Source organism: Triticum urartu, chromosome 2A (assembly GCF_056163025.1).
Source record: "Triticum urartu cultivar PI428250 chromosome 2A, HENAU_Tu73, whole genome shotgun sequence".
NCBI classification, from domain to species: Eukaryota; Viridiplantae; Streptophyta; class Magnoliopsida; order Poales; family Poaceae; genus Triticum; species Triticum urartu.
The window spans coordinates 563644903-563715051 of NC_141874.1; the positions used below are offsets into that span (position 1 = coordinate 563644903).

At 47.3% G+C, this 70149-nt stretch overlaps 5 protein-coding genes across 9 annotated transcripts; 2 read left to right on the forward strand and 3 right to left on the reverse strand.

Annotated features, from left to right (window-relative positions):
* The first annotated feature begins 8392 nt into the window (after positions 1-8392).
* On the forward strand, positions 8393-14271 carry LOC125538748 (AAA-type ATPase family protein). Of its 3 annotated transcripts, none has more exons than XM_048702027.2 (8): positions 8393-8671; positions 9668-11316; positions 11393-11612; positions 11865-12053; positions 12214-12423; positions 12502-13204; positions 13365-13434; positions 13836-14271. In XM_048702027.2, the coding sequence occupies exons 2-7, from the start codon at positions 9766-9768 to the stop codon at positions 13429-13431; spliced, it is 2940 nt and encodes a 979-aa protein (XP_048557984.1). In that variant the 5' UTR covers positions 8393-8671; positions 9668-9765; the 3' UTR covers positions 13432-13434; positions 13836-14271. The 3 variants fall into 3 exon arrangements, with proteins under 3 accessions (XP_048557984.1, XP_048557982.1, XP_048557986.1); XM_048702025.2 differs by having other exon boundaries at positions 8394-8671; positions 13880-14271; XM_048702029.2 differs by having other exon boundaries at positions 8399-8671; positions 12214-12414; positions 13880-14271.
* Positions 14272-16821: 2550 nt separating this feature from the next.
* On the reverse strand, positions 16822-19042 carry LOC125533652 (Regulator of chromosome condensation (RCC1) family protein). Its single transcript, XM_048697028.2, has 5 exons — positions 18803-19042; positions 18346-18695; positions 17867-18271; positions 17351-17711; positions 16822-17259 (listed from the first exon to the last, which is right to left on the reverse strand). The coding sequence occupies exons 1-5, from the start codon at positions 19040-19042 to the stop codon at positions 16993-16995; spliced, it is 1623 nt and encodes a 540-aa protein (XP_048552985.2). The 3' UTR covers positions 16822-16992.
* Positions 19043-22129: 3087 nt separating this feature from the next.
* Positions 22130-24504, reverse strand: LOC125538751 (zealexin A1 synthase). 2 transcript variants are annotated; one of them, XM_087544370.1, is made up of 3 exons: positions 23478-24504; positions 22474-23076; positions 22130-22361 (listed from the first exon to the last, which is right to left on the reverse strand). In XM_087544370.1, exons 1-3 carry the CDS (start codon positions 24372-24374, stop codon positions 22194-22196), a joined length of 1668 nt encoding a protein of 555 aa, XP_087400496.1. In that variant the 5' UTR covers positions 24375-24504; the 3' UTR covers positions 22130-22193. The 2 variants fall into 2 exon arrangements, with proteins under 2 accessions (XP_087400496.1, XP_048557989.1); XM_048702032.2 differs by having other exon boundaries at positions 22198-23076; positions 23478-24501.
* Positions 24505-25203: 699 nt separating this feature from the next.
* On the reverse strand, positions 25204-31731 carry LOC125538750 (MA3 DOMAIN-CONTAINING TRANSLATION REGULATORY FACTOR 1). 2 transcript variants are annotated; one of them, XM_048702031.2, is made up of 4 exons: positions 31571-31731; positions 31291-31456; positions 27270-27358; positions 25204-27177 (listed from the first exon to the last, which is right to left on the reverse strand). In XM_048702031.2, the coding sequence occupies exons 2-4, from the start codon at positions 31427-31429 to the stop codon at positions 25414-25416; spliced, it is 1992 nt and encodes a 663-aa protein (XP_048557988.1). In that variant the 5' UTR covers positions 31430-31456; positions 31571-31731; the 3' UTR covers positions 25204-25413. The 2 variants fall into 2 exon arrangements, with proteins under 2 accessions (XP_048557988.1, XP_048557987.1); XM_048702030.2 differs by having other exon boundaries at positions 27270-27361.
* Positions 28323-29577, forward strand: LOC125538752 (uncharacterized). Its single transcript, XM_087545669.1, has 3 exons — positions 28323-28609; positions 28666-29341; positions 29506-29577. The coding sequence occupies exons 1-3, from the start codon at positions 28323-28325 to the stop codon at positions 29575-29577; spliced, it is 1035 nt and encodes a 344-aa protein (XP_087401795.1).
* Positions 31732-70149: the final 38418 nt, after the last annotated feature.

Genomic DNA, 70149 nt, shown 5'->3' on the forward strand with positions numbered 1-70149 from the left:
ATGGTCATGTGCTCTACATGTGTTTTGGTCTATTCCTTGCCATCTTTATAGGGGTGCATGCCATGTATTTTTGTGATCAATGTGGTGACTAGCACAAGCATGCAAAGTAGCTCTCGTGATATTGCTGTTTTCAGGGACTTAGAATTTCACCGAGTATTTGCTCTGCTGTTATTTTTATGCCATGTATTCATGTTGCTACAGTGAGATCCATGCTTCTTTTGAGTATGTTCAGTAAGGATGATTTTGACATATGGTTATGCTCTATCCATCCATGCCCCTGTTTGCATTTTTGGAGTGCCCTAGCATGACTTAATCTTGCTCTACTTTTGCTATAAAATGTTCCTGGAAGATTGTTCATGTGTTAATCAATTTTGCCAAGGTTGTTGTAGTTGATCCATGCAGGCTATGAGCTTGTTCTTGCTTTGGTTAGCTTCATGATCATGTCTTCTTGCTGGTAGTATGCTTATCCTGTCATGCAATGCCTTGTATTGAGTGAATCGAGCTCGCAAAGATGCCTTCATAATTTTGTTTATGCCATGCCCAGTTTTCTGCTAAGTTTGAATCTGTTAACGAAACTTGCTATGTTTATATGGGTGCCATCATATCTTCTGATCCTTTTTGACTTATGGTCAGTAAGGGACTTTTGTTCTATGCTTTGAGTAGATTCATGCCATTCCTTGCTTTGCTATGATATGTTCCTGTAGCATGTTGTTAGATTGCTCTAAACATGTCTTCCTGATGTTAATTCCTGGCATGTTTTTATTTTCACCAAGTCTGTGATGCTGATATCTTTTGCACTTTTTCCATTCTTGTTTGAACTTCCTATTGTGTGAATTAGCCGTAGCTCAGTGTTCATCTTTTGTCAAGCATCTTGAGTAGATCACTGCCATGTGCTTTGTTGCTATGCTGGAGTGCAGTATCTTATTTTCTTGTTGCATTCTAGATGGCATCGTGCTGTTAATCGCAGAATTGTGCCATTCTTGTTTTGCTTGCCATTTGCGAACCGTGCATCCGATTCCGGTGATCTTTATATTGATTTCGACCGAAATCAACTCATCTTTCCAGCGGCATACTTGGTTTTCCAAGTTGAGGCCTGATTCAATATTTTCCTTCCGGAGCATGCATATGCATTGCATATCACATCCCGCATGTCATGTCATGTTTTGCATCATGTTTCTTGCGCATTGCACCGTGGTTGATTGTGGTTTCTTTTGCTTGTGCTCTTGCTTTGGGTAGAGCCGGGAGACGAGTACGTGTTCGAGGAACCCGTTGAGTACGCTTACGAGGATCAAGCTTTCGTCAACTCGGAGAACTTTGCAGGCAAGATGATCATACCCTCGAAATCACTTCTATCTTTGCTTGCTAGTTGCTCGCTCTATTGCTATGCCTCTGCGAACGACGATTTCTTTACCCATTGAGGCTAGCTTGCCCTTGAAAGCCAGATTATTTCAGTTGAACCAAATGCTTAGACTGGCCCAGCGAGGCTAGGTGAGCAATAGCCCAGGATCCAAACGTGCCCAAGAAAACAAGCAAACTACACATTGAAAACTGAACCTGTCAAAAACAGAATAGTCTGTAATAATATGTACTCCAACCATACTTCTGCTACTCAAAAAATTCTGAAAAGTTAGGACAACCTGGGAAATTTGTATATCAATCTTGTGCAAAAAGAATCAGGATTTTATCACGCTTTTTTAAAAAATGAAAATTATTTTACCGGGCGCAAAAGTTTCTGTTTTTCAGTAAGATCAAATCAACTATCATCATAGACCATCCCAAAGGTCTTACTTGGCACTTTATTGAAACAAAAGCTATAAAACATGACTAATACAATAGCCTAATCATGTGAACAGACAAAAACAGTACGTAAAAGTGTTGGGTTGTCTCCCAACAAGCGCTTTTCTTTAATGCCTTTTAGCTAGGCATGATGATTTCAATGATGCCCGCATAAAAGATAAAAAATTGAAACACAAAGAGAGCGTCATGAAGCATATTACTAGCATATTTAAGCCTAACCCACTTCTTATGCATACGGATTTTGTGATCAAAAAACTTATGGGAACAAGAATCAACTAGCATAGGAAGGCAAAACAGGAAAAATTTTAAGATTTTCAACACATGGAGAGAAAACTTGATATTGTTGCAATACCTACAAGCATATGTTCCTCACTCATAATAATTTTTAGTAGCATCATGAAAAAATTCAACAATATAACCATCACATAAAGCATTCTTTTCATGATGCATAAGCATAGAAATTTTGCTACTCTCCACATAAGCAAATTTATTCTCATCAATAGTAGTGGGAGCAAATTCAACAAAATAACTATCATGAGATTGAAAATTAAAATCATGATGACAAGTTTCATGGTTATCATTATTATTTATGACATACATGTCATCACCATAATCATCATAGATAGCAACTTTGTTGTCATAGTCAATTGAAACCTCCTCCAAAATAGTGGGTTAATCACTAAATAAAGTCATGACCTCTCCAAATCCACTTTCATTATTATAATCATCATAAATAGGAGGCATGAAATTATTATAAAAAAATTGCACACCAACTCTTGGGGGACCAAAAATATCATCTTCATCAAATATAGCATCCCCAAGCTTGTGGCTTTGCATATCGTTAGCATCATGGATATTCAAAGAGTTCATACTAATAACATTGCGATCATGCTCATCTTTCAAAGATTTTTTGTAAAACATTTTATAGAATTCTTCTTCTATCAATTGAGCACAATTTTTCTTTCCATCATTTTCACGAAAGACATCATAAAGATGAATAATATGATGCAACCGCAATTCTATTTTTTAGTTTTCCTTAATAAACCAAACTAGTGATAAAACAAGAAACTAAAAGATTCAATTGCAATACCTTCAAGCACTCACCTCTCCGGCAACGGCGCCATAAAAGAGCTTGATGTCTACTATGCAACTTTATTCTTGTAGACACGTGTTAGGCCTCCAAGCGCAGAGTTTTGTAGGACAGTGGCAATTTTCCCTCAAGTGGGTGACCTAAGGTTTATCAATCCGTGGGAGGCGTAGGATGAAGATGGTCTCTCTCAAACAACCCTGCAACCAAATAATAAAAAGTCTCTTGTGTCCCCAACACATCTAATACAATGGCAAATTGTATAGGTGTACTAGTTCGGCGAAGAGATGGTGATAAAAGTGTAATATGGATGGTAGAAATATATTTTTATAATCGGAATAAATAAAAACAACAAGGTAGCAAATAGTAAATGGGCACAAAAATGGTATTGCAATGCTTGAAAATGAGGCCTAGGGTCCCTACTTTCACTAGTGCAATCTCTCAACAATGCTAATATAATTGGATCATATAACCATCCATCAACGTGCAACGAAGAATCGCTCCAAAGTTCCTATCTAGCGGAGAACATAAGAAGAAATCGTTTGTAGCTATTCTTTCTGATCGATCTATCTAAGAGTTCGTACTAAAATAACACCAAGTTATTCTTTCCGATCGATCTATCCAAGAGTTCATACTAAAATAACACCAAGTTATTCTTTTCGATCGATCTATCAAGAGTTTGTACTAAAATAACACCAAGTTATTCTTTCCGATCTAGGGTCACCCTGAGGGTTTTTGGAATATTTGACGATTTATAGGGCGAAGAGGGGGTACGAGAGGCCACCGAGGTGGGCACAACCCACCTGGGTGAGCCTGGGCCCCCAGGCGCGCCCTGGTGGGTTGTTCCCCCCTCAGGGCACGCCCAGGTGCTGCTTTGGCCCACTGGATGTCTTCTGGTCCATTAAAAACCCACAAAAAGTTTCACGGTGTTTGGACTTCGTTTGGTATTGATTTCCTGCGATGTAAAAACAAGCAAAAAACAGCAACTGGCACTGGGCAGTGGGTCAATAGGTTAGTCCCAAAAAATGATATAGAGTTGCTATAAAATGCTTGTAAAACATCCAAGAATGATAATAAAACAGCATGAATACTTCATAAATTATAGATATGTCAGAGACGTACCAGAACCCAACGAGGAGCAGAAGGAAATGACAAGTGGTTTTCAGCAAGGTAATGTCTGCAAGTGCTGAAATTGTAAGTAACTGAGTAGTTTGATAGCAAGATATTTTGTAATGAGTAAGTAATGATAATAGTAACAAAAGTGCAGCAAGGTAGCCCAATCCTTCTGAGGCAAAGGACAGGCCAAAACAGTCTCTTATAGTAAGCAAAGCATTCTTGAGGGTACACAGAAATTTCATCTAGTCACTTTCATCATGTTGATTCGATTCATGTTCGCTACTTTGATAATTTGATATGTGGGTGGACTAGTGCTTAGGTGTTGTTCTTACTTTAACAAACCTGCTACTTATGATTAACCCCCTCGCAAGCATCCGCGACTACGAGAAAAGTATTAAGGATAAATCCTAACCATAGCATTAAACTTTTGGATCCAATTGGCCCCTTATGGAATAGCGCATAAACTAGGGTTTAAGCTTTTGTCACTCTCACAACCCATCATCTAATAACTACTCCACAATGCATTCCCTTAGGCCAAAATATGGTGAAGTGTCATGTAGTCGTCGTTCACATGACACCACTAAGGGAATCACAACATACATACTATCAAAATATCTAACACATATCAAATTCACATGATTACTTGCAACATGATTTCTCCCATGACCTCAAGAACAAAAGCAACTACTCACAAGTGATAAATATGCTCAAGATCAGAGGGGTATTAAATAGCATAATGGATCTAACACATATAATCTTCCACCAAATAAACCATATAGTAATCAACTACAAGATGTAATAACACTACTAGTCACCCACAAGCACCAATCTATAGTTCTGGTAACAAGATTGAACACAAGAGATGAACCGGGGTTTGAGATGAGATGGCGATGTTGAAGGTGTTGATGGAGATTGCCCTCCCCAAGATGGGAGAGTTGTTGGTGATGATGACGATGGTTTCCCCCTCCGGGAGAGAAGTTCCCCTGGCGGAATCGCTCCGCCGGAGGGCAAAAGTGCTCATGCCCAAGTTCTGCCTCGAGATGGCGGCGCTCCGTCCCGAAAGTCCTCTCTTATTTTTTCTATGTCAAAATGACTTATATACCAAAAGGTGGGCACCAGAGGTGGGCCTGGGTGAGCACAACCCACCAGGGCGCGCCCAGGTGGGTTGTGCCCACCCGGTGGGCCCCCTCTGGTACTTATTTGCTCCAATATTCTTCATATATTCCATAAAAATTCTCCGTAAAGTTTCAGCTTGTTTGGAGTTGTGCAGAATAGGTAGCCTGACGTAGCTTTTCCAGGTCCAGATTTCCAACTGCCAGAATTCTCCCTCTTTGTGTGTACCTTACAAATTATGAGACAAAAGGCATTAGAATTACTCCAAAAAGCATTATTACACATAAATACATCATAAATAACAGTAGGAAAACATGATGCAAAATGGACGTATCAACGGACTGCCAGAACTGGGAGCCTCCTGACCTAATGCAAAAGGCAAGGGGTTGGCCACGCAAGTATTTGCTCAGGATGATTTGTAGCCACAGGCCACCCTCGCCATTCGTAATGCACCAAAGCCATCTCGTGAGGAGAGCCAGGTTCATACATTTAGAGGACATGATGCCGAGGCCGCCTTGGTCTCTAGGTTTGCAGATGTCGATCCAACGGACCATATGGTATTTCTTCTTATCACCCTCGTCGGCCCAGTAGAAACACGCCTGGACAGAGCCAATCTCATGATGCAACGTTTCGGGTAGGCTGTAGAAACTCATGATGAACAGAAGGAGGCTGGATAGGGACGAGTTGATGAGGATCGTCCGAGCCGCCTTAGACAACCAACAGCCCTGCCAAGGCTCGATACGGTGTTGGAGCTTGAGAACCGAGGGCCTTAGATCCGCCACAGATAGGCGGGAGTTGCTAATGGGGATCCACAGGTAGGCAGTTGGGAATGACCCAAGCCGACAGTTAAGCCGGTTAGCAATACTCTGGCTATCGGAGGTGGAGTAGCCAAGAACCATCACCTCGCTCTTATCGAAGTTTATTTTGAGACCCGACAACTGCTAGAAGCACAGCAACAGGAATTTCAGGTTCGGGATATCGGCCGCCAAGCCTTGCACCATGATAATGGTGTCGTCGGCGTATTGGAGGAGGGAGACACCTCCTCCCTCCACTAGGTGCGGGACTATGCCGTGAATGTGGTCGGTGGCCTTTGCCCTATCCAGGATCAATGCCAGGGAGTCAACCACCATGTTGAACAGAAATGGAGAAAAGGGGTCCCCTTGTCTAACCCCACATAAGGTGGGGAAATAGGGCCTCATCTCGCCATTAATGTTCACCGCGGTGCGCCTAGAGGTCACCATCTGCATGACCCGGGTGACCCAGCGATCGTCGAACTCTTTCCTGAGCAACACTTCCTGAAGGAAGGACCAGCTAACCGTGTAATAGGCCTTGTGGAAGTCGATTTTCAGGAAGACTGCTTTGAGGTTTTTGGACCGGACCTCGTGCAGGACTTCGTGGAAGACAATGACCCCATTTGGATATACTGGCCTTGTATGAAGACAGACTGATCCGGGTGGGTGATGCGGCCAGCCAAAGGGGCCACCCTATTGGCGTACCCTTTGCTAGAATGCGGAAGATCACATTGATCACCGTGATCGGTCGTAACTGACGGATGTCTGAAGCGCCAGGCACCTTGGGGATCAAGGTGATGATCCCGTAGTTAAGGCGACCGAGGTCAATGGAGCCCACATAGAACTCCTCAAAGAGGGCCATGACCTCCGGTTTTATGGCCGTCTAGAAGGTCTGGAAGAACTTCACTGGCAGACCGTCTGGACCAGGGGCGGACGAAGGATTCATTCCTTTAATCGCCAGCCAGACTTCCTCCTCGGTGAATGGGACCGTGAGGGCAACATTCTCCTCGGCCCAGATGCACTGAAAACCAGCCCAGAAGTCAGGAGCGAGAGCCAGGCCCCCTTAGGGGGGGGAGAGGGCTTTATAGAAGCCATCTACATAAGCACGGATGTTGTACGCTGCAGGAGGGTCTCCCCATCCCATTGCAAGGGGATGGTATTGCAACGCCTACGACCATTGGCGATGGCCTGGAAGTAGGCGGTATTGGCGTCACCCTTGAGGACCCAATTTTCGGTTCCCCAAAGTCGCCAATAAGCCTCCTTGCCAGTGTCTCGAAGCATCCACTCATCGGGGGATATGCACACCGAGTCGGCCTGGAGGTCCAACGCCTGGATGGAGGCCAGGAGGGTTGGGTAGTGTAAAACTTTAAATTGCATGAATCACATAATTTTATTGACTTACAAAACTGGGTAAATCAATATATTCACTTAGTATAAAACTTTAAATGGCATGAATCACATAATTTTTTAGTAAGTCAATAAAATTATGTTTTCTCTAGCAAGTCTATGTAAATGCTTACTACTAGCAAATAAGGATTACAATTAAAATTACATTTTTTTTACACAATCAACCTTTTTTTTCAGGAACACAATCAGACTAACATGAGCGGGTAATCATGGACAAACCTATTATTTAGAATATTTATACCTCTGCTGGCAATTATCTGGCGCGATTTAAAAATTGTACACACTGCATTTTACTAGAACAGAGGGATTATTTCGCGGTCAAGAAAGTGCAAGAGCTTTCCATCCATGATATGAGGCCGGATGTTGATTGGACCTTGGACGTCCTGTGATACTCCCCTAGTACCCTACTCCCGTGGATGCAATCGCAGCGTCTCTCTCTTCTAGTCTAGCCTTTCATCACGGTCCAAAAAGCGAGACAGCAGCTACACACGTACTACTCCACCAGCAGTGCACGCCAAACAAAGAATTTTCACTTCCTCTCGTCCTTCTCGAAGAAAATTTCCTGCTATATTTACGGCCTATTTACGGCACGCATTTTCTCCGGGCCGAGATCTCGGGGGCCGTGCACTCACGCTCGACACGACACAAAACGATAGTTTCTCCCCCTCGTCTCGCAGTCCTGTCTCGTCATGGCAGCTGTGATGCGAGCGGCACTAGAAATTCGTTGACCTGTGGAAACTTGACGTCCGGACCCTGCCAGTACGGCATATTGGAAGTAAGGGCTCGGCTAAGGGTTGTGCCCATGGTGCCATTTGCAATTTCACGTAAGAGAGAGGTGTTGCCTGCGCAGAAAAGGCTATCAGCCTTTCTCTCTCCGCCCTCCCCGCAAGTGCACTGCAAGGCTGCGACACCGCCCTCCGCCGTGGAGCCAAACCACGGAAACGCCATCGCCTCGGAACCGGCACCGAGGCAGGCAGGCAGGCAGAGCAGGACCCCTACGCCTACGGCCCAGTGCCCCACACCACACCCATGGCCATGGCCACGGACACCATCACAGCGACCGCTGCGACGCAGCATTTCTTTAACCCCTCAACCTGAGCCCTTTCTTGGCCATTCTGCCAGTGAGCACGTGACCACACGCTGCCCGTTGCTCCCGCCCTCCATGTCTCCCTCTCTCTCCTACAGCTGCGCTCTGCGGAGCTAAAGCTAATTGTACTCGCAGCGTACCAGAGGAGCTCAACCCTGCCTGTTCTTTCTTGCCGTGCGGGTGCGGTCACCGCCGCCGCCGCCGCGCTCCGTGCCGCGTCCGTGATCTGCCATCCAGCCGTGCATGCGCCGAGGCTTCGACCAGGCCCCTGCGGTGAGAAGCCATTATCCCTTTCTTTCCCTGCCACCCCTGCTCCTCACGAGCGCCTCCCTGTTCCTGGCCTTCCTTTTTGTTCTTCCATCTCGTTCTGGATCTTGTGGTTCTTGCAATGCGGTCGATGGCCAAGGGGATAATGCAGCCGAGGGTCTGTTCTTGGCTTCAGCTCGGCTTCTTCGCATCTTGTGTTTTCTTCTCTACTTTACATCTTGTGTGTTTACGACAGGAGGACTATGAGCTCTGTGACATTTGTGCGATACAAAACTAACCAGGTGTGAGTTGGATTTTATTTGTTTTTGGAAATGGAGGTGCTTCCTGGATGGGGAATGGGTCCGAATGGGACCAAGATTTGGCCCATTTTTTGTAGTCCCAGATGGATGCTTCCCATTGCTCTGGATTTGATTTTGGTGATTGCTACTTGTACATACAGATACGGTTGGGTGGCCAAGATTTGATTTGACCTTTTTTGGCTTCTGTTTTCTCCACATTCTTTCTTTTTGCTGTCATGTTTGTTAGAAAAGCAGAGGATGTGTGGATTATTCGTGTACTGCTTTTTTTACTTTATGTTATTTCAGTGAATAGAAGAAGTGACGGCCGATTCGTCGGTCCATTTTATTCCGCTTGGTAGCTGAACAGAGCATTTTCTGGTTGCCACCTTCTTTCCTTTAATCTGCATAGAAATGCTCATAATAAGATGGAGCGTTTTGGGGCCCGGGTTTAATTTTGCAATCTTCTTCTTGTGCATATAAATGCTCCAGGGTTACTATTACAATCATCCTATCTTTGGGGTCCCGGATTTAACTGTTGTAGGGCGTCGTACATGTCTCTCAATTTATCTTTGGAAACACGAAAATGTCAATATCCATTTATTACTTCTCGAAGATGCGTTTGCAATGTAGGGTTGAGCAATCATTAAGGCATCTCATTGTTTCCTTTGCACGGAGAAATCAAAATAAACTTTATAATCTGAGCGTTTTTACTGTTTTACTTCAGGTTCCTGCGACGCTGTTATAATGGAAGCAGCCACATTCAAGGAAACAGCCAGAACTGAACTATAATCAGATATTGTTGCTGTGTAATACAGATTCAAAATGACTGACATGAGGCGCCACTCCGTCTCCGTGGATGTCCCACTGTCAAGAACCCTGGTGCAGCTCAAGCGAGTGAGGTCGCTGCGGGATCCAGCAACAAACTCTATGAGCAAGTATGCATCTCCTTCTGACAGTATGATCTGGGAGACTGCTTCTAGCAATGGAGCGATGATGGAAGGAAGCAGGTCAGCACACCATCATTTGATTGAAGAGGATGTGGATTTGGAAGCCGAAGCTACCATGGGGTCAGAGCGAAGCTTCCGGGCACCAAATGCAAGAACTGCATCTTACAGGAAATCTTCAGTTGTCAGGATCAGAGGCTTCAACCCACCAAGAAACAAGCAAGTTCATCGTGTCCGCGGGGATGGTCACAGGAAATCGGTGGATTCTAACCACTCTAATCATAGCTCCCTTCGGCAGTTGGCAAACAATATAGTAACCAACGTGGTGGAGGAGAAGGAAGAGGAGGAGGTGAATTCCTATGAACGGGCACATCTCGCTTTGCCAGAGAAGAGCGAGGAAGAAGTGAAAAGGCGTTCCAAATTCAAGGGCAAGTCTTCTGCTGCAATGAGCCGCGTTGGCAGCCCCTGTATGTCTGCCAGTGAAGCGCGTTCAGTTGGATCCAGAAGAAGCACAGTAGGGCATGGAACTGAGGACACACGAGTTAGGTCGAATGATGTTGTAGGATCAAACTTCAGTGGATGCGGTATAAGCTACTGCTGGTCAGGAGCATCAAAGTACCGCGATCTTTATTCCGATAGTGATGGTCCAGAGCAACCTCTCCTATCCCCAGAGGGGACTGAGGTACCGTTCCAAGAGAATGTACCATACACCGAGACACCAAGGTGTTTAAGCCAAAAATTTCGCCCTCGATCATTCAGTGAACTGATTGGCCTCAATGTGGTTGCTCAGTCCCTCTTGTATTCCTCTTGCAAAGGAAAGATTGCTCCAATGTACTTGTTCCATGGACCCCGGGGTACAGGCAAGACTTCTACGGCACGCATTTTTGCTGCTGCCCTAAATTGCCTCTCTCTCGAAGAGCAAAGGCCATGTGGGTTCTGTAAAGAGTGTGTCATTCTCTTCTCTGGGAGGAGCAGGGACGTAAAAGAAATTGATGCAGCAAAAATGGATCGTTTGGGCCGCGTAAAGGCACTTCTCAAGAGTGCATCTCTTGTCCCATACTCGTCACGCTTCAAGGTTTTCATAGTTGATGAATGCCATCTGTTGCTAGAAGATGCCTGGTCGGCAATAGTAAAGAGTCTTGATGAGCCATACCGGCATGCTGTCTACATTATGATTACCTCTGATCTAGATAGCTTACCTCGCACTTCCGTCACACATTGCCAGAAGTTCCATTTTCCGAAGATAAAGGTTGCAGATATTGTCAACAGGTTGGAGAGAATCTGCGTAGATGAAGGGTTAGAATTTGACCATGATGCGTTGCACTTCATTGCTGCAAAGTCTAATGGTTCTCTTAGAGATGCTGAAATAATGCTGGATCAACTTAGTTTGCTTGGGAAGAGGGTCACGATTTCTCTTGTGCATGAACTTGTGAGTAGTACTACCTATAGTAATGACTATTGCCAGTTACACAGTATAATCATGTTTCTACATTTGTTATTTGCAGGTAGGATTGGTTTCTGATGATGAGTTGATTGAGTTGCTTGATCTAGCACTGTCATCGGACACAACCAATACAGTTAGACGAGCTCGGGAACTTATGGCGTCGTCAGTTGATCCCCTGCAGCTGGTCTCTCAGCTGGCAAACCTTATTATGGACATTCTCTCAGGACGATGCCAATCTGCGGTAACTGAAGTCAGCAAAAGTTTCTTGGGAAGATATGCGTGTATGTATTCTTTCCTTGAATGGATTTTTCTACTTTCACATATTATCATTAACGACTGCAGGCTCAATGCATTAATTGATAATATGGAGTGTTTTGTGTTCTCATTTTTTTTACCCTCTATATTGTCAAATCAGTAATGGTATGGCATGTTCTGATAACCAGTGCATTTGGAACTATGAAAAGTTTGCTATCCACATACCCTTCGGTTCCCCTAAGTTTCTTTACCCTTGCTATTTTCCAATGATCTTGCAGTGGCAGATGTTGGTATAGAGAAACTAAGACATGCACTCAAAATACTGTCAGAAACTGAAAAACAGTTGAGGACATCAAGAAATAAGGCAACTTGGGTTACTGTTGCACTTTTGCAGTTTGGCAGTTCTGAATCTGACATAGTAGCAGAAACAAATGACATGCATGCACGCTCAGCAACAGGATATACAGGTAAGCACACTCAAATATATTACTCCCTCCGATCCATATTAATTGTCACTGATTTAGTACAACTTTGTACTAAATCAGTGACAATTATGTGGATCCGAGGGAGTATGTGTACTTGTGCCTGTACAGAATGATAGTTTAATATTTCTGATGTTATGTGCAGATGACTGGGTATCCAAGGTAAACTCAAGCTCCAATTTCTGCGATGCGTGTAACAGCAATAAGTCCAACTGTTCCGAGAGACACTGTAGACGGCTTAAGCTTGAAAACATCTGGAGGAGAGCCACTGGGAAGTGTCAATCAAGATCAGCCAGAAGTTTCCTCAAGAAAGAAGGAATCCTATCATCAGTCCATGTTACCGAAGGTAATTCAGGTGTGCCATGTTTTTCTTGGTTTTGGCCTTCTCATAGGTTTGTGCTGATTATGACACACTAAATGTGAACATTTGCAGAGGTGGCTATAGCTGAAGTTGGATTTAGTCACCCGGATCACCTATCAAGGGCAGAGAAAATGCAAAGCCTGATACAAGGAGTACTACAGCACGTTCTTGGGTTCAATGTGGAGGTCAGATTCAAACTTGTCCCATGTGCAGCGAGGAAAGATGCAAGGTCGAAGAGACACTCATTCAGTCTGCTTGGCTGCTCGGGGCGAAAGCAAGAGCTGTCAGATTCCACAGTGACAGATGAAGATGAACCTGTGAGGCATGGAGCAAGAGAAACACCTCTCAAAGGCTACTCCTCTAGTCAGCAGCCGTCGCCATTCATCATGCAACGTGTTGATTCTAAGCCAACAGTTCATGGCTCCGAGGACGATGCCCGGAGCACCTTGACATCAAACAGATCCATGACTGATGACCTGACAAGGACATGTAGGTCGGAGACTAACTACTCCAAGGGCGCAAGTGAGCAGGGTCGTTTCGATAGCATCCAGGAGCCAGACCTTCAGCCGAATTGCTTCTCACGAACATTGAAGCTTCAAAAGAGGTTCTTCTCGTCGGATGCAGCACACACAATCTGTTTCAGGATCCAGCCACACAACAAAATGGGTTTCCTACCTAAGAAAGAATTCGATACATATTTTTGCACCTATGGGCCCTATGAGCAGTGTCCAAGATCGAATTCAAGAGCTACTTACGGTTCAAGAGATGAGGACTTGTAAGTTATCTGAAAGTCCTTGACATTTTCTAACAATTTTTTTTACTTCTTCATTAGTACATGTTCGGCAGGAAACGTTTAGTCAGAGAACTGTATACGCAATCACATTGCTGTCTCCAGGTTTTACAGTGCAGCACCATACTCATTGTTTCTCCTGCAGGTCCATCAAGACTTCTTCTGGGTTCGGTAACCTGCTCTGCTGGAAGGGCCCTAAACAGTCAATCTAACAGGTACATTGCCCTGTATTTTGGGCATCACTGCATCAGTAGGCCATGCAATTAGAGGTCTTGCTGCTCTGTTACTAGTGGCATGTGGTTTCTTGACCACATATCAGCATATACATGTTTGAGCAGTGCCCCCACCCCCTCTGACTTACGCATATCGTGTTTTGAATCTTCAACATGGTTGTACATTTTAATCAAAAAGAGCCTTTTGTGTCCTGGTAAAAAAATATTGAATTCCCATGCTAAAAAAAAAAAAAAGTTATGCACCAAACTTGTTTTCTTTCATGGGGCACACAACTGATCAGTTTTGCATGAAAATTTACAGGAACATAAAGGCCTCGAACAATTGGCATGTCTAGTTTTTTTTAAATGCGTTGGAAAAATAGATTGATATGTTCTTTTTTTAGGTTCCACTACATTCAGCTTTTTTTATGGGGCCTTTTGAATGCAGAAATGGATGATCAAAGATGACGAACCACAATCACATAAATTCTGGAAACTCAAAATTTTGCCCGAAGCTAGAGAGTTGGACACCCTTCGGCAGTAATTTTTAGGGGAGTCTGCGGACACGATTCAGTCTAAATGCATCTGCACCGAGTTATTGCTATTTTAAAAACAAATGATGAAACTTGTTGTCTGTAGGCTGCATTTAGTCAGATTTTTTAGCTAAGCAGATTTGATAAGAGACCTGGAGAGGCTGTTTCCACTTATTGTATGAAAGAACTATAATGCTAGTGATGATTTGTACAGCATGCCGATGATACATCCAAGTTTTCTAAATTTGAATACCTTTTGTAGCAGAAGCGGAAAATGAAGTGAGCGCATCAAACAAGCCCCTCTATACCTGAAATGTCTTGCTAATTGTTTTTTCAAATTCAGTGGTTTTCTGGGATATTGTACTACACTTTATCTATTTATTATTATTTCTTTCTAAAAAACAAACATTTCAAGCACCACTTGTCAAACATTTTTTTAATAGAGAATAGGTACTTGTCAAACATATCCTTAGGAACATAACATGAAGAACGGACAGTTATCATTTGAAGAGGAAGCAATTCAGATTTAGGTTCACCCATCCGCAGAGGGGGCCTAGATCTTCCAGTTCAACTTACCGGAAGCCGAAGCCACCACACCCTGGAAGAGGGTGCCGTAGCATGACTGGAGGTGTAGTCCAACCTGGATGGGTGAGAGAGTTGCATCAGGCGGACGGCTCTCAACCTGGATGTGCCGCCACAACGCCGGGGGTAAGAGAATCCCCAACAACAACAAGAACAGATGATGTAAAAATAGGGCAGCTGACCAAAAACCATTTTTAGGGCATTTATGATGCGTTTGGTAGGCTGCATAGAGCCCAACCAGGCCCGGGCGGGATGAAAATGGGCCGTTTGGTTGCTGCAAGCAGGTCTGCCTCGCATCCGCGCGCCACCCATAGCCTGGCTTGCTGGGAACGCTCGAATCGACCGTTTCTAGCGAGCCAGAGTCGGGCGCAAAAGCAAGACGCGGTGTAGGGCACGGTGCAAAGGGGATTCGGTTGGAGATGGCGGGAGGGGGAAATCGACGGAGGTGGAGGCTATGGAGGACGAGGGCCCTTCCTCCCTCCCGGCCGCTCCCGTGAGCGGCCCGGGGGAAACCCTAGCTGCCACTCAACCTCCCTCCCCTCCCCGTCCCTCGGCGTTGGCGGCAGCAGGGCTCTCCTCTCCCTTGCACTCTTCCAAGTAGGCCGGCGCGGGACGGCTGGATCGGGCGCAGGCGTCGGCCTTGCACGGGGGCGGCGGGCGGTGGCGGCGTGCGCGTCGGATGGTGGTGCGCCGGCGGCCTGGGCAGTGGCTGGCGGTGTGGCGGCTGCGGGCTCTCGGGATCTCGTGGGATTTGGTGGTGCGTGCTCCTGCGTCCGGTCGGGTCCGTCCTCCCCGGCGTCTGGATGTTTGCGTGCGGCGCGGGAGGGTCTCCCTTGGGCCCACCCTAGGCTGCCGTGGCGGCTGATCTCCTCCTCTTCTCCGACAGATGGGCGGCTGCCGGTGGCCTCACGTCGGTCCGGGCCGGCAACCATGGTAGGGCGAAACAGGGGTGTTTCTGGTGGGGAGACCGGTAGGAGGGACGGGTGCTCTGATGAGGTCGAGTTGCCCGTCGCCGGCGCAGGGGTGTCGGTCGTGGTCATGTGCCGCTCCTCCCCCTCCCCCTTTCCCTGGCCTAGCGCTCTCTGGTCGCAAATCTGGCAATGTTTGAGGTAGGGTGGTTGCTGGCGGTGCCGACGGTGTTTGGGTTGGCTGATTTGGTCAAAGTCGCATCCTTTGATGTTCTCATGGGTGGTCTGGATGCAGGCGGCGACCCTGGCGGTGGGAGGCATGATGATCATGGCGGATCACGCGGCTGGGGTGCGGGCGGACAACCACGGCCACTCGGGCAGCATGGTTGCGGGTGGTTGGCGGAGCGTGGATGTGACAGAGGGGTTTGAGCACCGGGGTACACCACTTGCCCGTCCCTGGACCGGTCGACGACGACGGCGTCCGCGGATGTCGGTTCGTCTTTACAGGCTTTGTTGTGGTGTTCCCACCCCTTTCGTGATGCTCCAGGTGAAAACTTGATCCCCGGATCGGACGGTGGCGGCTTCCGAAGTCGCACCCTTCTTGGAGGCACCGTCTTTGAGCCCTCGCTCCGGCAATGTCCATCTCATCTTCCTCGGTGGAGCGCTCATGGGTGCTCTATGTCGGCATTAAGCAGTTCTTCTTCGTGTATCTCTAGTTTGCTTGGTTGCCGTGGGGGTAGTGTGGCGGTGCCTGGCACCTTTATATCTTGCCTTAGGTGTATGTTGTGTGTGATGGTGGCGTGAGTTTGTATCGGTTCACTTGTTGGTCAGTGCTTTAGCTATTAAGCGGAGTGAATAGCCTTTTTCGTCTATGGAGGACGAGGGCTTGGCCGTCCAAAATTAAACTCCCTTCGCATTGGTCCTTCTATCACATTCATGAGATCATTCCACTTTGGGATATCTTTTGTTGACGCTCAAATTGAGGACGGCATCACTTGGAAGTTCAGCGGCCTCCGCGTACAAGGTGCAATTCCTCGGTGCCACTAGATCCGTCATGAGCGCTGCGGTGTGGAAGGCTTAAGCGCCTCAAGTGAATTTTTTGCTATCGCATTTGGACCAGCGACACACTGGCCAAATTGTGGTTTGTGTCCGCTTCGCAAGCATGAGATCAAAAGCGTTGATCACCAACTGCATATTGACAGGCATTTGAAGAGTAACTACCTTTACTGTGATGGGAGACTATGTAACAAACTCTTTCCTTCTTTTAAGTAATGGACGAGGCAAATCTTCTGCCTATGTTTAAAAAAAAGAGTATGAAGAATGAAGAGCTAACATTTGAACAGGAAGCAATTGAGATTTCGGTTCAGTTTAAAACCCAGAATTCATGGCATCATCATATATCTGTCCACTACTCAAAAAGTAACCAACCAAGGGTCTAAACACCAGAACGAACTAAATTTACGATCTAAAAAAGAGGGGGTTTCTTTCTTTCTCCCTGTACAGTATGAAGGTGTTCCAGGCAGATGCTGCTGGAGGAACTAAGCGAGATCGACGTCAACCTGGAGAGGGGGCATGGCTTCTTTGCCCTCGGCAAGCTTGAGGCCAAGCTGACCCGAGCCACCTCCTCCAAACGCGTACACCTTTCCGGATTGGGTGAGGGCAATCGTATGAGACACCCCCGTTCTTCCGTTGTGCCAATCATAGGCATTCGTCGGGCTAATCTGCACAAATCTTTCGTTTAGCCCGGTGAGCGAGCCGACCAACTTGGGAGCCAGAACACCCTGGTTCTCGTCCTCGTCCTCATCCTGAAACCAAGAGCGATCACATATGCATTTCAGTACTTTGACAAAGATGAATGGTTGGGTGCCACAAGTTTGCATGATTCATTCATCGCACCTGCAAGCCTAGGTTGTAGGACCCCGTCCACCCAAAGGAGTAGACATCACCGTTATCCGTCATGACAAAGGTGGTGTACTGGCCAGCTGAAACGTGGACAGCATTGGAGATTTCCGCCGCCATCGGGAGGGTCGCGCATTCTTCAGCGTATCCATGTCCTAGGCAGCCTTGGAAACCCCATCCCCAGGTGAGCACGCGCCCGTCGCTGCTCAGGACAGCGGCGTGCCAAGCACCGGCTGAGATTGACACTGGCCTTGCGTCGATTCCCGCAAAGTGTGCGATCAGCTGAGGGACGCCCTCACTGTTCTTGTTCCCATGCCCAAGCTTGCCTCCTTGACCACAGCCCAGAGAGTACACCGACCTGCATATATAGCAAATATAAGAGACATCAAGTCATACAGTTAACAGGAACGCCATGATCCTGAAGGAACCCTCACAAAGAAGGGTTGTTCAATTATTTGAATGGACATGCAATTGGATAAGAAAAACATAGAGACCATAGGAGCAAATGCTTACATTCCGGTGGGCTGGTAGGCTAACACAAGGAGGTAACAATTGCCGGCAGCAATCTGCGCAACAAGTACATTCTCAAGGGGCCCAGAGAGAAGACGAGGCTCGACATCCGCGCAATCTGTATTATGGCCTAGCCTCTCCTCGTGGCCCCAGGAGAAAGTATAAACCCGACCCTCTCTGGACAGAACCGCCGAGAAGAAGCCTCCTATAGTTGCTTGCACTACAAAGATGCCCTTCAGTGACTCCACTACCTTGGGACTGTTAACGTAGTCAGTAGCAAGTGCTCCATTCAAACTATACCCCCCAAAGGTGTCGATTCCAAATACGTAGACACTTCCCGTGTCGCTCACGAGCATTGTTCGACTCGATCCAACCGCGGCATGCGTGATCCTGATGCCTTGCAGAGACCTACAAATGCAGCAACAGTTTGTTACATCGGCAGACAAGATTCCCAAAATTCAACCAAATCAACGTACTCTTACCTGATAAGGCATGGCTTGAACTTGTCTTCTGTGTCCCCAAGGCCTAGCTGGCCCGAGGAATTCATGCCAAATGAGTATACGGCCCCACTTGCGGTGACCACAATGCTGTGGCCTGGTCCAGCAGTGACCTGAGATTTCCCGCGGCGGCAATTCTTCTCGCCGACCAAAATGTATCCAAGAACAAGCTTCCAAGAGCCCCCGCACCTTTGCTTCAGCCACTCCTTCTCTTCTGGTTTCATCGGCTTAAACATGGCCCTTTGCTGGCACATGTCGAATGCTGCAAGTTCCGGAAGTGGTAATTGCAAGTCTGGTGGGAATTTTGCGGGATTTCTGAAGAATTTACATGTAGCCTGAAACAGCAAAACATCTCCACATCATTGTGTCATCACAATAATTCATAACCAGCATTTTAAGACTCAAAAGTCGTGAGAACTAAGAATGTAATTGTAGAACTTGCCTCCAAAGCAGCAAGATCTTTAGGATCCAGCCCAGAGGATGAGAGCACGTGGAGGAGAATGGATGGGCTCGCGGTCAGGGGGAATTGCCCTTCGGCTTCTTCTCCAGAGAAATGGCGCTTCATAAGTTCAGCTTCTGGATCCGGCGAAGGAGAACGCGGGGCAGCAGCATCATTCACTATGTTGTGGAATTCTATAACCAGCGCGGCGTTGCTTGCTGTAGTATCCATTGGGCACTCCATGTTATGCAACTATTGAGAGAAAAAGTATATATATTTTTAGTAAATCGTACATACTGAGTTGTCAAATGACTATAAATGTATGAACCCAGGGTCCTTGCAAACAAGGCAACCCCATTCTTGTAGAGAAAGTAACTAAGCCATGCATTGCTTTTTTTTTTAAATTCAAAACATGAACATTCTTGTAGAGAAGGCAATCAGTCAGATCATACATTGTATATTTTGTTAAGAGTACAAAACAGTAACCAATTATATACATGGTAATGTAACTCATGCTGCAACTTCAGTATTGAAGACATTATAATAATTAGAGTGAATTCCACTTTTTACTCTGTAGTTCTGCATTTGGGACACATATTACCCTATTTAGTGCAACTTCTACCAAATATTTCATTTAGAAGATTTTGAACACAGTTTTACCCCAGTTTAGCACTTTGCTTGTTTCTGTTAGATAGTACCGGCATGTTACGCCGACGTGGCACGGTAAAATGCGTAAAGATCTGAGGGCATAATCAATATTCATGTTCAGATTTCTCTTACCCATATGTTCAAATCCTCCTCCTCGTCTTGATATTTTTAAACTCTGGTCAACACCTTACACCTTGCCCAATAGACACGCATAAAAAAACAAGGTTTCAAAGCTTTTAAAAGGGGTAATCTTGACGATTTTTCATTCGACAGGGTAATTAGTGTCAAAAATGCATAACTAAGGAGTAAAAAGTGGAATTCACTCTAATAATTACATGATGATCATATAGCATGATGGATGGAGAGATGTGACCCTAAGTCGAGCAATTCTGGAGATGAAATTGGTTACGACGGACCCACACACACCTCTGATCTTACAGGTCTGTGGTCAAGCAATCAATTATATAGATGCATCCCTGATCAAGGATCAGTCAGCAGCATCATAGTGGACAACGCACTCAACCAACCAAGGAACAAGCCAAAAAAAAGATGATCCATGTTCGTGAAACACAATCCAATCAAGGTCGAAGATCACAAAGTGGAGGCCTCCACCATCTGTGCTGCAGTACCGACATCCATCGCGTAAAACCCCGATTCTCCACACTGCGGCCGCAGTCGCCCCAACCAAGAACTGACGAACAAAAACTAATGCGGATTTTTCATGGACAAAAACGGAAGATCCTTCCTTTTCTGCCCTTTCCTACACGAAGACACTGGACCGAAACTGATCTGATAACCACCCCATCTACCAGACCTTCCGAATCCCACGAACTCCACCCCAAAAAGACACCGGACGGAGATACCTGAACAGATTACAAGGTCAGGGGTGCTGGGATCACATGGAATTTCGGGAAGGCGCAGGGCTGTGTGATCGAACTGCCGCGGCCCCCGGGTTTATGTGGTCTTGGCAATGTGGCAGAAGTTGGGTTTTGGGGGATGGAGGAGGAGAAAGTTTCCAGGGAATTGAGAGAGAGAGAGAAAGTTGGGAAACCACCACCCCGTATATATACGCATGCAGGTTGGGGGCGCCACATCGGCAAATGCGGCCTCCTCGCCCTGGATTCTCTGCCTCGATCCTAACAAACCCTCTCTCGTGTTTTTGCTTTTTTCTGGAAGTACAAACCTCCTATCTTGTTGGGATGGCTGTCACAGGGTAAAAAATCCTTTAAGATCCGCAGTGATGAGATAAAACCCCACCTTCGCACGGCAGTGTATGGCTCCATTCTTTTCGTTTGTTTGGAATGTTATATCAACCGTGGATCTGTCTGGAGTGCGGGAGCCTAAAAGAGCACGAACCCTAATAAGTGTCACATGTGTGGCACGAATACATGGTAACTTTGAACTTTTTCTATGGCAAGTTTAGTGACGCGAGAATGGCAAGTTTAGTTGTCAAGCATGTCAACTTTGGTTTTGAATGACAAGTTTGGGATGACAACTCTAGTTGTAGAAAAAGTCAAGCCGGATTGCTCCATGCCACACGTGCGGTACTTATCATTTGGGAAGAGCAATTGATTGGCAGAGATATCATCATCGCAAAAGATACAAATATGAGCACACAAACACGTTAGACGTGGCCAGGGGATGATGTCGATGTCGAGATCGCCGATACGAGCGGCACGGACGTTATCGAGGAGCCCGTAGTAGGGTGCCTCGTGGAAGAGCGCACCCTTCCTAGACATGAAATTTGCTGGGCGAAGCATGTGGAGGAACGAAGCACAAGAGGTAGCGCCGGGATTGACGAAGTGCTTGGCGCGCCCCCGACGTTTCAACAGGGATCCAATATGGCGCCAAGCATGGTTCCCTACACCATTTCTATGAGTGTGTTGGTCATCATCTCCAACATATGTCCACTGACATTCAGCTTGATGTAGCCGGTTGTCTGTGGCGTGCACATAGCTGGTTGTGTACAAGACTTTCGCCTGGTTACCGCCTTCGATGGAAACTCAACGTTTGAGTTGAATAAAGCAAACCTCTCGCCCAGTGGAAATTAGGAGGCTAACTCTGAAATGAAGATATAGGGGCTTTTCTAAACAACCTTCGCTTGCAGTCTCATCTTGAAGCATTACCAAGACCTTGTAATTAGTTAGGTGCAATAAGGGCTGACGAACCTCCACTTGCACATTGATGTCTATGTGCAAGTGCGGCCACCCCCTAGCTGCACCACTTGGTTGTGTGGGGCTCATATGACTCCCTCAAGTCGGGTCAGATGCCTAATAGCTTTTGACCTAAAAAAATGTATTTTTCTTAATTTTTTAGCTCCGTAAAATTATTATTTTCTGAAAAGTAAAAGAATGCAGAAAACAACACCCGAGTCCCTTTCTTTCTGCATATACTTGGTGGCCATCTAGAATGTATCAGTGCCAAATATCTGGTGGCCATCTAGAACGTATGAGTGCCAAATATCTGGTGGCTAATGCCAATTTTTCTTGGTGCCCCTTGAGTCCCTTTCTTCTGCATATATCTGGTGGTCATAGTTAGCTAGCCCGGTTGAGTCCCTTTCTTTTGCATATATTCCAAAACTTGATAGATGTCAAAGTAGTATATTTAGCCCAATAGAAACCAACACACATATTCGACACAGTTGCAACACAGAAAATGACCAGTGTGCCAGAGACAATGAGATCGGATAAAGGACAACAATTTAAAATTGTTAATAAAAAAATTAATAGTTTCAAAGGTAAGTCGACTACTTAACAAATACAAGCCAATAATATTTACTTAGAATCACACTGATGATAACATCTTCAAAATTGGCCACAAAGGGAGATACATAGTAGATGTTGGCATGCTTTCCCAGTTGAAAGTTGAAATTTAATTTCTGCCGATAGTTACTTCCACTTTTTTGGCATGTAATCTGACACAAGAAGTTATTCCATGAGCTCTTATTCTAATTTATGCAAAGGTACAATGCAACACATATGAACATCTACTTCTTGGATCTATATATGTGTAGCCTTGGAGCATACATGTGGAATAGCCTTGAGTAGTAGGTCAGTACTTCTACGGACAGTGAACCCGAATTTCTCAGACATATCCAATGATACTGAGTTGGCATCGTCAGGAAGCATCCAGTCAAAGTGATAGAGAAAGTTTACCAAGGTAATCTCCAAAACTGATGACGCGAATGCTATTCCAGGGCATTGTCGTCGCCCACCTCCGAAAGGAGTGAATTCAAAACTTGTCCCGTTATAATCCACATTGTTGTCCTCAAATCTCTGTGGATTAAATTCTTCTGGATTGCTCCAATACTGAGGGTCCCGGGAAATTGCGAAGACATTGATGTATATATTGGTACCTTCAAGGATGTCATAACCCATAATTTTGCAGTCCTCTCTAGTCTTGCGGGGGAGTAAAGCGGCAGGTGGATGCAATCTAAGAACCTCCTTGATGACCATATGCATGTAGTGGAGTTCTGCAAGATCGCTATTGCTAATGATTGCTTGGCCTTGACCTAGTACCTCTCGAACCTCTAATTGTGCCTTGGCCATAATTTCAGGATGACTTGTGAGTTCTGACATGGCCCACTCCAAAGCGGTTCCTGTAGTCTCTGAAGCAGCTGCAAACATGTCCTGAAAATAATAATGTTGTAACATATATGTATAATTGTTGAATACTATATAAGTTGTCCAAACAAACTTGATATGAAGTACCAAAATATACGTAGTATGCAACTGTTTAAAACTATAGGTAGTATGCAACTATTTAAAACGTCTTTGTAGACTAAACTATTTAAAACTATACGTAGTATGCAACTATTTCCTCTGGTGTTCATAGAAGATCAACTGTCAGCAAGTCAAAGCCCAAAGTTCATAAAAAACTATATATACTCGAGTACCTTTTTTGTGAGAATCCTAGCTATGATGTATCTTTTGCGAGGTAACCTAGCAAAGATGTTAACTTGCCTCTCATGACGTAGAGGTCACATAGTAGATCCAAACGATTATAAAATGACCGGAAGGAAAATACTCACCAACAAGACAGTGACTATAATCTCTGTGGTTAGAGGGTACGCCGAGTCCTCCTCCTGCAGCCTGAGCAGCACGTCCAGCAGGTCCTCATCGTCGGTGCTGCATGCGCCATGACCGGCTGCTCGCGCCGCCTTGCGCTCGTCAAGGATCTCGGTGATGATGTGCTCAATGAGGTCCCGGGTCCTCTTTACGCGGCGCTCGCCATTGCTGAGCCCCCGCACCAGTCGAGACGACGGGAAGAGGTCGACCAGGCAGAAGCCCCCCAGCAGGTCCATGATCTGGTCCATGGCGCGGAGGAACTCCTCCTGCCGCGCGAACCTGCCGCCGAACGCCGCCCGCGCCACCACATTGTTGCCAAGCGCCGCGAACATCTCGCTGAGGTTGGCGGCGGCGCCCGCGGCCGTGGCCGCGGTGACGGAGCGGAGGAGGCCGCCCACCTCGTCGGCCCTGACGCGCTCCATGCGCCTCACCTGCTTGGAGCTGAGGAGCTCCACGATGCAGACCTTGCGCATCTGGCGCCAGTGGGCGCCGTAGGGGGCGAAGATGATGCCCTTGCCGCCGAAGCCCATGATCTCCTGCAGCTGGGTGGTCTGCCGGTTCGAGAAGGCGACGTCGTTGGTCTTCATCACCCCCGCCGCCGCCTCGGCGCTGGAGACCACCACCGTGGGGACCTCGCCTAGTTTGAGGAGCATCAGTGGCCCGTGCCGGCGGCACAGATCAGTGATGGTGCGGTGAGGGAGCGTGCCGAGGACGACGTGGTGGAGGCTGCCGATGATCGGGAGAGTCCATGGCCCGGGAGGCAGGTGCAGGTGCTTCCTGGGCTTGCTCTTGCCGCCGGAGAACCAAAGGGCCAGCAACGTGGATAGGGCTATGAAACATAAGGTTAACCAACCCTCCATGGCAGGCCGAGTGCGTGATGCAAAATTTGACAAGCATACACACGGATATATAGCCAGCCGGGGTAGAAGAACATGAGCGGAAGCCGCCGGCCTTAGCCGCCGCCCAGGATGAGTATGGGTAGTAGCCCCCGTCACGCTCCCTTGGATGACTATTCGCCTCACTTGGTCAGAAATCTAGGGTTGCCTGACGGATCACGTTGTCACAGAAGTTGGCATCACAGGAGAACAGTGAAGAAAACAACAAACACATCACACTGAGAATTGACCAAGATAACAGCGCATCACGTGTATTGCCAAAAATGATGGGCAATAACTATCTATCGATCTGGTATATACCAAATATATGTCTCCCTCTCAAGTGCCTGGCCGTGAACGAGTATTCCGCTGGAGAGAGAGATAGGATGAGCAGGTCTGCCCTATTACCACGCATGGCCAGAGGGGATGCATCCAATCAAAGTTGTAATTAATTGTTTTGAGATGAAAGTTCTAATTAACTACCCCCTCCACCTGAGTAGTAACAAACACTCTTATATTATGGGACGAAGGGAGTAGATTATACCCGCGCGGTGCCGCGAAAGATTAATGGGCTGAAATTGAGAGATGATGGCGCTCTTTGGGATTTTTCTTTTATAAGAACAGAAAAGGAAAACAGATGAGTTGTGAGCCTTCCGCGGTAACTTCCGTATTGTGAGCTACTCCTACTATTTGTGTTCTGCCATCTCACCTTGGACAGCCCTATCCCAAGGCCACGAAAACATATTACTACACGTCCACAACAAGTAACTTCAAAAGCAGAAAACCATGGGCAGCAATTTAAAAACAACTCCACTAGTCCTGAAGCCAAATGGCGTTATTCCTTAAACTCTCCAAGTCACAGACCAATACACCAACAACCCTATCACACTCCGGTATACCATACCATTCCGGCTCAGAAAAGACTAGGAACAGAAGAAGAAGTTCGGTATGGTGGTAAAGACAGCATGGGTGTAAGATATACAGAGGTATTTCTTCCAAGTTTAGCCATCTGGGGAAGAAGAGCTCAGGGCAGGGAGGCGAAGGAAGATAGCAGCCAACCGCGCTCTGTCGCGAGCTCCACATAGCCTCTGAACTTCTCCTGCGCGTTGGGGATGTCGAGGGTCAGATCGTCCAGGCCTTCCTTGACGCGAGCGAAGCCGTTGGTCATCTGGTTGATGGTTATCAGCCCCTCGGCGGCGCACTCCTGCAGCAGAGCCAAGATGCTAGCTTCATTCTGCTTCTCCATCGCCATCACCAGCGCTTTCTTCACCACTTCATGGTTGAAGAAGGGCATCCCGAGGTCGCGGATGCACTGGCAGGCTTCCTTCAGGTCGCCGCCTGTGTTGTACTCCTCAAGAAGCTTGGAGATCTTGTCCTTTGCATCTTCCACAGCCCAGCCAGTGCCCCCACCCCAGCAGCGCAGTATCCTCTCACCAGAATGGCGGGCCGCAAGCAGAGAGCTGGCCATCTGGACAGTTTGACTACCACTGCTGTTCGGGCGCAGCTTGCTACTGATGTCATCCAAATTCAGTGGAAGCAAGACTTCATCGATCACTGCCCTGGCCAGGAAGAGGGCGAGTTCACTAGGAGCATCCACAATGTCGAGGGCAGTGTCTTCTGCTGACTGCAGGAGCATTATGAATCCCTTCATGATATCACCTGTGGAAAATAGTTCCAAGCTGAGTGAAGAAAGAAGTACAGAAGCCATCTCCTTCTCCCTGTTCTTCCTGTCCATAGCAAGCGTGATGAGCTTCTTTAGGAAAATGGCGTTGTATTCAGGGGCAGAAAGCTCTTGAAGGCTTCTAATGAGTTCCGGGACGTCATCTGAGAGGAAATACTCCTGAATTATGTGACCAGACTCTTCTTTAAAATGCTTCACCTTTTCATTGCTTGCATTCCACATATCTTCACCAGGGGCAGCAGATTTACAGAACGAAGCATCAAGCCACCCTTCAGATATGGCTGTGGAAAGCAGCTTGTCAAAAAGTGTTTTGGCTGAAGGAACATCAAGGCTCAGGTCATCAACACTGTCAGCAACCCGAGAAAAACCCTTCGACACTTGATTAGAACTGATCAAACAGCCAGTTGTTGATTCCTTCAACAACTTCAGGATTAATGGCTGTGACGACAGATTCTCCATACCAAGGATGAGAGCACGTTTCACAACCTCATGATGGAAGAATGGGAGGCCCAGCTCCCTTATGCACCTAAAGGCTTCATCTGTATCTCCACTCTCAATGTACTCCCTCAGAATATCCTGGATCCTCTTTTTCGCCTCTTCTACAGTAAAGTGTGTGCTCCCGCCCCACTTGCGTTCAACTAACTCCGCATGGTGAGGAGCTGACAAGTAACTCTTCTCAGCAACCTGCAGAACTTCAATACCTTTTGAAGATTCTGGAAGCAATGCTCTAGCTCGAGTGAGAAAAACAGGAGGCAGTATTTCATCAACAATGGCACGTGCCACAAAAACAGCCAAGACATCAATAGCGTCTGGTATATCCACAGATAGATCTTCTGTTGACTCTAGAAGCATCATAAAACCTTCACTCATCCTGGAGGAGTCCAATAGATCAGCATACAAGGCAGACAGCAGAATTGACGCCATTTCTTTTTCTTTATCATGGCGGTCCATTGCCATGGATATGAGCTTCTTCACAAAGTAATTGTGAAACTGATCGGATCCAAGACTCCTTAGCTCGGAAACTGACAGTTCCACATCTCCTGTACTAAAATACTCCTCAATTACTGGAACTACAAGCTTCCTGTAGTCATCTAATGTAGCAGGAACCTGCATTTGCAGAGAGGCATTGTTAGATTATAAAGTCACATCAACAGAGAACGAAATGTTGGTGAATACCATTGAGTATAGATAGTTCAAACCTTTTTAGTTCCATTAACTAATTTGCCCAACTCTTGGGATGGTAACGGATTTGCATCTCCAAGGTTGTCTTGTTCAATTTTCCCACCATCTTCTGAAAGCAGCATTGACAGAGTTACAACAATATCCGTAGGAACTATGAAGAATAAGATAGTATTTCCAAAAAAAATAACCCAATGCTAAATCTACGCAGAAGTAACAGTAGAAAAGAACTAAATATTGTCCTCTAATTGAACTGTGGAAGCAAGCAAACTTCTACTCCCTCTGTTCCATATTACTTGTCGCTGATTTAGTACCAAGTTGTACTAAATCAGCGACGAGTAATATGGAATGGAGGGAGTACATATTTAGATGTCTGCAGTTAATATCACAAAAGCAGACACATGACGTATGGAAATGGGAAATTATCACAGTACCAAATCAGATACGCTAAAGAAAAGAATGGAATAGAAGTCCAAAAATGAATTTATTATACACAACAATAATTGCCTAAACAACATCATCAAGTAAAAAACCGATGACTTGAGAAACAAGCTAAACATACTCATAGCATTTTACTTATGAAGTATGGATATATAGCGTGAGCTGCTCAGCATTTGGCAGTTGACATTTATGGAAAATAATAATCAGATCCCACAATTGGAGATTGCACTTTGAGCAGCTTTAAGCTTTGACCACATGCTTAAACATATAGGGAAATAGAAACCAGTAATAGAAACAAAGGGCAGTAACCACACCAGACTATCATAACCGACAAATGCATATTCCGCTGAATCCATGAGGATATTGCTGTTAGAGTACGTAATGGGCCCATTAGTCTTAGGGTTAATTAGAGATAAGGGTCGCTTGCTTAGGGGTCAAGTAAGCCTTGCTTGGGAGTCAAGTAAACCTCTCTATATAAAGAGAGGAGATGTATCAATCTAATCAAGCAAGAATTAAGAAGGAAATCCCTTCCATCTTGCCCGGCCGTGGGCAAAAGGCCCCCGGCCGGCCCTCTCGCGCCCTCCTTCTAGCAGCGCCATAACAATTTGGTATCAGCTAGCTTCGGTTCGATCATGTCTTCACCACCGCCCAACCTGTCTCTTCCGCTGCCGGTCACGACCGTCGCCCCGCTCCTGCCCGCGCCGGGATCTTCCGTCGCGCCCGCCCCCGTCGTCCTCACCCCGGAGGTGTCCGGGGCGCTGCGGGACCTAACACAGGCGGTCCAGGAGATCCATCTGTTCTTGGCCGGGTCCTATGGGCCGCACCCGGCTGCGCCGCCCATCACCGCCACCGCGCCGCCGTGGCAGCCGCCGCACCAAGCGGCCCCCGCCGCGCTCGCCGGGCTGCTGCAGCAGCCACTGCAGCTGCCATCCATTGCCCCGTCCTGGCTGCCGTGGCCTCCGCCGCGCTCGTCAGGCTGCTGCAGCAGCCGCTGCAACTGCCATCCACCGCCACCACCGCCCCGTCCTGGCTGCCGTGGCAGCCGCCGCACCAGGTGGCCTCCGCCGCGCTCATCAGGCCGCTGCAGCAGCTGCCATCCACCGCCCCGCCCTGGCTGCAGTGGCAGCCACCGCTCCTGGCGACCTCCGCCGCGCCCGGCGCTCCGCCGCAGCAGCCGCTGCAACTGCAGCAGCCATCACCGGTCAGCTCCGGCCCCGCATCGACCGCGCCGACGGGAGTCCCGATCCACCAGATCAAGTTCCCGCCGTCGCCATCACCGCTTCCCCAAGGCGTCCCCATCCAGCAGATCAAGCTTCCGCCGTCGCCGTCACCGCTTCCAGCTTGGATCACTACCCGCCACGTCTCGGCAACGGTGAGGCTGCAGGCTGCTGCACGCGGCCTCCTAGCGCGTCGGCGTGTGCGGGAGTTGCGTGGTCTGCAGCTGCCGCTCCTCCCAGTTGCGCTTCGCTGCGCAAAGGACCTCGATCTCGTCCGCTGCGTCGGGGATCTTGGGCATGCGGTTTCCCCCACGGGCGGCGGGCATGCTGTTTTCCCCGCGGGCAACGACCTCAAAGTCTGCGACATCAGCGGTTGGGGGGGCGCACCCCTCCTCGTCATTCTCCATCGCAAGCCCTCCACTCTTCCCTGTGCAGTGCAAACCAACAGCCATCCGGCAGGGAGAAGGCATGGTGTCACCGACAGCAGCGCACCGTGTAGCACCACTGCATTCCGCCACCGGCCGCCGCGAGGGCGCCTCTGCTGGTCACTCTTGCGACCACTTCCAGGTGGTCATACACATGCACTCCTTTTGTCCAGGTGGTGTCCATGGGATCCAGGTGGCTGTACACGTGCACGTCCGACGTGCGGATGGTGTCCACTTTTTGTTAAGGGGTCCAAAATAAAGCGTCCCAGTCCATTTCAGGTTGAGAATAATAAAACAAGCCGAGATGTAAAAGGCTTGTTTTTAGGTGTTAGGTTTTTGTTGCGTCAAGTCATGGTTATAAGTTGGTTAGGCTGCAGCTCGAGGACAAGCTGCATGTCCAGGTGGGGTGTAGTGTTAGAGTACGTAATGGGCCCATTAGTCTTAGGGTTAATTAGAGATAAGGGTCGCTTGCTTAGGGGTCAAGTAAGCCTTGCTTGGGAGTCAAGTAAACCTCTCTATATAAAGAGAGGAGATGTATCAATCTAATCAAGCAAGAATTAAGAAGGAAATCCCCTCCATCTTGCCCGGCCGTGGGCAAAAGGCCCCCGGCCGGCCCTCTCGCGCCCTCCTTCTAGCAGCGCCATAACAATTGCGCACTAAATAATTTATAGCTTTCCAGTCAAGAACAAGCAACCAAAAATTACCAGAAACTGTCACATATGTAGGCTTTTAGGACTTATAAGCGCGAGCTTATAGCCCCTCCAGAAGCTCAGAACAACATACCGAAACCAACAAATCCACTATCAATTGCATGACTGAACCGGACAGCAAGCACTGAAGTCCAATAAAATCAAGTGGTGTCGTATATCGTTGTTGTCAACTTTAGATAACCATAATACTGAGTTACCGACCAACCATGGAGCGCAAAGACAATACTCGGATCAACATATCGAAACCGACAAATCCACTACCAATTGTATGACTGAACTGGGCAGCAAGCACTGAAGTCCAATAAAAACAAGCGGTGTCGTATATCGTTGCCGTCAACTTTAGATAACCATAATACCGACCAACAATGGAGCACAAAGACAATACTTAGATCAACATATCGTAACCGACAAATCCACTACCAATTGCATGACCAAACAGGGCACTAAAGTCCTATATAAACAAGCAGTGTGTATCGTTGCTGCCAACTTTGTCGGCCACCCATATGACATATGTCTTGTTGGGTTCAACCCCTTTCAGAGAAAAAAAAATAACACCTATAACTTACCAAAAACCATCACCTACGTACTAAATCAGAACCCGTATCGAAATCGACAAATCTACTACCAATTGCATGACCAAACTGAGAACTGAACTCCAATAGAAATAAGCAGCGTGTATCGTTGCTGTCACCTTTGTCGGCGACCACTACAACATTTTGGGTTTTAACCCCTTTCGGCAAAAGAAACAGCCACCTATAACTAACCAGAAACCGTCGCCTACATACAAAATCAGGACTCCACCGACATCAAACCGAACAAAAATCAACCAGCATCGGCTTTTCCCGCCACCATGAACTAGTATACTCGATGATGGTCTTCTACCGCTTACAGTGCACTGAAAAACTTGACACAACATCAAACCATCATCATACTTAGTAACCATTGTAGTCCCAAACGCCATGCTACTCCATCAGGCATGCATAGCAAGAGGCAACCCTAGGAACAAAATCATCACCTCTGCTACGTGCATCATCAAATCACCCTCTAGAGGACAGCAAAGCACTGTACCTAGCAAAAGCAGAAGTGAACATTTACACTCCCTACGATTCTAGCCCCATCTACCAATTCCCAAACCGACTCCCTACTCCTACGGCATAGCATAATCCAGCACTACTATAACATAATTCAGCAGTACAGACAACGTAGAGGAGTACACAAGATAGCCGCAGCGAGCTAGCAGTCAGTCACCTTTCTTAGCGGTGTGGTGGTGTGGGATGTGGCGGACGGCGATCCCGCCGTCCGCCGGCGCCCGCCCGCCTGTGGCGATCCGCAGATGCCCCTCCGCCAGCATCCTGGTGGGCGACCTCGCGCCGTCCTCCGCCGCCATCTCCCTCTGCCTCCTCCGCGCGCCCTCCTGCACGCACACGGACACAGACCCAATCAAATCAGCACACAAAATCGAGCGAGAGCAAGGCCTGGATCGAGCCGGCCTTCGGGGCCGATCGGGAGGAGCTGCTGCCGTGGATACCTGCCGAGATCGGAGGCGGCGGCGGGGCAGCGGCGGAAGCCGGCGAGGCGGATCACGGGCGTGCGCCGCGCGGTGAGTGCGAGCGGAGAGGCGAGGCGAGGCGAGCGGGGCAGGGGGGAGGGAGTTTTTTATTTATCGGGCTACTATCCCGCTCTGACACCTATCGTTTATATTGGGCCGCCTTCGCTAATCACATTTACCCCCGGGTTTGTTAAGTTAAGTTAATCCCCCGGGCTTAACCGGACTTTTTTCCACCGCAAAATGGAAAATCTGGACTTTTTTCACGGCTTTTCTTTTCTTACTTCCCAAGCACCACCGCCGTGAGACCGATGGAAGAAGAGAAAAAGAAGAGGTCGGCGCGCTGTCGTACAGGACCCGCTAGCCCTCAGTGACATAATTATATCCCTAAAAATGCTCTCAGTGACATTAAGGCGGGACCACCTGCCAGTCATACCTCACGGCCTCGCGGCGTGTCCTTGTCGTGGGGCGGGGGTTGGGTCCGTGGAACGGGCGCATGGGCCGGTGGGTGGTGGGGCGCGGGGGGATGGACGCGGCGGGCTCACGTGGATCGGGCGGATGGCTTGCGGGGAGCAGCGGATGGGGATGGACGCGTGTGGTGGTTCGGGGCTGGGCTGACACGTCAGGGAGGCGTCGGAAAAGCTGGCCGTCCCTTTCCAGCCCGCACGCCTCAGGGCACGTACAACGGTGGCATATGCATACATATGCCCCATGATAAAAAGTAATTTAAGGCATCTACATTTATTTTTTCTTCCCAATGCAACCATTAGTGGGCCTTATTAAGAAATACTCCCTCCGTTGAGATTTCAACAAATGACTATATACGGAGCAAAATGAGTGAATCTACACTCTAAAATATGTCTACATACATCCGTATGTTGTGTTCATCTGAAATACCTAGAAAAACAAATATTTTAGAACGGAGGGAGTAGAAAATAATGACTTTAGTACACATGCATCTCTACTTTTCATTCTTATCTTTTCAGCTTTTGTCATCGGACCATACTTTTTGTCTTCAAGCACCCGCCTCTTGGAGAGGATTCCTCTTCTTTATTCGAACATATTTTACGTCATATCCGATCCTACATGGTATGTGAGGTACCACCTTGAGGTTATGCATTGTACGCCCTCACCGGCTGGCTCCATCGATCGCTGACAAAAATCCACCTCAGGATTCACTGGCCGCACCTGTAACTGACCGGCTTTACCTCATTTTCTGGACTCGTCGCTGTGGCTTTGTTTCGGTTGCAATCACATGGATGCGCGATAATGTGGCATTCAGTTGCATCTTTACAGCCTGTGCGTGGGTTTGCCTGTCATCTCGATGGCTTTTTTTTTTGTTTGCGTGTACTGGTACTTATCTTGATGACTGGATCCGTGGCTTCGTCTACGCAAGTCGACAGGGGCGTGCCTGTGGTGCGACAAAGGCGTGTGTAATTTAGCGTCGTCATCGCGTTTTGGCGGGCTCCTGGCTGGGTGGAGTGAACGAGTGACTGAACGCAGGTGTGCGCCGCTTTACGATCAGTAGTGCTGTACTCAACTTGATGTTTGTAAGCTATAGGAGTAGTTTTGGATGTACTGAGAGGATATACTCTTTCTTTTTTAGGGGTACTGAGAGGATATACTCTCTTTTTTCTTGAGTGGTAAACCTGACTTTATTGATTATTGTCTCGGTTTACAGGAATAACAAAGGTGTCATGGGGTTCTCCCAGCCACACGTGGCGACCTTGAACTAAAGAAGTATAAAATTTTGCTAAATTATGAGCATCAATACTCCCTTTTCGACCTTCAAAGATGAAGTCACATCGAACAAAAACTCTAGCTTGGGCTTGGATTTCCTTGATGATATTGTTGTATCTTCCTTCTGATCCCTTCTTGATTTCCTCTACAACTATCTTGTTGTCACACGCAACAACAATATGGTCTGCATATAGGTCCTGAGCTAGGGCAAGAGCCTCGCGGCAAGCCATGCTTCCAACATTGGTGGATCATGTATTTTATCAAAAACCATTCCTGAACATCCGAGGTAGAGACCATCATGGTTCCTGCCGATAGTAGCAGCTGCCACTCTTCTCCCATTTCTTGAAACTCCCACATCGACTTGAATTTTAACAGTTCCAACTTCAGGCGCCCTCCATCCTTGCCTGGCTGCAGGTCTCGCGGTTGTTTGTGTTTCATCATTTGATGTTGCCGCCCCAGCCTGGAGAGTTGCCAGTTCCGCGATAAAGCTTCTGACAAAAGAATGAGTCGCGTGTGGGCTTTGCAAGTCTCCCTCATGGATAGCCCTTCGCCGTGCCCACCATATTGCCCACATGGTCACCACCATCGTCACCATACTATCTCGAGGTAGATGATCGAAAGCTGAGAATAACCACACCTTGGCATTTGGCTTCGCCGATGACTGTAAGAAGTCAAGTATGTTCTCATCTACCAGAGCCCAAACACACCTGGCCACTGGACATTCAAACAGAGAATGTCGCCATGAATCTCTCATCCCGCACAGCTGGCACTTATCATCATCCGCCATTTTTCTAGCATGCCTTACGTCCTCTGTTGGGATTGATAGCTTGGACAACCTCCACATGAAATGTCGAATTTTTCCCGGGACTTGAACCGACCACAAAGTCTCCCATGATTTTGCTTCTGCTTCGATATCAGAGGAACCCGATCTTCCTTCTAACCAGTCCTCCCTTCTACGTTTTGTGTCAGCAAGCATTCGGTATGCAGATCTTACCGAAAATAGTCTGTTTCTTTCAAAGTTCCAAGCTCGGTGGTCTTCCATCTGTCTGGTATAGACCGGAATGGCCAAGATTGCCAAGGTATCCACCGCAATAAAGTTTGCATCCAAGGATTCTCTGTTCCACGCTGCATTATGTGCATCAATCAACTCACTTACAAAAAGAGGAGGGTTGGCCGAGAGACAAGCAAAGTGTCTCATAGAAGCGATCCTTGGTATCCAATTATTCGTCCAAATTCTTGTTGTTGTACCGTCTCCAATTCTCCTAATGATCCCTTGCTTAAGGACATCTCTCCCCTCCAAAAAGCCCGCCATACCTGTGATGGCCGGTTGCCTAGTTCAGCTTCCAGAATTGTATTTTGAGGGTAGTATACTGCCTTCAATATTCTCGCACACAATGAATCTGGTTGCTGCAGAAGTCTCCAGGACTGTCGTGCCAGAAGAGCTAGGTTGAAAAGCTCGAAATCCCGGAACCCTAGCCGTCTCATAAATTTTGGCTGTGTCATAGACTTCTAGGAAACCCAGTCCGGTTTCCTTTTGCCCTCTTTGCTGCACCACCAAAACTGTCTTATCAACTTTTTTTAAGTGCTCACAAAGCCCCCTTGGTAATTTGAAACATGTCATTGAGAAAATTGGCACTGCTTGTGCCACTCATTTTACCAAAACTTCCTTTCCTTGAGATGATAAGCACTTTTCCATCCAACCTTTCACCTTACTCCAAAGTCTATCTTTCAGGTACTTAAAAGCCCCATTCTTTGATGTACCTATATCTGAAGGCATCCCTAGGTACTTTTCGTTCAAAGATTCATTAGGAACGTTGAGGATGTTTTTAATCTCATCTTTAATAGTGGTTGGGCACCCCTTACTAAAAAATATAGATGACTTTGAAGTGTTAATTCTCTGACCTGAAGCCTGGCAATAGTTCTCCAACGGGTTTGACACCTCGTTCGCCCCTCCTCCAGTTGCTTTAAAGAACAGCATGCTATCATCCACAAACAGCAAGTGATTAACAGGTGGTGCCGAGGGCGCCACTTGTATCCCACCCAGTTGAGATGACTGACTTAAATTTTTCAATAGGCCTGAAAGGCCCTCCGCTGCCAATAAGAACAGGTAAGGGGAGATTGGATCTCCCCGACGAATACCTCTGCTAGGTCTGAACTCCTCCAACTTCTTTCCGTTGAATAAAACCGAATATGAAACTGATGTTACCGTGTCATAACAATATCAACCCATCTCTGAGAAAAGCCAAGTTTCATCATTATTGCTCTTAAATAATCCCATTCCAATCTATCATATGCTTTCATCATATCCAATTTAAGAGCGCAATCTATGTGTTTGATTGCTTTGTTACGCTTCATAAAATGCAGGCACTCATAGGCTACAATGATATTATCTGTGATCAAGCGGCCTGGCACAAAGGCCGACTGTTCTGCTGAGATTATCTCGGGGAGCACCATCTTCAGTCGGTTGGCGATAACTTTGGAAGCTATCTTATAAAGTACATTGCATAAACTTATCAGTCGAAACTGTGACAAGAGGGAAGGATTTTTTACCTTCGGTATCAAGACCAAATAAGTTTGATTGATGCCTTCCGCACTCTCTTTCCCTTCCACAATCGCTAGGATGGCCCTAGTTACTTCTTCCCCACAAACATGCCAATGTTTTTGAAAAAATGCACCGGGTAACCATCTGGACCTGGCGCTTTCGTAGGAAACATTTGATAAAGTGTTGTTTTGACCTCCTTTTCTGTATACTCCGCATCCAATTGTGCCCGCATATCATTCGTGACCTTCACCGAAACCGAGTCCAACACTTCTTGCATATTGTTACATCCCTCGGAGGTGTAGAGGTGTTTGTAAAACTCGGTTGTCAGCACTTCCAGCTCCTTGACATCTTCCGTTACCTGTCCATCCGGCCTGGTCAGGGCCGTGATTTTGTTCTTCCTCCTCCTCATTGAAGCCCTTTGCTGGAAAATATTTCGTGTTGCTATCTCCGTAAGTAAGCCAGTCAACCCGCGAGCGCTGTCTACCTAGGATCTCTTCCTGTGGTATAGCTCGACAAGCCTATCAACTACCTTGATTTCAAGGTGGCTTGGTTCAGACCGCCTTGGGACGTTTTTTAGCATCTCAAGTTCTTTAGTGAGTTGCTTGATCTCTCGCTTAACATTGCCAAACGTGTGCCTATCCCAGCTGTGCAAGTTTTCGCTGAGATCTGCTAACTTGTCCCTGACTTCACTTGCCGAAAACCAATCTAGCTTTCCTTTCCGAGTTGTTTCTATAAAGGGGTATAGCTCTGGATGTCTTTCCCACATAACTTCATACTTGAAGCTCTTTGCCTTCCTCCTGGTATCCTCTTCACCTGTTAGTTTAAGAACGATAGGCCCGTGATCTGAGCATGCAGTCGTCTCGTTTCTAACTTCAGCAAAAGGAAAAGAAGAACTCCAGGCTGCATCTGCGACTACCCGGTCAAGACGGACCCTTGTATATGTCCCTCCCGCAACCCTTTTCTCAAAAGTCCACCATCTCCCTTTGTGACCCAAGTCCAGCAAGCCACAAATATCAAGGGCGTCCCTGAATCTATCCATCTGACCTTGTCCTCTCAAGTTTACTCCTTCATGTGTCTGACTGTGTAAGAACTTCATTGAAGTCTCCGAGCGCTACCCAAGGCAGCGGTGAAGATCCTGACATAGAACATAGAGTGTCCCATGTTTTGTACCTTTCCGACACCTGTGCTTCTCCATACACGCAAGTTAACCTCCACGGAGAGGGTCCAAGATCTGATATATTAGTGTCTATATGATACTTTGAGTAGCCCATAACTTCTAATTTTATTGCATCATTCCAAAAAATTACATGACCACCGCTCAGCCCCGAGCTACTAACTGCAAAAGATCTATCAAAACCAAATGATTGTGCTAAAATCTTGACACGTGCACTCGGCAATTGAGTCTCTACTAGGCAGAGCACGGCCGGGGCAAATTTAGCCGTGAGATCACGGGCTTCATGAACTGTCGCGGGGTTGCCCAAACCGCGAAAGTTCCAACACAAAACATTCATTGGGTTCCGCGGTCCTCCTCGAGGGAGGCCGCCTCCGACATTAGTTCATCGCTTTGAGCATCAATTGTATCCCCCTGCTTCCTTCTCTTCACTATCGGTACCTTGCCCGGAGTTTTCTGCCCTCCATCACTGCCTGTTGAAGTTGAGCCCCCCTCCAACATAAGGACTGTATCCGCCACCTTGCCTGCTAGATTAGGGACCGGTTGTCCTCTGACATTCAGCGTCCCGTCGGACGAGACCAGCCTCTTGTGAATGTTCCTCTCCCTGGCTCCCATATGTCCGGTCTGGTAGTTCACATCCTCTCCCCCCTCATCGTGTCTTCCTGAGTTGTTTCTTCCTCCTGACCTGTCACCTCTGCCCTGCCTTCCTCCTCTCTCTCCCCTTCCGCCTGCTCTCCCTCTGGTACCACCTCTTCCTCCCCCGTCCCGCTCTGGTGGAGCGCCAGGGTTCGGCTCCGGAGCCCAAAGCAGCCAGTCACCCCATTGAAAAGTCCTGGGATCGTGCACCCCATCCCCACATTCCTATACTATATGCCCCATCAGTCCACAATGGTAGCAAAAATCTAGGAGTTTTTCATAGGTCACTGGATATCTCTTGCTCTCTCTCAGATTTATTGGCACAAATCGAACAAGGGGCTTATTAACATCCAGATACACCCTCGCCCTTAATGAATTATTAGGGTCTATCACCCCCTCATTCACCATAACTGTAAAGGGTGGCCCTCCGACCTTGGCTACAACCTTTTCTGCTAGGGCCTTCTTGGTTGTCAGTCCCGGTGGCAAGCCTTTGATCCTAGCCCACACCGGGATTTTATTTAGTTTGTACTGAGAGACATCGGAGAACCCGTCATACTCTTGAATAACTACCGGCGCCTTGCGGAAAAGCCAAGGCCCACCATCCATGATCCTCTTCCAATCTGCAAGGCAATGACACTGAACAAGGAACAAGTTAGGGCCTTTGATATTGAACGTGACACCTTTCGCAGCAGCCCATCCATTGCGCATCAGGTTGAGCAGCGTCGTGTGCCCAAAGGGATGGTTGTATGAACCCTAAATATCCCTAACCAGCGCACCTCTCTAATGAGATTATCCACTTCGCCTGAAAAATCAAGATCTTCCGTCTCCTTCTCGTGCAGGTTCATCCCCACAAACTGATCTTCCAGATCTTCATCAGCCCTGTCATATCCACCATCTTCTTCCTCCTCCTCCTCCAAGTTCTGCTCCTCCTCCTCCCTCTCTCTATCATCTCCATCTTCCGGACCAGTCAGGTCAGACCCCCCGCCACCGAGTAGATCCGCCAAACATGACCCCTCCTTCTTCCCTTCCTCTTCAGCCGCTGCCCGATCTGGCGATGGATCCTCCATGCAGACCGTCGGAGTACTTCCAGCAGGTGTAAGTAGACTCCCCTTGGCCGGAGCGCCGACCATCGGGCAGGTTTAACATGGACTCCGGCGGTAGATCGCCGGAGGAAAAGGTGGAACCCTAGCGCCGCAAGCCCTTGAGAGGATATACTCGAAGCAGCATCGTGTCCGTGGGACAACGTAAATGATTCGTTTGGTAGCTCTGTGCCCAGTGAAGCCTGCGCGATGTAGTTTTGGGCCATTTGTAGCCTGGTCTACATCCAAATCTTTCGGGAAGGGTGAATCCTATTTCCCGCATGGGTGGGGATGGCAACCAAACACCCTTTCTTCTGTTTTCATTTTTTTCCTCTGGTTCCATCATTTTCCTGAGTTCGTTTTTTTGTGTGTGTTTTTTCTTTCATTTCTTCTTATTTTCTTTTCCATTTTTCTTTTTCCCATTTTATTCATTTTCTAATTTTGAAAAAATTGAATTTCGTGAGCATTTCTTGAAGTTCAGTCACAATTTTTAAAATCCATGAATATTTTTTGAATCAACGCATACTTTTTTGAAATTTTTTAACATATTGAATCAATAATTTTAAAAAAAATAAGAATAACTTTGTGAACATTTTTCTAAATTGATGAATATTTTTTGAAATTAGTGAATATTTTTAAATTCATGAACATTTTTAAAATTTGAAACATTTTTCAAATCAATGAACTTCTTTTGTACTCATGAGCATTTTTTAATTTGTGACATTTTTTTGAAATTCAAAAGATTTCTCAAGTTTGTGAACATTATATGAAATCGTGGAGTATTTTTAAATTTTTGAAACCATGAACAATTTCTAAATTAAAAAAAATGAAAAACATGTTTCTAAATTTGCAACTTTAAAAAAATTAATGAACATGTTTTGAAATTCGGATCTTTCTTTGAAATCCTGAACATTTGTTCAAGACGCGAAAAATAGAAAACAAAAACAAAAGGCAAAAAAGAAACGGAGAAAACATGGGAGACCCTCCCTTTTTTTACGTTGGCCGACCAATATTTGTGCGTGGGGGGGGCATGGGTTATGTGTTAGCTTGATTTGCACCATAGGCCAGGGAAGAGAAGCTCCTGTCCAGAAGGAGTTGCTCTAGCAAAGAATCTTAACCTTACATGCACTAAGATCGTGTTTGATTGTCAGGTGGTGGTGAAAGATATCAAGTAGGGAATAAGTGAATCCTCCAAGAGGTTAACATGCGGAAGACATCTCTACAAAGTCAGTCATTTTTTATGTATGAACGCAGAAACTCTAATTTTGAGGCTCATACCCTTGCAAAAAGCACGCCTCTATTTTAGGTATTGATCGTCATGTTTGGCTAGGTCTCCCATACAATCCTATCACAGTACCTATAGACATTCTTACGGCGTGTAATAATAAAGTCCGCGTTTGCCTTAAAAATCCAAATATTGGCTCGCGAGATGTTTAGAGCACCTCCTAGCCATGCCCATTAGGGATGGACGAATAAGTCGTTTCCTCTCACCTAGGCTCGCGGCTAGTAGGGGAGGGGAACGTGTCAAGCTCATGCGAGTATGGAGATGGTGCAAGCTCGTGTGCATACCCAAGAAAGCGGCAGGAGGAATTGGGTCATCTCCCGTCGAATCGGTCGCCCTATTTAGCCACATTCTCCTCACCGCCGAAACCCGCCACCCCCTTCAAGTTCTCCATCCCACGCGGATCCTTCGCCGATGTTGGGAAACGTAGCATGCAAATTCAAAAAAATTCCTACGCTCACGCAAGATCTATCTAGGAGATGCATAGCAATGAGAGGGGGAGAGTGTGTCCATGTACCCTCGTAGACCACAAGCGGAAGCATTTGCCAACGCTGTTGATGTAGTCGAACTTCTTCTCGTTCCGACCGATCAAGCACCGAACGTACGACACCTCCAAGTTCTGCACACGTTTAGCTCGATGACGTCCCTCAAACTCTTGATCCAGCAAAGTGTCGAGGGAGAGTTCCGTCAGCACGACAGCGTGGTGACGGTGATGGTGAAGTGATCCGCGTAGGGCTTCGCCTAAGCACTACGTGAATATGACCGGAGGCGTAAACTGTGGAGGGGGCGCCGCACATGGCTAATAGATGTTGTTGTGTGTTCTAGGCGCCCCTCCCCACGTATATATAGGTGGGAGGGGGAGGGGGACATCCAAGGGGCGCCCCAAGTAGGAGGAATCCTACTTGGGGGCCTTGTCCAATTCGCCCCCCTTACCTTCCTTCTCTCTTCCCCCTTTTCTCCTCCTAAGGTGCGGCCCATATGGGGGGCGCAGCAGCCCCTGCTGGCTGTTGCGTTTCCCCTCTTGGCCCATTAGGCCTATAAAGTTGCCGGGGGGGTGCCCGGAACCCCTTCTGGTGACCTAATATGTATTCGGTACCCCCAGAACACTTCCGATGTCCGAATATCATCGTCCTATACATGAATCTTTACCTCTTGACCATTTCGAGACTCCTCATCATGTCCGTGATCTCATCCGGGACTCCGAACAACATTCGTTCACCAAATCATATAACTCGTATAATACAAAATCGTCATCGAACGTTAAGCGTGCGGACCCTACGAGTTTGAGAACTATGTAGACATGACTGAGACACCTCTCCGGGCAATAACCAACAGTGGAACCTGGATGCTCATATTGGTTCCCACGTATTCTACGAAGATCTTTATCGGTCGTACTGTAATGACAATATACGTTATTCCCTTTGTCATCAGTATGTTACTTGCCCGAGATTCGATTGTCGGTATCTTCATACCTAGTTCAATCTCGTCACTGGCAAGTCTATTTACTCGTTTCGTAATACATCATCCCACAACTAATTCATTAGTCACATTGCTTTCAAGGCTTCTTATGATGTGTATTACCGAGAGGGCCCAGAGATACCTCTCCGATACTCGGAGTGACAAATCCTAATCTCGATATATGCCAACCCAACAAACACCTTCGAAGATACCTGTAGAGCATCTTTATAATCACCTAGTTATGTTGTCACGTTTGATAGCACACAAGGTATTCCTCTGGTATCCGGGAGTTGCATAATCTCATAGTCAAAGAAATATGTATATGACATGAAGAAAGCAATAGCAATAAAATTGAATGATCAATATGCTAAGCTAACGGATGGGTCTTATCCATCACATCATTCTCCTAATGATGTGATCCCGTTCATCAAATGACAACACATGTCTATGGTTAGGAAACTTAACCATCTTTGATTAAAACGAGCTAGTCTAGTAGAGGCTTACTAGGGACACGGTGTTTTGTCTATGTATCCACACATGTATCAAGTTTCCGGTTAATACAATTCTAGCATGAATGATAAACATTTATCATGATATAAGGAAATATAAAATAAAAACTTCATTGTTGCCTGTAGGGCATATTTCATTCAGAATACTCGGGTTAAACTTAACGAGCCTAGCATGTACAGATATGGCCTGGGAACACTTGAGATATAAAGATACCTTGCATCTATTTTGAGATATGAAGATGGTGATATTTGAGTCATGCTAGTGAGTAATTGTGGATTGGTAGAAATACTTGTGTTAAAGTTTGTGATTCCCGTGGCATGTGTTGGGGAACGCAGTTATTTTAAAAAAATTCCTACGATCACGCAAGATCTATCTAGGAGATGCATAGCAACAAGACGGGGAGAGTGTGTCCACGTACACTCCTAGACCAAAAGCAGAAGCGTTTAGTAACGCGGTTGATGTAGTCGAACGTCTTCACGATCCAACCGATCCTAGCACCGAACGTATGGCACCTCCGTGTTCAACACACGTTCAGCATGATGACGTCCCTCAAGCTCTTGATCTAGTTGAGGACGAGGGAGAGTTCTGTCAGCAAAACGGCGTGGCGACGGTGATGATGAAGTTACCGGCACAGGGTTTCACCTAAGCACTACGACGATATGACCGAGGTGTTGAACTATGGAGGGGGGCACCGCACACGGCTAAGAGATTGTCTGTTGTGCTATTGGGGTGCCCCTGGCCACATAAATAATGAGGGAGGGAGAGAGGAGGCCGGCCAGGTTGGGCGCACCAGGGGGAGTCCTACTTGGATTCCTAGTCCAAGTAGGATTCGCCCCCCCCTTTTCCTTTCTTCCACAGGAGGGAAAGGAAGGAGGGGAGAAGGAGAAGGAAGGAGGGGCGCCCCCACCCCTAGTCCAATTCGGTTTGGGCAGGGGGAGGCACGCGCCACCTCGTTGCCCTTATTCCCTCTGTCAACTAAAGCCCACTAAGGCCCTTTAACTTCCCCGGGGGGTTCTGGTAACCTCCTGGTACTACAGAAAAATGCTCGGACGTCTCGGAACAATTCCGATGTCCAAATGCAACCTTCCAATATATGAATCTTTACCTCTCGACCATTTCGAGACTCCTCGTCATGTCCGTCATCTCATCCAGGACTCCGAACAAACTTTAGTCATCAAATCACATAACTCATAATACAAATCGTCATCGAACGTTAAGCGTGCGTACCCTACGGGTTCAAGAACTATGTAGACATGACCAAGACACATCTTCGGTCAATAACCAATAGCGGAACCTAGATGCTCATATTGGCTCCTACATATTCTACGAAGATCTTTATCGGTCAAACCGTATAACAACATACATCATTCCCTTTGTCATCAGTATGTTACTTGCCCGAGATTCGGTCATCGGTATCATCATACCTAGTTCAATATCGTTACCGGCAAGTCTCTTTACTCGTTCTGTAATGCATCATCTCGTAACTAAGTCATTAGTCACATTGCTTGCAAGGCTCATAGTGATGTGCATTACCGAGAGGGCCCAAAGACACCTCTTCGATTCACGGAGTGACAAATCCTAATCTCGATCTATGCCAACTCAACAAACACCATCGGAGACACCTATAGAGCATCTTTGTAATCACCCACTTACGTTGTGACGTTTGATAGCACACAAGGTGTTCCTCCGATATACGGGAGTTGCATAGTCTCATAGTCAGAGGAACATGTATAAGTCATGAAGAAAGCAATAGCAATAAAACTAAACAATCATTATGCTAAGCTAACAGATGGGTCTGGTCCATCACATCATTCTCTAATGATGTGATCCCGTTCATCAAATGACAACACATGTCTATGCTCAGGTGTTGGGGAACGTAATATTTCAAAAAAATTCCAACGATCACGCAAGATCTATCTAGGGATGCATAGCAACGAGAGGGGAGAGTGTGTCTATGTACCCTCGTAGACCAAAAGCGGAAGCGTTAAGTAACGCAGTTGATGTAGTCGAACGTCTTCGCGATCCAACCGATCAAGTACCAAACACATGACCCCTCCACGATCTGCACACGTTCAGCTCGGTGACATCCCTCAAACTATAGATCCTACTGAGGCCGAGGGAGAGTTTCGTCAGCACGACGGTGTGTTGACGGTGATGATGAAGTTACCAACGCAGGGCTTCGCCTAAGCACTACGACAATATGACCGAGGTGGAAATCTGTGGAGGGGGGCACCGCACATGGCTAAGAGATCAACTTGTGTGTCTATGGGGTGCCCCCTTCCCCCGGATATAAAGGAGGGGAGGAGGCGGCCGGCCGACCTCATGGTGCGCCCCCAAGGGGGGATTCCTACTCCTACTAGGAGTAGGTTTCCTCCCTTTCCTAGTCCAACTAGGAGGGGGGAGGAAGGGGAAGAGGAGAAGAAGGAAATGGGGGCCGACCCCCTTCCCAATTCGGATTGGGCTTGGGGGGTGCGCCCCACCTCTTGGTCACCTCCTCTCTCTTCCACTAAAGCCCATGTAGGCCCATTAAGCCCCCGGGGGGTTCCGGTAACCCCCCGGTACTCCGGTATATGCCCAAACTCATCCAAAACAATTCCGGTGTCCAAACATAACCTTCCAATATATCAATCTTCATGTCTCGACCATTTAGAGACTCCTCGTCATGTCTGTGATCACATCCGGGACTATGAACTACCTTCGGTACATCAAAATACATAAACTCGTAATACCGATCGTCATCGAACGTTAAGCGTGCAGACCCTACGGGTTCTACAACTATGTAGACATGACCGAGACTCATCTCCGGTCAATAACCAATAGCGGAACCTAGATGCTCATATTGGTTCCTACATATTCTATGAAGATCTTTATCGGTCAAACTGCTTAACAACATACGTTGTTCCCTTTGTCATCGGTATGTTACTTGCCCGAGATTCGATCGTCGGTATCATCATACCTTGTTCAATCTGGTTACTGGAAAGTCTCTTTACTCGTTTCGTAATGCAACATCCCGTAACTAAATCACTAGTCACATTGCTTGCAAGGCTTTTAGTGATGTGCATTACCGAGAGGGCCCAGAGATACCTCTTCGACAATCAGAGTGACAAATCCTAATCTTGATCGATGCCAACTCAACAAACATCATCGGAGACACCTGTAGAGAATCTTTATAATCACCAAGTTACGTTGGCCGCGCAGGCGCGGTGGGTGGCCGGACTTTCGCTGCCGTGGTGGCCGAAGACGGGGCACCAGTGGTTTGGCAGCTTCCTCCTTTGGATCCTGTGCAGCTCGTGTGCCCGGCTGGTGGGCCAGCGCTCCCGGTTCAGGATAGGCTGACCTCACGCCTGTCGGATTTTGACCATCTCGGGAGAGCAGGTGGATGGGTGGTGGTGACAGCTAGCTCGGGCACTGGAATTTCGAATCCGATGGGCACCATCGGCTCGACCCCGGTGCCGCGGGTGGTGGTTAGTGATGCTCCAAGGGGCCATGACACTGAGATGGTTACGGCCTCTCCAGCGCAGCCAGCTGGCGGCCACTCATTCACCCAGAGGGTGGAGGTGGATGTTTCGAGGATCGTGGAACCAGACGCGGTTCAGGATCGGGTGCCCATTGGCTCACACCAGTTGGGTGGGCCCGGAGTGGATGGTTCGGGCACGTGTTCGGCGGGGCATAGTGAGTCGCATCGCTGCGGATCCCCATTGCGGCTATCGGTGGGCCCAGATAGGACGACTGAATGGATGGAGACCATGAGGCAGGGTGGATCTTTGGCGCCGCCCAAGACGCATGTCCAGATAATCCCGGTGCCTACCCCCACTGTCCTGATGGACGTGCCCCCTGTGGCCCCGGCTGTGGTGGTGGCGGGCCCAGCTAAAGATTCGTTGGTGGAGCGGGTGCCCGTTCTGGTGGAGGTGGGACCGAGCATGCTGGCCTCGGATGGCGAGCAGCGGCTTTCAGCATCGGTGGTTGGCCACTCCAATGAGTTGCATGCCACTATGGAGATCCCGGTGCAGGTGGAGGGCCCGCCAATGATTGGCGCTGTTTCCCCGGGCTATGAGGGCATGCAGCCACACGTGGCGGCCCCTTAGGAGCTTGCGCTCGTGCTGGGCAATCCTAACGTGCAACAAGGCATGCAACAACGGAGTCAGGGTCGTGTTGAAGGGATGAAACCCCACGAAGTGATCACTTATGAAAAACTGAAGTGGTTCTGCAATTCGTTGGCCAGGAAACTTGCGCCACCTATCCTACTAGAGGTTCAGTCATCTCTAAGGACTGAAGCCGAGCCTTTCACCCCACGCAGGACCACGAGAAGTGCCAAGAGGGCACCGACCGTCAAGTACAAGGCCACGCAGGCTGAGAACATGCTCATGAGGGCTCTCGGATTGGTCCCGGAAGATTTGGAAGGCAACGAAGACACCATCGCTGAGTTAGCAGAGATATTTGATTCCCCCTTGAGAGAGCAACATGTGAAGGTGATCGCTGCGCTGTTTGGCAAAGAGGTGCCGCCGACTCCAGAATTGAGCTCAGGGGGCGTGGAGGTGTTGAGTGCGGCCTGATCTTGCTGGTTTGGGAGTGGGGTCCGGGTTTTCCCTCCGTTTCCATGTATTGGAACCCCCAGGTGCTGTGCTGGAACGTAAGGGGTCTCGACAACCCCGCCAAGAGAAATGTTGTCCGGTAGTTTGTAGTCGAGGCTAAGGTGAATCTTGTGTGTCTCCAAGAGACGAAGATTGATGTTTTTGACCCATACTTGGTGATGCAATGTATTGGACCATCGTTTGATGGTTTTGCCTATTTACCCGCGTTGGACACTAGGGGTGGAATCTTATTACGATGGAACAACGTGTACTTAGCGATCAATAACATCACGCACGACAGCAATTTCCTCTCTGGTTTGGTCCATAGCAAGGATGGCTCGGAGTGGTGGCTTTCGGTCGTGTATGGCCCCAAGGGGACGAGCTCAAGACTCAGTTTCTTATGGAGTTGCAGCATCGCAGAGATGCGTCCCCGGGGCCATGGATGGTTTTAGGCGACTTTAACATGATACTTCACGCGAGTGAGAAGAGTAATCCAAACCTGAATAGGGGCATGATGAGAAAGTTCAAGTCGTTTGTGGACAACAATGAGCTTAAGGAGTTATACATGCATGGTAGGCGTTTCACTTGGTGTAACGAGAGAGATCAGGTCTTGAGGACTAAGATTGATCGGGTCCTTGTCTCGGTGGATTGTGAGCTCAACTTCCCTGATGTGTTGCTCCAAGCCCTCTCATCGAACATCTCGGATCATGTGCTGCTTCACTTGTCCACTTCTACTCGTTTCTGCCCGAAGCGTAGGTTCTGGTTCGAGATTTTTTGGACTCGGTTGGATGGTTTTGAGCAAGCTGTCAAAGACGCTTGGGTTTGTGAGGACGATGTCGTTGACCCATTCAACAGGCTCAATGTGATGCTTTGAAACACTACTTCTACCCTTCAAGCCTGGGGCCAGCAGAAGACTAGGAACATCAAAATTTTGATGGCGATCGCTAATTACGTCATCCTTAGACTGGACAAAGCTATGGAGGCTCGACATCTCGATTGGAGGGATAGGTGGTTGAGGAGATATCTTAAGCATGCTCTCCTGGGTTTAGCTTCTCTCCAGCGCACTATCGAACGGCAGCGCTCCCGCCTGAGATGGATCCACGAGGGGGATGCGAACACCAAGCTTTTCCAAGCTGCGATGAACGGCAGGAGATCCAAAAACTTCATCCCCCACATCAGGCACACCGGGGAGTTGGTCTCGCATCAAGAGCGGAAGGAGGAGATCTTTACAGAGGCGTATGATCAGCTGCTGGGTCATGCTTGTGCAAGAGACACCGACATCGATCTTGGATTCCTAGACATGGTCCAGCTCGGTCTCTCAGAGTTGGATGCTATCTTCACTGAAGAGGAAGTTTGGAGAACGATCATATAGTTGCACCCGGAGCGGGCGTCGGGGCCGGATGGGTTTACAACCGCTTTTTATCAGAAGGTGTGGCCGATCATCAAGCACGATATCATGTCAGTGTTTCATAAGCTTTATGTTGGTGACGGACATGGTTTCAGCAAGCTCAACCGAGCCCATATTGTGCTTATCCCGAAGAAGCCAGATGCTGAGGAGGTTGGTGACTTTCTGCCCATTAGCCTCCCGCACAACGTGGTGAAGATCTTCGCCAAATTGCTCGCCAACAGAGCTAGAACCCAAATGAAAGAAATCCTCACGCCCAACCAGTCGGCTTTCATCTCTGGGAGGCACTTGCATGACAACTTTCTCCTTGTTAGGCAAGTGGCCAGGAAGCTGCATTCACGCAAGGAGGCAAGCATGTTCTTGAAGCTGGATATTACTAGGGCTTTTGACTCCCTCAACTGGTCGTTCTTGTTGGATGTTTTGAGGTGCAAAGGCTTTGGTCTAAAGTGGTGTGGTTGGATCGCTATTCTCCTGCGGACCGCTACCATCAAGGTGATAGTTAATGGAGTGCCTGGTCGAAGCTTCACCCACGCCAAGGGCCTTAGACAAGGGGATCCGGTCTCTCCCCTGTTATTTGTCATCACCATGGACGTTCTGTCGCGTATCATGATCAAGGCTGTCAACATTGGTGTCATTAGTAAGTTCCCAGCCATCGCCGCTCACCAATCGGTGTCTATCTACGCCGACGATGTGGTCATGTTCATCAAGCCCTCCGCGCTGGACCTCTCGTTCATCAGGATGGTATTACAGGTGTTCGGGGAGGCCTCTGGCCTTAGGATCAACTATCAAAAGTCTATGGCCATTGTGATCCATGGGGACACCAGTGACAGAGCTCGGGTGGAATTCATCCTGCACTGTCATTTGGGAAACTTCCCATGCAAATACCTGGGACTTCCAATTGGCTATCAAGCAATTCTCCAGGGCTGACTAGCAGCCTATGTTAGGTCATGCCAAGAGATTCGCCCTGGCTTGGCAAAGGGGGCTGATTCACCGCCCAGGTCGATTGGTGCTAGTTAAATCCGTGATCGCAGCCAAACCCATTCATCATTTCATGGTCACTGAGGCTCCGGTCTGGGTTTTCGAAGAGATCGACCAATGGATGCGGTCGTTCTTTTGGGCAGGCAAGGATAAAGTGAACGGTGGTCAGTGCCTTGTTGCATGGAATCTGGTTTGCAAACCCACTTGGCTTGGTGGTATGGGTGTTCGCAATCTCTAGTTACAAGGGCTGGCGCTAAGAGTTCGATGGGAGTGGTTGCGTAGGACGGACCCCGATAGGCCATGGCAAGGCTTGCCTATGGTGGTGGACAGAGAGGCTCGGGAGGTGTTTGACAGTATGGTGCATATCTCGGTGGGGAAGGGCAGCAAGGTCTTGTTTTGGAGAGACAGGTGGATCCATGGCTTTGAGATCAAGGACATTGCGCCACTAATTCATGCTCAAGTGGACACACGCACGATAAATCATCGCACGGTAGAAGAAGGATTACTGGAAGGGAGATGGTTGCTAGATATCAGAGGTGAGATCAACTTTGTTGGCCATATGCAACTCTTGCATCTCAACCTTGCGATAAGCACGATAAATCGTGATCCCACTAGTGAAGATCATTTCTCCTGGCCGGCTGACCCTTCCGGATCTTATATGGCTAAATCCACCTATCACCGACTTTGCCAGGGCGCCGAGAGGGCCCCCTACGCTACTTGCATATGGAAAAGTTGGGCTATTCTTAAGTGTAAAATCTTCGTGTGGTTGGCAGTGCAACACCGGATCTGGACCTCGGACAGAAGAGCTAGGCATGGTCTTCAGACTGCCTCGTCCCCTTGTTTTACATGTCTTCAAGACGAAGACAATGCGGAGCACATTCTCATACAGTGCGTCTATGCCAGGGAGGTGTGGCACTACATATTCGAGGCGTTGAGCTTGAGGGGCTCCACCCCTACATCGGCTGACACTTTGCTTGAGTGGTGGCTGGCCATTCGGACTAACTTCAGAAAAGGTCACAAGCACGGAGTTGACACGATGATCATAGCGACCACTTGGACCCTATGGAAGCAGCGCAACCCAGAGTCTTTCACCGGTTAAATCAGTAGAAGACTGCATTAGAGTTGGCGCTTGCCATTATTGCGGAGCTCAACGACTGGAGATCGGCGTGCTTGGGTGGAGGAGGATACGACTCGTTTTGTGAGAGTGTTGGCATAAGATAGATAGTTGGGTGAGCTAGGGTGTGCGTCCCTCTTTGGAAGCTTTGCTTCCATTCTTGTAACTTGTGACATTTTCTCTCTTCTTCTATAAAGTTAAGGTACGCTGTTGGCGTACTCTAAAAAAACATTGTGATGTTTGATGGCACACTAAGTGTTCCTCCGGTATTCGGGAGTTGCATAATCTCATAGTCATAGGAACATTTATAAGTTATGGAGAAAGCAATAGCAATAAACTAATGATCATAGTGCTAAGCTAACGGATGGGTCAAGTTAATCACATCATTCTCTAATGATGTGATCCCCTTCATCAAATGAGAACTCATGTCTATGGCTAGGAAACTTAACCATCTTTGATTAACGAGCTAGTCAAGTAGAGGCATACTAGTGATACTCTGTTTGTCTATGTATTCACACAGGTACAAAGTTTCCGGTTAATACAATTCTAGCATGAATAATAAACATTTATCATGATATAAGGAAATATAAATAACAACTTTATTATTGCCTCTAGGTCATATTTCCTTCAGTCTCCCACTTGCACTAGAGTCAATAATCTAGATTACATTGTAATGATTCTAACACCCATGGAGTCTTGGTGCTGATCATGTTTTGCTCGTGAGAGAGGCTTAGTCAACGGGTCTGCAACATTCATATCCATATGTATCTTGCAAATCTCTATGTCTCCCTCCTTGACTTGATCGCGGATGGAATTGAAGAGTCTGTTGATGTGCTTGGTTCTCTTGTGAAATCTGGATTCCTTTGCCAAGGCAATTGCACTAGTATTGTCACAAAAGATTTTCATTGGACCCGATGCACTAGGTATGACACCTAGATCGGGTATGAACTCCTTCATCCAGGCCCCTTCATTTGTTGCTTCCGAAGCAGCTATGTATTCTGCTTCGCACGTAGACCCCGCCACGACGCTTTGCTTAACTGCACCAACTGACAGCTCCACCTTACAATAAAAATACGTATCTGGTTTGTGACTTAGAGTCATCCGAATCAGTGTCAAAGCTTGCATCGACGTAACCGTTTATGGCAAGCTCTTTGTCGGTGTCAAAACTGGAGGATCTCGGGTAGGGGGTCCCGAACTGTGCGTCTAGGATCGATGGTAATAGGAGACGGGGGACACGATGTTTGCCAAGGCTCCGACCCTCTCTATGGAGGTAATACCCTACTTCCTGCTTGATTGATCTTGATGAATATGACTATTACAAGAGTAGATCTACCACGAGATTGTAATGGCTAGACCCTAGAAGTCTAGCCTATGTGGGTATGGTAATGAGTATACGTGGGTCCCCTTTCCGGACTATCCCCTTCGATTTATATAGACACCGAGGGGATCAAGGGTTTACATGGAGTCGGTTACATAAGAAGGAATCTTCGGTCACCAAGGTTGCCTTCCACGCCAAGTAGAGTCCAATCCGGACACGATGCAGTCTTCGGCCTTCATGTCTTCACAGCCCATCAGTCCAGCCCATGGATAACAGGCCGGACGCCCGAGGACCCCTTAGTCCAGGACTCCCTCAGTAGCCCCGAACCAGTCTTCAATAGCGAGGTGGTCGGCACACATATTGTCTTCGACATTGCAAGGCGGGTTCCCCCTTTGATGATATCCAAGGTATGTATTCGGCCATTGATCCAATGTCGCCTCCTTGGCTTCTGCGCGTTGAATAATCTTTGTCCTCCACGTGTCGAGTGAATGTGGAAAGTCAGGATATTTTTGTGAATAACACCCCATCCATGCGAGGAAGAGCGCCTATTTAAAGAGTTTGGATCCCAGATCCATTCAGCGCTACGCAGAAGAAATCCCCAGAGACTACTTAGGAGAAACTATTCCAGCATGTCTAGTGTTCCCAGCTCCTCCGCTCGTCCCGACCTAGAGAAAGGCGAGTGGGAGAGGTGTTTCGTGTCTCATAGCCGATTGACGAAGTTGCAAACGCAGGGATTCCTTCCCCATGCAGATCTAGTCCCTGTTCGAACGGGGCTAGCTTTCTTCAATGAGGGGACTCAGGCAGAGGACTTCCCCAATCTGTCCGGGGGGGAGCGAGTGTGTTTGGTCCCCTACCTGCTAAGAGGCATTGGATTTCCAATCCATCCGTTCCTCCGAGGGCTTCTGGAATACTACGGCCTCCAGCTGCACAACTTCACGCCGGCCTCTATTCTGCACATTGCGGGTTACGTTGCTTTATGCGAACTTTTCCTGGGCGTCAAGGCTCATTTCGAGTTGTGGAGGAAGCTGTTCTGTCTCGTCCCGCGCAATCACAAAGGGTCAATATTTGAAGTAGGCCGAGCCGAAGTATGGCGCTTCGCCGATACCGGATATCCATCCGGCACACCAAGGAAGGCACCTGACGAATGGCCCTCTGAATGGTTTTATATAGAGGACGTTGCGCTTCCTGACCCGATTCTAAAGGGTCTTCCTGAATTTGCACGCGTCCCGCTGAAGAAACACCACAATTGGCGTCCCTGGAGTCTTGAAGAGGAAGACGACACAGAGGTTCGTCAGCTGATGAGCAGGATAAAAGAGCTCACTCAGTCCGGACCCACAGTAATCGAGGTTATGGCAATTTCCATAGCGTGAGGGGTTCAGCCGCTCCAATACAGAGGGCTTCCAATGTGGCACTACAATGGGGAGGACGACGCCTCTCGCTGTGGCCTGAAAGGTCCGGATACCCCTGTCGCTTTGGCTAAGATATTAGCCGAACTGTTCAAAGGGGAGAAAAGGAATTTCTCCGCATCAAATTTAGAGACAGGTACTCTGTGTATAACCCTCCCAGCTGGGTAAGGCCCGACCCCTCTGTTTTTACTTCTTCCCTCTCTGAATTGCCTTTGATAATCTTCTAGCTTGTTTGCTTATGACAGCACTGGAGAAAGGTCACCGAGGGATTTTATAGTCCCGCCCCATAGCCGGAGGACCACAACCGGGAGCTCGATCCCGGGTTCGAAGAGGATCTGGATATATTTGTGGTGCTTGCGGAGGGGGTGTTTTACCACGCGAGCTACGATGGCACGGAAGTGGCCATCATTGCCGACTACCACGGTCTTCTTCCAGCTTCACACGTAAGTGATCCGAACACACCTTATTCAAAAGGGATCTCTCCTTCCTTCTTACCCACTATCGGTGTCAAAACCGGCGGATCTCGGATAGGGGGTCCCGAATTGTGCATCTAAGGCGGATGGTAACAGGAGGCAGGGGACATGATGTTTTACCCAGGTTCGGGCCCTCTTGATGGAGGTAAAACCCTACGTCCTGCTTGATTATTCTTGATAATATGAGTAGTACAAGAGTTGATCTACCACGAGATCGGAGAGGCTAAACCCTAGAAGCTAGCCTATGGTATGATTGTATGTTGTCCTACGGACTAAAACCCTCCGGTTTATATAGACACCGGAGGGGGCTAGGGTTACACAAGGTCGGTTACAAAGGAGGAGATATACATATCCGTATTGCCTAGCTTGCCTTCCATGCCAAGTAGAGTCCCATCCGGACATGGGACAAAGTCTTCAATCTTGTATCTTCATAGTCCAACAGTCCGGCCAAAGGATATAGTCCGGCTGTCCGGAGACCCCCTAATCCAGGACTCCCTCACCCACCGCACTATCTTGTGCTCAAAAGGGGAAGGGTTCGGCGCGCCGTACTACTCCAAGGGTACCTCCGAAGAGGGCGTCCCCCACTCCGGGCGAGCCTTCCAAGAGGAAAGCAAATGAAGATACGGTCGTGCCCTCATCGAAGAGGTATGAATTCGCCAACCTGCACCTGAGCAGTCACGTCCAGCCATGGCCTTCCTGTTATCCATGTGTCAGGAGAAAGATGCGTCGGAATTTATCCAAAGGTTCGAGCGGCCGTACATCCCACAGCCAGGATTCAAATCCTACCATGAAGACGGGGGCTGATGCGGAGGCAAAGCCGGACCGTCCTCCGGCCGAGGAATCGGATGATGTATCCATCACCAACTCGGAAGTGGAGAGTGCGATGAATCATCGACGCCGCCGGGCCATTTTACAAGACCCTGGCTTTTCAGAAGAGTCGCTTAACGCCTTCAACTCGGCCGATGTATACATCCGAGCTGCTCGAGATGGGATTAACAGGGCCACAAAGCAACATTTGAAAGATGTGCAGGTAAATTTATTTTGTCTGACTATGATAACCATATGCCAGTAGCCCCTGAGACTTAAAGGAGTTGAAACAACTGATTTAAGGATCAATGTATGACCAGGTGCTTACGGAGAAGAACACCCAGCTAGCTCAGGAGCTGGAAAAATGTCAGCGCCGGCTGCTTGCTGCCAATGCCGAACTGGAGAAATACAAGGCATCTTCTGGTAATGTTTCCTTCTATCGAAAATTTGTAATGATACACCAATAGTGCGGATCTGGGTGCTAATCTTTTGTGTGGCCATTAGACCAAGTACAAGAGCAGCTGGACGCCGCTCGAAGCGAAGAACACGGAGCCAAAAAGCTACTAGCAGTGGGCGAGCATGTATTGACAAAAGTCGTTCAAGAGAAAAAGAAACTCCAGGACTTGAACTCCAAATTGGGCGAAGAACTGAAAGATGTGCGAGCTCAGCTAGCTGACTCTGTGAAGGAGAACAAGAAGCTGCAAGGTGGAATATTCAGTATGTGGCCACTTTTGTTTTATAACAGTTTTGGAGGTAACGGTAGCTGATATAGCTGTAATTGCAGGTGTTTTGACGAACCGCCCCGAAGAGGAGGTGTCCGGATCATCGAGTGATCTTCTGCAAGGGTTGTCGCAGTTGCATGAGCAAGCTTGGCAGGCGATGCAGAGTTTAGCCAAGGCTTTATGGCCATCCGACCACCCTCCAGGAAGCATGGAGAAGATGGTAGAGATGATCAAGGGAGCGCGGCGGTGTATCCGGCTGTGGAAGATATCGGCATGTCGAGAGGGTGCGCGAGAGGCCCGGGCCATGGTGAAGACGCGATATACCAAGCTGGATCCTAATCACATGGCTCGTGTCGGACCGCTAGGGTCGAATGGGGAAGAAATTCCCGTTAGTTTAGTATATGACCAAGTAGAGGTGGCCGCCAAATATTCCCAACAGGATTGTAAGTTAGACTGCCTGTTGGAAGGTGTAGAGGAGGAGGTTTTCAAGTCCAAGTGATTGTGTACTTTCCTCATCTAGCTGAATTGTATATCATTTGTCATGGCAGGCCTTTTCGCTTCAACCTCTGGTCCCGAAAGTGCGGAGTGTTTCCGAATACGGTTGCAGCCGAATAGGCCGGTGTATGCCTGGAAAACTAGGCGTAGGGGTCATAGTTGCTTGAACAGACAAGTTGTATCCGGCTAGCTATGTTATATTACATTCATATCGTAAGAAACACTTCCAGAGAAAATAGTTCCGCTAAGGGTTCCTTTCCCTGGGTGTACATGCATTTAATGCGCATATCCGAATTGTGATGTGAGCACCACGGTTTGTTTAACTTCTGGGGGTGCACAATGGAGTGAGTTTAAAAAACATCTTTAATTCACCGACAGAATATTCCCTTAAGAACACTAGCTTTCGGCTTCACCTAGTCTGAGGTACACATCCAGATGACCCGGCAGTAACAATCGCGGAGGTGCTCCCTTTATGCCCTAGTCAAACTAACAGGAACGTAGGGCATAAGCACATGAGCTAGGCAACCCAGCTTGGCCAAAACTTAAGTCATATCGATGCATATAATGGCAAAGAAAAGGTACATATGAAAAAAACTCATATGTGAGGAGCTTGATGCTCAAGGAATGACAAGAACTTCTGTCCGAGAAGCCCCCAGGTACAAGTGGCGTACATATTTAAAGATGTATGTGCCGATGGTGTGCGGTCTAGCCGCACTGAAGCTTTAAAGCAAGAAAGAAGAAAGTAAACGGAAAAGAGAGAAAAAATAATGGAAACTACAGGGCAGGAGGAGACGAACAAGGGGTTTAGCGCTAGGCATAGAATCTCCGGAGTCTGGCCGCGTTCCAGGGGTTAGGCTCGAGGCGATTGTCTATTGTGAAGGGACCCTCCCATTTGGGCTTGAGTTTGTCCTTTTTCTTCTCCGAGAGCCGTAGAACGAGTTCGCCAACGTTGTAAGTCTTGGCCCGTACTTCTCTGCTTTCATATCTTTGAGCCTGCTATTGGTAAACTGCTGAACGGGCTTTTGCGACATCGCGTTCCTCCTCCAGGGCATCTAGGCTGTCCTGCCGATCGAGCTCGGCTTCTCTCTCTTCGTACATACGCACTCTAGGTGAGTCGTGAATAATATCACAGGGCAATACGACCTCTGCACCATACACCATGAAGAAAGGTGTGTACCCGGTAGTACGGTTGGGCGTGGTCCGCAGCCCCAGAGTATGGAGTCGAGCTCCTCAACCCAGTGCTTGTCTGATTCTTCCAAAGACCGCACTAGTCTGGGCTTGATGCCGCTCATAATAAGACTGTTAGCGCGTTCAACTTGACCGTTGGTTTGTGGGTGGTAGACGGAGGCGTAATCTAGTTTAATATAACCAGATTAGTACACCAGGTTTTTACCTCGTCGGCTGTGAAATTGGAGCCGTTGTCAGTGATGATGCTGTGTGGGACACCATAACAGTGCACAACATCGGATATGAAGTCTATCACCGGGCCGGACTCAGCCGTTTTGACCGGTTTAGCCTCTATCCACTTAGTGAATTTGTCCACCATAACTAGCAGATATTTTTTCTTATGGCTCCCCCCTTTAAGGGGTCCAACCATGTCGAGTCCCCAGACCGCAAAAGGCCAAGTGATGGGGATTGTTTGTAGGGCAATGGGGGGCATATGGCTTTGATTGGCAAAGAGTTGGCATCCGACGCAACATTGGACAAGGTCTTGTGCATCCGCTCGGGCCGTAGGCCAATAAAACCCTGTACGGAAGGCCTTGCTAACAAGGGCCCGAGCTGCGGCGTGGTGACCGCCAAGTCCGGCATGAATATCAGCCAAGAGTGCTGCCCCTCTTCCTCAGATATACACCGTTGAAGGACTCCGGTGGCGCTTTTCTTGTAGAGCTCTCCATAATGAACCTTGTAGGCCTTTGAGCACCGGACAATGCAGCGGGCCTCATTCTGGTCCTCAGGAAGCTCCTTCCTATTAAGGTAGGCCAGGAAGGGTTTGGTCCATGGGGCAATGACTGCCATGATGAGATGCGCCGACGGTGTTATGTCGGTGTTTCCGGGATTTGGGGTTATGTTTCGGTCTGGACTACTATTGCCATTTTCCCCCTGCCACACCACGGATGGCTTAAAGAGCCTTTCCAGGAAGATATTAGGTGGGATGGGGTCGCGCTTAGCGCCAATACGAGCAAGAACATCCGCCGCTTGATTACTTTCTCTGGCCACATGATGGAACTCGAGTCTCCGCGCACTTCTAGGCGTTGTATATATGCCCATGGAGACATCCATCCAGAGACCATGCAATAAGGCCTCGTATTCGGCTGCATTATTAGAGTCTGTGTATAGTATTTGGAGAACATACTGGACGATGTCTCCGGTAGGGGACATTAAAATGACACCCGCTCCTAACCCTGCTATCATTTTGGAGCCGTCGAAGTGCATGACCCAATTGGAGTATGTGCCGTACTCTTTAGGGAGTTCGGCTTCTGTCCATTCGGCGATGAAGTCGGCCAGTACTTGGGATTTGATAGCTCGACGTGGTTTATATGTAATGTCAAATGGCAGGAGCTCAATGGCCCATTTCGCAATCTGGCCCGTAGCGTCACGGTTGTTTATAATGTCGTTGAGTGGTACTTTGGAGGCCACCGTGATCGAACACTCCTGGAAGTAGTGACGGAGCTTTCGGGATGCCATGAAGACTGCGTATGCTATTTTTTGATAATGAGGGTACCGGAATTTGCATGGTGTGAGGATAGTAGATACGTAGTATACTGGCCTCTGAAGCGGGAATTTATGCCCGTCCTGTTCTCGTTCACCGACGAGTACGACGTTCACCACCCGATGTGTTGCCGATATGTATAATAACATTGGTTCATCGGCGTTTGGTGTGGCCAGGATTGGATTGCTCGCAAGAAGGGTTTTTATTTCTTCCAGTCTGGCTGTTGATGCGTCCGTCCACTCGAAGTGGTCGGTTCGCCGTAGAAGGCGATAGAGTGCCAGTGCCTTTTCTCCTAATCTGGAGATAAAGCGGCTTAGAGCTGCCACGCAACCTGCAAGTTTTTGAACTTGCTTAAGGTCTGTTGGCTTAGCCAATTGTGACAAAGCTCGAATTTTGGCAGGGTTTGCTTCAATTGCCCTATTGGAGACGATGAAGCCCAGCAGTTTTCCAGCGGGGACGCCGAAGACACACTTTTCCGGGTTGAGCTTGATGTCATACGTGCTGAGGTTGTCGAATGTAAGATGTAAGTCGTCTATTAGTGTTTCCACGTGCCTGGTTTTGATGAGGACGTCGTCAACGTAAGCTTCTACTATTTTGCCCATCTGTTTCTCCAGACATGTTTGAATCATGCGTTGATATGTGGCGCCGGCGTTCTTGAGTCCAAAGGGCATGGTTTTGAAGAAGAATGGCCCGTATGGGGTAATAAATGCTGTTGCAGCTTGATCGGATTCCTTCATTTTGATTTGATGGTATCCGGAGTATGCATCGAGGAAACACAGTGAGTCGTGTCCTGCGGTGGCGCCAATGATTTGATCAATGTAGGGAAGGGGAAAGGGGTCCTTAGGGCAAGCCTTGTTGAGATCCTTGAAATCGACACAAAGGCGCCAGGATTTATCTTTCTTTGGTACCATTACCAGGTTTGCCAGCCAGTCCGGATGCTTGACTTCCCTGATGAATCCGGCCTCGATGAGGTTGGCCAGCTCCTCCCCCATGGCTTGTCATTTAGGTTCGGAAAAGCGCCGAAGTGTTTGCTTGACTGGTTTAAATCCCTTTAATATGTTGAGGCTATGTTCGGCCAACTTGCGTGGGATCCCTGACATATCCGAAGGGTGCCAGGCAAATATGTCCCAATTTTCACGCAGGAATTCTTGTAGTGCGGCGTCGACTGTTGGGTTCAGTTGAGCTCTGATGGATGCTGTCTTCTTGGGGGTTGTTGGGTGGACCTAGAATTTGATTATTTCTTCTGCCGGTTTGAACGAGGTGGATTTGGGGCGTTTGTCGAGGATCACATCGTCCCTGTCCACTGTGGAGCGTAGTGCGGTTAATTCTTTGGCCGCGACGACTTCGGATAGCGCTTCCAGGGCCAGGGATGCGGTTTTGTTTTCAGCACGGAGTGCTATGTTTGGATCACTGACGAAAGTGATTATACCGTTTGGTCCGGGCATTTTGAGCTTCATATATTCGTACTGAGGTATAGATTGGAAGCATGTAAAAGCATCCCGCCCCAACAGGGCGTGATATCCGCTGCTGAAAGGGGCCACTTGGAAGGTTATTTCTTCGGATCCATAGTTCTCCGGTGATCCGAATACCACATCAAGTGTGATTTTGCCCACGCACCGCGGCTCCCGACTAGGAATAATTCCTCGAAAGGTTGTGTTACTTTGTTTGATGCGGCTCCTGTCTATTTCCATTTTATGGAGTGTGTCCTCATAAATGAGATTTAGTCCACTGCCGCCGTCCATGAGGACCTTGGTGAGTCGAAACCCATCCACGATGGGGCTGAGGACTAACACGGCTGGTGCTCGTACTGTTCTGTACTTTGGTTCATCACCGGCATTGAATGTTATAGCCGTGTCGTTCCATGGGTTTATTACAGCGATTTGGCAGACTTCGTTGAGCTCGCGAAGTGCCCTTTTGCGCTTGTTATTTGAAGCGAATGTCTCGAAGATTGTCAATACTCTTGGGTCGTTGTCTTCTTGGGGGTGTTGTTCTAGGGCGTCCTTCATAAGGATGTCCTCACCGCTCTTGGCTACCTGTCGTAGTATCCAACATTCTCTAAGGCTGTGGGTTGCCACGGTATTTGTTGTTGTATGTATTTTGCATGGGCCATCGAGCCACCCATCCAGAACGGTGCCATGCCGTATAGTGGCTTTGTGTTTTTTGACTGTTGGACTGGGCGTGCCCCGAGGGTGCGCCCTTTTCTCCTGTAGGGGAAATTGGGTTGGGGCTGGTGGTTCCCAGCGAGCTGCCCGAGTTTCCCAGGCGCTTTCCATCGCGCAGTATTTTTGTACGATGGTTGCTAAGTCAGAAAATTTTAGTATGCGGCGTCGATTGATAGCGTTGAGGATTCCTTCATCCGCACAGTTTTTCAAAATGCTTATAATGCGTCCTCATCACGGCAATCTTTTACCTTGTCCTTGACAAGGAGGAATCTGGCCCAAAAGTGGTGGATCTTCTCCTGAGATTGTTGCTTTATGCTCATGAGAGCCTTTATGTCCGCGTGGGTGGGTGGAATTAAATCTGAACCCCGACTTAACCGGTTGTCCGGAGTCCGACGACCTTCCGGACTAGACAGTCCGGGTTTCGGAATATCTTATGATTGTTTGGAACCGCCGTCCGATGCTATGTTCGAAGGGCTAGTTGCGTCCTTTCGCGGGTGAGTATCCGGCTCTTCATGAACGGCGACCCAAACATAGTCCGTCTTCAATATAGAAGAAGACTCGCCGTCCTGCTCTAGGACTGCCGTGATCTGGTGGGTGACCGATGGAGTTTTGGTTTCTCCCTGATTGGTTTTAGGCCCGATCTGATCGTAATCTGTGACGATTCCCAAAGCAGCGATGCGATCTAGGAGCTCGTTTAAGGACGAAAACTCAACCGGATCCATCTGCTTGGAGTGCTTGGAGTTGATGCGAAGGGGATTTTCAATTGCCCGAGAGGTCATCGTCGGCTCCGCGGCCGAACGAGCGATCATAGTAAAGTCGCCCAGCCGAAGGGTTTGGCCCGAGGCCAACACTACCCCTGCAGTAATGTTGTCTTTAATGACAAGGCAAGCCATCGAGCCTTTCATCGACGACACAGTGGAACTCTCAATGAAAGCACCAATGTCGGTGTCAAAACCGGCGGATCTCGGGTAGGGGGTCCCAAACTGTGCGTCTAGGATCGATGGTAACAGAAGACGGGGGACACGATGTTTACCCAGGTTCGGGCCCTCTCTATGGAGGTAATACCCTACTTCCTGCTTGATTGATCTTGATGGATATGAGTATTACAAGAGTTGATCTACCACGAGATTGTAATGGCTAAACCCTAGAAGTCTAGCCTATGTGGGTATGGTAATGAGTATATGTGGTCCCCTTTCCGGACTATCCCCTTCGGTTTATATAGACACTGAGGGGATCTAGGGTTTACATGGAGTCGGTTACATAAGAAGGAATCTTCGGTCGCCAAGCTTGCCTTCCACGCCAAGTAGAGTCCAATCCGGACACGGTGCAGTCTTCGGCCTTCATGTCTTCACAACCCATCAGTCCGGCCCATGGATAACAGGCCGGACGCCCGAGGACCCCTTAGTCCAGGACTCCCTCACTCTTTGTCACCACCATAAACGAGAAACATATCCCTAGTCCTTTTCAGGTATTTCAAGATGTTCTTGACTGCTGTCCACTGATCCACTCATGGATTACTTTGGTACCTCCCTGCTAAACTAATAGCAAGGTGATACGTCTCCAACGCATCTATAATTTTTAATCGCTTCATGCTATATTATATTCTGTTTTGGATGATTAATGGGCTTCGTTATACACTTTTTTATATTAATTTTGGGACTAACCTATTAACCGGAGGCCCAGCCCAGAATTGCTGTTTTTTGCCTATTTCAGAGTTTCACAGAAAAAGAATATCAAACGGAATGAAACCTTTGGGAAGGTGATTTTCGGAACGAACGTGATCCAGAGGACTTGGACCCTATGCCAAGAAAGCTACCAGGAAGGCACGAGGTAGGGGGGGGGCGCCTACCCCCCAGGCGTGCCCTCCACCCTCGTGGGGCCCATGTTGCTCCACCGACGTACTTCTTCCTCCTATATATACCTACGTACCCCCAAACTACCAAATACGGAGCCAAAAACCCAATTCCACCACCGCAACCTTCTGTACCCATGAGATCCCATCTTGGGGCCTTTTCCGGAGCTCCGCCGGAGGGGGCATTGATCACGGAGGGCTTCTACATCAACACCATAGCCTCTCCGATGATGTGTGAGTAGTTTACCTCAGACCTTCGGGTCCATAGTTATTAGCTAGATGGCTTCTTCTCTCTCTTTGGATATCAATACAAAGTTCTCCACGATTCTCGTGGAGATCTATTCGATGTAATCTTCTTTTGCGGTGTGTTTGTTGAGACCGATGAATTGTGGGTTTATGATCAAGTTTATCTATGAACAATATTTGAATCTTCTCTGAATTCTTTTGTGTATGATTGGTTATCTTTGCAAGTCTCTTCGAATTATCAGTTTGGTTTGGCCTACTAGATTGATCTTTCTTGCAATGGGAGAAGTGCTTAGCTTTGGGTTCAATCTTGCGGTGTCCTTTCCCAGTGACAGTAGGGGCAGCAAGGCACGTATTGTATTGTTGCCATCGAGGATAACAAGATGGGGTTTATATCATATTGCATGAGTTTATCCCTCTACATCATGTCATCTTACTTAAAGTGTTACTCTGTTCCTTTGAACTTAATACTCTAGATGCATGCTGGATAGCGGTCGATGTGTGGAGTAATAGTAGTAAATGCAGGCAGGAGTCGGTCTACTTGTCTTGGACGTCATGCCTATATACATGATCATACCTAGATAGTCTCATAACTATGCTGAATTCTGTCAATTGCTCAACAGTAATTTGTTTACCCACCGTAATACTTATGCTCTCGAGAGAAGCCACTAGTGAAACCTATGGCCCCCGGGTCTATTTTCCTACATATTAATCTCCCGTTAACAAGCTATTTCTGGTGCCATTTTTATTTCGCTTTATTTACTTTGCATCTTTATCATAAAAATACCAAAAATATTATCTTATCATATCTATCAGATCTCACTTTCGTAAGTGACCGTGAAGGGATTGACAACCCCTTTATTGCGTTGGTTGCGAGGATTTTATTTGTTTGTGTAGGTGTAAGGGACTCGTGCGTGGCCTCCTACTGGATTGATACCTTGGTTCTCAAAAACTGAGGGAAATACTTACGCTACTTTGCTGCATCATCCTTTCCTCTTCAAGGGAAAACCAACGCAGTGCTCAAGAGGTAGCACAAGGCACACATCAGGTCTGGTACACAGCATTGCATCCGTGATAGAACCTATGGCTGAAGCATAGGGAATGACTTCCATTTTTGCTCTGTCTTCTGCAGTGGTCGGGCGTTGAGTCTGACTCAACTTCACACCTTGTAACACAGGCAAGAACCCTTTCTTCGCTTGATTCATTTTGAACTTCTTCAAAACTTTATCAAGGTATGTGCTTTGTGAAAGTCCAATTAAGTGTCTTGATCTATCTCTATAGATCTTGATGCCCAATATATAAGTAGCTTCACCGAGGTCTTTCATTGAAAAATTCTTATTCAAGTATCCTTTTATGCTATTTAGAAATTCAGTATCATTTTCGATCAACAATATGTCATCCACATATAATATGAGAAATGCTACAAAGCTCCCACTCACTTTCTTGTAAATACAGGCTTCTCCAAATACCTATATAAAACCATATGCTTTGATCACACTATCAAAGCATATATTCCAACTCCGAGATGCTTGAACCAGTCCATAAATGGATCGCTGGAGCTTACACACTTTATTAGCACCTTTTGGATCGACAAAACCTTCTGGTTGCATCATATACAACTCTTCTTTAAGATATCCATTAAGGAATGTAGTTTTGACATCCATTTGCCAAATTTCATAATCATAAAATGCAGCAATTGCTAACATGATTCGGACGGACTTAAGCATTGCTACGGGTGATAAGGTCTCATCGTAGTCAACTCCTTGAACTTGTCAAAAACCTTTTACAACAATTCGAGCTTTGTAGACAGTACCATTATCGTCAGCATCAGTCTTCTTCTTGAAGATCCATTTATTCTCTATGGCTTGCCGATCATCGGGCAAGTCAACCAAAGTCCACACTTTGTTCTAATACATGGATTCCATCTCAGATTTCATGGCCTCAAGCCATTTTGCGGAAACTGGGCGCATCATCACTTCCTCATAGTTCGTAGGTTCATCATGGTCAAGTAACATGACCTCCAGAACAGGATTACCGTACCACTCTGGTGCGGATCATACTCTGCTTGACCTACGACTTCGGTAGTAACTTGATTAGAAGTTTCATGATCATCATCATTAGCTTCCTCACTAATTGGTGTAGGAATCACTGGAACTGATTGCTGTGATGAACTACTTTCCAATAAGGGCGTAGGTACAATTACCTCATCAAGTTCTACTTTCCTCCCACTCACTTCTTTCGAGAAAAACTCCTTCTCTAGAAAGGATCCATTCTTGCAATGAATATCTTGCCTTCGGATCTGTTATAGAAGGTGTAGCCAACAGTCTCCTTTGGGTATCCTATCAAGACACATTTCTCCAATTTGGGTTCGAGCTTACCAGGTTGAAGCTTTTTCACATAAGCATCACAGCCACAAACTTTAAGAAACGATAACTTGGGTTTCTTGCTAAACCACAGTTCATAAGGTGTCGTCTCAACGGATTTCGATGGTACCCTATTTAACGTGAATGCAGCCGTCTCTAAAGCATAACCCCAAAATGATAGCGGTAAATCAGTAAGAGACATCATAGATTGCACCATATCTAATAAAGTACAGTTACGACGTTCGGACACACCATTACATTGTGGTGTTCTAGGTGGCGTGAGTTGCGAAACTATTCCACATTGTTTCAAATGAAGATCAAACTCATAACTCAAATATTTACCTCCACAATCAGATCGTAGAAACTTTATTTTCTTGTTACGATGATTTTCCACTTCACTCCGAAATTCTTTGAACTTTTCAAATGTTTCAGACTTATGTTTCATCAAGTAGATATACCCATATCTGCTCAAATCATCTGTGAAGGTCAGAACATAATGATACCCGCTGCGAGCCTCAACACTCATCGGACTGCATACATCAGTATGTATTATTTCCAATAAGTCAGTTGCTCGCTCCATTGTTCCGGAGAACAGCGTCTTAGTCATCTTGCCCATGAGGCATGGTTCGCAAGCATCAAGTGATTCCAAAAGCCCACCAGCATGTAGTTTCTTCATGTGTTTTACACTAATATGACCTAAATGGAAGTGCCACAAATAATTTGCACTATTATTATTTACTTTGCATCTTTTGGCTTCAATATTACGAATATGTGTATCACTACAATCAAGATTCAACAAAAATAGACCACTCATCAAGGGTGCATGACCATAAAGTGAAGGAAATATGCCCTAGAGGCAATAATAAAGTTGTTATTTATATTTCCTTATATCATGATAAATGTTTATTATTCATGCTAGAATTGTATTGACCGGAAACTTAGTACATGTGTGGATACATAGACAAACAAAGTGTCCCTAGTATGCCTCTACTTAATTAGCTCGTTAATCAAAGATGGTTAAGTTTCCTGACCATAGACATGTGTTTTCATTTGATGAACGAGATCACATCATTACAGAATGATGTGATGGACAAGACCCATCCGTTAGCTTAGCATAATGATTGTTTTATTTTTCTGCTATTGCTTTCTTCATGACTTATACATGTTCCTCTGACTATGAGATTATACAACTCCCGAATACCGGAGAAACACCTTGTGTGCTATCAAACATCACAACGTAACTGGGTGATTATAAATATGCTCTACAGGTGTCTCCAATGGTGTTTGTTGAGTTGGCATAGATCGGGATTATGACTTGTCACTCCATGTATTGGAGAGGTATCTCTGGGCCCTCTCGGTAATGCACATCACTATGAGCCTTGCAAGCAATGTGATTAATGATTTAGTCACGGGATGATGCATTAAGGAACGAGTAAAGAGACTTGCCGGTGACGATATTGAACTAGGTATAATGATACCGACGATCGAATCTCGGGCAAGTAACATACCGATGACAAAGGGAGCAACGTATGTTGTTTTGCGGTTTGACCGATAGAGATCTTTGTAGAATATGTAGGAGACAATATGAGCATCCAAGTTCCGCTATTGGTTATTGACCGGAGATATGTCTTGGTCATGTCTACATAGTTCTCGAACCCGTAGGGTCCGCACGCTTAACGTTCGATGATGATTTGTATTATGAGTTTCGTGTTTTGATGAACCAAAGTTTGTTCGGAGTCCCGGATGAGATCATGGACATGACGAGGAGTCTCGAAATGGTCGAGACATAAAGATTCATATATTGGAAGGCTACATTCGGACACCGGAATGGTTCGGGTCATTTCGGATAAGTTTCGGAGTACCAGGGGTTACCAGAACCCCCGGGAGGTTAATGGGCTACCTTGGCCTTAGTGGAGAGGAGAGAGGGCCGGCCAGGAGGTGGCGCGCGCCCCCTTGTCCAGTCCAAATTTGAGAAGGGGAGGGGGCGGCGCACCCCTCCTTCCTTCTCTCCTCTTCCTCCTTCCATTCTTCTCCTACTTGGACTAGGAGAGGGGGGACCGAATCCTACTTGGACCGGGAGTCCAAGTAGGACTCCCCCATGGCGCGCCCCCTAGGGCCGGCCACCTCTCCTCCCCTTTATATACATGGGAGGGGGCACCCCAAAGGCACACCAAGCCTTCTCTTAGCCGTGTGCGGTGCCCCCCTCCACAATTACACACCTCGGTCATATCGTCGTAGTGCTTAGGCGAAGCCCTACGTCGGTAACTTCATCATCACCATCATCATGCCGTCATGCTGACGGAACTCTCCCTCGGCCTCAACTGGATCAAGAGATGAACGTGTGCTGAACGCGGAGGTGCCGTACGTTCGGTACTTGGATCTCGGTTGGATCGCGAAGACGTTCGACTACATCAACCGCGTTACTAAACGTTTCCTCTTTTGGTCTACGAGGGTACATAGACACACTCTCCCCTCTCGTTTCTCTGCATCTCCTAGATAGATCTTGCGTGATCGTAGGAATTTTATTGAAATACTGCGTTCCCCAACAAAAATATATTACTCATATAAATAGAACAACCATTATTCTCTGATTTAAATGAATAACCGTCTCGCATCAAACAAGATCCAGATATAATGTTCATGCTCAACGCTGGCACCAAATATAAAATATTTAGGTCTAAAACTAATCCCGACGGTAGATGTAGAGGTAGCGTGCCGACGACGATCACACCGACTTTGGAACCATTTCCCACGCGCATCGTCACCTCGTCCTTAGCCAATCTTCGTTTAATCCGTAGCCCCTGATTCGTGTTGCAAATATGAGCAACAGAACCAATATCAAATACCCAGGCGCTACTATGAGCATTAGTAAGGTACACATCAATAACATGTATATCAAATATACCTTTCACTTTGCCATCCTTCTTATCCGCCAAATACTTGGGGCAGTTCCACTTCTAGTGACCAGTTCCTTTGTAGTAGAAGCACTCAGTCTCAGGCTTAGGTCCAGACTTGGGCTTCTTCCCTTGAGCAGCAACTGGCTTGTTGTTCTTCTTGAAGTTCCCCTTCTTCCCTTTGCCCTTTTTCTTGAAACTAGTGGTCTTGTTAACCATCAACACTTGATGCTCCTTCTTGATTTCTACCTCCGCAGCCTTTAGCATCACGAAGAGCTCAGGAATTGTCTTTTCCATCCCTTGCATATTATATTTCATAACGAAGCCTTTATAGCTTGGTGGCAGTGGTTGAAGAACTCTGTCCATGACACTATCATCAGGAAGATTAACTCCCAGTTTAGTCAAGTGGTTGTGGAACCCAGACATTCTGAGTATGTGTTCACTCACAGAACTATTCTCCTCCATTTTGCAGCTATAGAACTTGTTGGAGACTTCATATCTCTCAACTCGGGCATTTGATTGAAATATTAACCTCAACTCCTGGAACATCTCATATGCTCCATTATGTTCAAAACGTCTTTGAAGTCCCGATTCTAAGCCGTAAAGCATGGCACACTGAACTATCGAGTAGTCATCAAGTCGCGACTGCCAGTCATTCACAATGTGTGGAGTTGCTAGCGCGGGTGGTACACCTAGAGGTGCTTCCAGGACGTAATTCTTCTGTGCAGCAATGAGGATAATCCTCAAGTTATGGACCCAGTCTGTGTAGTTGCTACCATCATCTTTCAACTTAGCTTTCTCTAGGAACGCATTAAAAATCAAGGGAACGGTAGCACGGGCCATAGATCTACAACAACATAGACATGCAAATACTATCAGGTACTAAGTTCATGATAAATTAAAGTTCAATTAATCATATTACTTAAGAACTCCCACTTAGATAGACATCCCTGTAGTCATCTAAATGATCATGTGATCCATATCAACTAAACCATGTCCGATCATCATGTGAGATGGAGTAGTTTTCAATGGTGAACATCACTATGTTGATCATATCTACTATATGATTCATGTTCGACCTTTCGGTCTCAGAGTTCCGAGGCCATATCTGCATATGCTAGGCTCTTCAAGTTTAACCGGGGTATTCTGCACGTGCAAAACTGGCTTGCACCCGTTGTATGTGAACGTAGAGCTTATCACACCCGATCATCATGTGGTGTCTCGGCACGACGATCTATAGCAACGGTGCATACTCAGGGAGAACACTTGTACCTTGAAATTTAGTGAGGGATCATCTTATAATGCTACTGTCGTACTAAGCCAAATAAGATGCATAAAGGATAAACATCACATGCAATCAAAATATGTGACATGATATGGCCATCATCATCTTGTGCCTTTGATCTCCATCTCCAAAGCACCATCAAGATCTCCATCGTCACCGGCTTGCCACCTTGATCTCCATCGTAGCATCGTTGTCGTCTCGCCAACTATTGCTTCTACGACTATCGCTACCGCTTAGTGATAAAGTAAAGCAATTTCCTGATGATTGCATTTCATACAATAAAGCGACAACAATAAGGCTCCTGCCAGTTGCCGATAACTTTTACAAAACACGATCATCTCATACAACAATTTATATCTCATCACGTCTTGACCATATCACATCACAACATACCCTGCAAAAACAAGTTAGACGTCCTCTACTTTGTTGTTGCAAGTTTTACGTGACTGCTACGGTCTTCTAGCAAGAACCGTTCTTACCTACGCATGAAAACCACAACGATTTTTCGTCAAGTGTGCTGTCTTAACCTTCAACAAGGAACAACCGTAGTCTAACTCGATTCAACTAAAGTTGGAGAAACAGACACCCGCCAGCCACTGATGTCTACTACACAACCTTCTTCTTGTAGACGTTGTTGGGCCTCCAAGTGCAGAGATTTGTAGGACAGTAGCAAATTTCCCTCAAGTGGATGACCTAAGGTTTATCAATCCGTAGGAGGCGTAGGATGAAGATGGTCTCTCTCAAGCAGCCCTGCAACCAAATAACAAAGAATCTCTTGTGTCCCCAACACACCCAATACAATGGTAAATTGTATAGGTGCACTAGTTCGGCGAAGAGATGGTGATACAAGTGCAATATGGATAGTAGATAAAGGTTTTTGTAATCTGAAATTATAAAAACAGCAAGGTAACTAATGATAAAAGTGAGCGTAAACGGTATTGCAATGCGTTGAAACAAGGCCTAGGGTTCATACTTTCGCTAGTGCAAGTTCCCTCAACAATAATAACATAATTGGATTATATAACTATCCCTCAACATGCAACAAAGAGTCACTCCAAAGTCACTAATAGCGGAGAACAAACAAAGAGATTATGGTAGGGTACGAAACCACCTCAAAGTTATTCTTTCCAATCAACCCGTTGGGCTATTCCTATAAGTGTCACAAACAGCCCTAGAGTTCGTACTAGAATAACACCTTAAGACACAAATCAACCAAAACCCTAATGTCACCTAGATACCCCAATGTCACCTCAAGTATCCGTGGGTATGATTATACGATATGCATCACACAATCTCAGATTCATCTATTCAACCAACACATAGAACCTCAAAGAGTGCCCCAAAG

Bases quoted from the DNA above. Each gene is read 5' to 3' on its own strand.
- LOC125538752 (XM_087545669.1), top strand. From the start codon at position 28,323: ATGTCTTCACCACCGCCCAACCTGTCTCTTCCGCTGCCGGTCACGACC. The intron at 28,610-28,665 runs GCAGCTGCCATC...CGCGCTCGTCAG, and splicing joins GGGCTGCTGCAGCAGCCACT to GCTGCTGCAGCAGCCGCTGC. The intron at 29,342-29,505 runs GTGCAAACCAAC...CCTTTTGTCCAG, and splicing joins CCTCCACTCTTCCCTGTGCA to GTGGTGTCCATGGGATCCAG.
- LOC125538751 (XM_087544370.1), bottom strand. From the start codon at position 24,374: ATGGAGGGTTGGTTAACCTTATGTTTCATAGCCCTATCCACGTTGCTG. The intron at 23,077-23,477 runs GTGAGTATTTTC...TATTATTTTCAG, and splicing joins TTATAGTCACTGTCTTGTTG to GACATGTTTGCAGCTGCTTC. The intron at 22,362-22,473 runs GTATGCTCCAAG...TTCTTGTGTCAG, and splicing joins TACTCAAGGCTATTCCACAT to ATTACATGCCAAAAAAGTGG.
- LOC125533652 (XM_048697028.2), bottom strand. From the start codon at position 19,042: ATGGAGTGCCCAATGGATACTACAGCAAGCAACGCCGCGCTGGTTATA. The intron at 18,696-18,802 runs GCAAGTTCTACA...TTGCTGTTTCAG, and splicing joins AAGATCTTGCTGCTTTGGAG to GCTACATGTAAATTCTTCAG. The intron at 17,260-17,350 runs GTGCGATGAATG...TCTTGGTTTCAG, and splicing joins CCTACAACCTAGGCTTGCAG to GATGAGGACGAGGACGAGAA.
- LOC125538748 (XM_048702027.2), top strand. From the start codon at position 9,766: ATGACTGACATGAGGCGCCACTCCGTCTCCGTGGATGTCCCACTGTCA. The intron at 11,317-11,392 runs GTGAGTAGTACT...TGTTATTTGCAG, and splicing joins TTTCTCTTGTGCATGAACTT to GTAGGATTGGTTTCTGATGA. The intron at 12,054-12,213 runs GTAAGCACACTC...TGTTATGTGCAG, and splicing joins CTCAGCAACAGGATATACAG to ATGACTGGGTATCCAAGGTA.
- LOC125538750 (XM_048702030.2), bottom strand. From the start codon at position 31,429: ATGGCGGCGGAGGACGGCGCGAGGTCGCCCACCAGGATGCTGGCGGAG. The intron at 27,362-31,290 runs GTGACTGACTGC...TGCTGCTTTCAG, and splicing joins CCACCACACCGCTAAGAAAG to AAGATGGTGGGAAAATTGAA. The intron at 27,178-27,269 runs GTTTGAACTATC...CTGCAAATGCAG, and splicing joins TAGTTAATGGAACTAAAAAG to GTTCCTGCTACATTAGATGA.